The sequence below is a fragment of the Macrotis lagotis genome, chromosome 4, assembly GCF_037893015.1.
Source record: "Macrotis lagotis isolate mMagLag1 chromosome 4, bilby.v1.9.chrom.fasta, whole genome shotgun sequence".
Classification (NCBI taxonomy): Eukaryota; Metazoa; Chordata; class Mammalia; order Peramelemorphia; family Peramelidae; genus Macrotis; species Macrotis lagotis.
In genome coordinates this window covers 159,944,843-160,016,931 of record NC_133661.1, presented here as the reverse complement: position 1 = coordinate 160,016,931, position 72,089 = coordinate 159,944,843, and the positions used below count along the sequence as shown (strand labels likewise).

Here is a 72,089-nt window from a genome sequence, read left to right as displayed (position 1 = left end):
CTTCTTGGCTCCTGAAGGAAGACTTAGAGTAATAGGTGGAAGCTATAAAGAAGTAGATTTCAATTCATTGTAAGGGAAAACTTCCTATCAGAGCAATCTCAGGGATGCTCTGGGAAGCAATAGGTTCCTACTCACTAGCAGACTTTAAGTTAGATCTAAATGACCATTTGTCAGGCATCCTGTGGTAGAGTTCCTTGTGCAGGTAGGATTGGATTTGTTGGCCCTTGAGGTCTCTTCCAGCTCAGAGATTTTGTTATTCCACCTTAAGCTTGGAATTCTCTTTATACATAGCAGAAATTCTGTCTTTCTAAAGCACATTATAGAGGGAAAAATATGTATCATTAGAAAAGGTAGAAATATTGATGTCTAGAAACCAATTTTAACCCAAATGTTTGACTTGAAACAGGATAAAAATCTAGGGTCTCAGGCAAAAACACAAAATACTAAACAGGCTCCCTGCTGTGAGGTAGATCATAGCAGATGTCAAAGATAAATGTTTGAAACCCAAAGTAAAGGGAAACAAGGAAATGAATGATCTTGGTAGTGGAAACTGAAATCAAGGCAATGGTAATTATCGTTGTAATTGATATGTCTCTAGGATGGCTTATCTGAATGTAGCTGCTGCTGGGGTCTTTTCCTCTAATACAGGTTCCTCATTTGTCAGACAATCAACAAGCATTTATTAATCACCTATATGCCAGACATTGTGCTGAAATCAGAGATGCAAAGGTGGGAAAAAGGCCCGAGAGTCTTCATAATAAAGGAAACAACATGTCATAGGCAGAGAGGAGAAACAAAACAGAAAGAAAGTGATCTCAACAGAGAAATGGAAAAGGTCTTCTGTAAAAGGTAACATTTAAAAAATATTTTATTTGTTTTACAATTATATACAATAGTTGTTACCTATCATTTTATGTAAAGTTTTGAATTTTAAAGTTTTCCCCCTACCCTCCTTCCTTTCCCCACCCCCCACAGAAGGCAGTCTGATAATCTTTACATTGTTTCCATGCTGTACATTGATCAAAATGGAATGTGTTGAGAGAGAAATCATATACTTAAGGAAAAAATAAAATATTAGAGATAGCAAAATTATGTAGTACATAAGATGTTTTTTTTTAAATGAAGGTAATAGACTTTGGTCTTTGTTTAAACTCCACAATTCTTTTTCTAGATACAGATGGTATTCTCCATCAAAGATACCCTAAAATTGTCCCTGATTATTGCATTGATCGAATGAGCAAGCCCATTAAGGTTGATCATCACCCCCCATGTTCCTGTTAATAGTGTACAATGTTCCTCTGGTTCTGCTCTTCTTGCTCAACATCAGTTCATACAAATCTTTCCAGGCTTCTCTGAAATCCCATCCTTCTTGGTTTCTAATAAAACAATAGTGTTCCATAACATACATACACCACAATTTTTGAACCAATTCTTGAAGAAAGTCAGGCAGATGTGAAAATGGAGAACAATTCAGGCATAAAAGATACTGCAGAATAGCAAGAATAAAGGGATGGGAGGACTGCAACTAGTCCTTTCCCCCAAACCCTTTAGTTTGAGTAAGATATCACTTAGTCAAAACAAATGCTTGGAGAAGGGACCTCTGCCAGAGTGGTTCTCACATTCAAGACTAAATAGTTTTGAAGGTTTATATCCATCTTTGCAATTAATGTTTACTCATTTGAGTGTGGGGGGGGTGTCTCTTTTTTCTTTCTTTAATTTTATACTGGAATATCATTAAATACCCATTTGTTAGAAGGAAGTCAGTCTTAATATACTCTGGGTAGGAATACTTTGTCTTATGTCCCTTCGTGTTTCCTAGCTAGGGTTATAACCCAAAGGTTTGGGGATAATCCCTAGTCTATAGGCACTTCTCTTCAGCATTAGCTAGGTCCCAGATGTCTATTAAGAGGAAATGAAGTCCTACAGCTAGTATTATCAATGTATTGTATAAGATGTTGGCATATTAGGGTCACAGAAATAGAGTTGGAAGGGACCTCAGATTCCAGAAATATTTTCATTTTTCAGATGAAGTAGCTATAGTACTAGAAGATTAAGTGACTTGCCCAAGGTGTCAGAGTAGTCATTATTAGTGAGGCAGGAGTCCTTTGACTCCAGAGACAATGTACTGGCTTTGCAAACTAGACCACCCAGTAGGTCAGTCAAAAAGCATTTATTAAACATCTTCCATGCATTAGATACTGTGCTGAGTATACAACAAAAGATAAGACAGGCCCTGTCCTCTTGGAGTTTGCAACTAGGAAATAATCAACAGAAGAAGGATTAGATTAAGAGGGCCTGGCAGAAATTTCTAGTAGAAGGTGGGATTTTAATTGGAATTTAAAGAAGCCTGAGAAGCCAAGTGGCAAAGATGAAAAAGAAGAGCATTCCAGGCATGGGTGACAGTCAGAGAAAATACCTGATACCAGAGATGGAGTTTCCTATTTCAGGAACAACAAAGCCAATGACACTGGATTAAAGAAGACATGTGATTTAGTCCAAATTTTCTTCCCAGTCTCCTCTTCTACCTCATATAATACCTATGGTATCTATCAAATTAGTCATGTTGTTCAGTCATGTCTGACTCCTCATGACTCAGTCGGGGTTTTCTTGGCAAAGATGCTAGAGTGGTTTGCTATTTCCTTCTCCAGCTTATTTTATGGATGGGGAAACTGAGGCAAATAAGAGTAAGTGACTTGTCCAGGGTCACACAACTAGTAAGTATCTGAAGCTGATTTTGAACTCAGGAAGATGAGTCTTCCTGAGTCCTGAGATCTGCTCTATCCACTGTACCATCATGCTGCCTTAAATGAGCCAGAGGATCATGAATTTAGATCTGGAAGAGACTTTGAGTATTAATCTAATCCTCTCATTGAACACATGAGGAAACAAAGGGTCAATGAATTTTTAACTTGTCCAAGGTCACAGAGGTCTTATGTAGCAGAGTTAGAATTTGAACTCATGTTCTTTGACTCCAAACTCATTGCTCTTTCTGAATTGATATATTAGTGGGAAGACTTGTTCAACTGATACAGTGTTCTGCATACTGAAGGTACTAAATACCCATTTGTTAGAAGAAAATTAGTCTTAATATACTATGGGTGGGAATACCATGTCTTATGTCCTTTCATATTTCCTAGGTAGGATTATAACCCAAAGGATTGGGGGTAATCCCCCAAAGTTTACAGGCACTTCCCATCATAAGAATAAAATTGCTTCTTGATTTGCACTGATTGTTAGTCTTCTTTCCTTACATGGCAATATATGTCTATTTTAACAATGACCAATTTAGGGACAGTGACTGAATTGAAAAGGGTGAAATTTCAGGTGGGTGGCTGCCTGATGGTGGGAAGGGGAAGGTCAGGATATTTCAGGATAGGAGGAACGTTCCACCAAGTCAATTCTCATGGATCTGTTTGTGGCACAATACAATTCCATTAGATTCAGTGAATATTCTTAAATACCTACTATGAACAAAATATTGTGATAGGTAATGGGGATACAGAGACAAAAATGAAAAAAGTTTTCCCTCAAGTTACTTATGTTCTACAATTATTGTTGATCATTTTTTATTAAAATAAAAGAAAGAGATTCTGTTATACTACCTTCATGGATTTCAAATTTATGGAAGCCTTTTGGCAATATAGATTAGTCTACCTTTCTATCCTAAACCTAATCAGAATAGAGGTTATATCACTTTAGGATTGTCTGCCTTCTAGTTAGGTCTTAGAAGCAGCTAGTGTATTCAAAAGTTTATAGGATTTAGGAGTCAGGAGACTTGTAATTTAACTATGACTTCACCTCTTCAGGTCTCAGTTTCTTCATCAGCAAATAAAAGAACTGGATTAGAAAATCTCTAAGATATGGGGCAGCTAGGTGGCACAGTGGATAGAGCACCAGTCCAGGAGTCAGGAGTACCTGAGTTCAAATCCAACCTCAGATACTTAATAATTACCTAGCTGTGTGGCCTTGGGCAAGCCACTTAACCCCATTTGTCTTGCAAAAACCTAAAACAAAAAAAAGAAAAGAAAATCTCGAAGATCCCTTCTACTTCTAAATGTTAAGATTCTCTTCTAATTAACATAACAGGAACATAGGCCATAGATTTAGCACCTTACAAAATATTACTGGTCAACTAGTCCTATCACTTCCTTTTATAAATGAGTATATCACTGTACAAAAATATTCACAGTAGCTCTTACTTGTGGAAAGAATTGGAAATTGAGTGAATGTCCATCAAATGGGGAATGGCTGAACAAATTGAGGTATATGTACATTATGGAATACTATTCATCTATTAGAAACCAGGAGGGATAGGAATTCAGAGATGCCTGGAAGGACTTGCATGAACTGATGCTGATTGAGATAAGCAGAACCAGAAGAACATTTGTACACCTCAATAGCAACATAGGGTTGATGATCCACCTTAATGGACTTGCTCATTTCATCAGTGTAATAATCAGAGATAATTTTGGGGTATCTGCAATGGAGAATACCATCTGTATCCAAAGAAAGAATTGTGGAATTTAAACAAAGACCAAAGATTATTAACTTCAATTAAAAAAAAGTTGTCCTGTGTACTATGCAATTTTGCTATCTTTTATATTTAATTTTTTCTCAAGGATATGATTTTTCTCTCAATACATTCAATTTTGATCAATGTGTAGTTAGGGAAACAATGTAAAGATTATCAGACTACCTTCTGGGGGGGGGGAGAGGGAAGGGAGGTTGAGGGAAAAGTTGTAAAGTTCAAAACATTACCAAAAAAACCAATAAGTAGAAACTACTATTGTATATAATTGGAAAACAAATAAAATATTTATATTTTAAAAAATAAATGAGTGTATCACCCAACATTCCACAAGACTTCTCTAGCCATTCTTTGTAGCAGGTGTAAATCTTAACCTGATATCACTGATTTTTCATTATCAACAGAAAGAGCCTGTTTCTATGAGTTAGGAGTCCTGGATTCAATTTTTGCCATTAATTTCACTGAGATTGTGGCCTCTGGAAGTTTTAATTTCTTCTTAGTGAAAAGAGAGTAAGGATCTTTGTACTTTAGAAGAATAATAAGAAGATCAGGTGATACTGAGAAATAGTACAGTTTCTGACACATTTAAAAGCACTATACTTACTCATAGGTAACATACCAACACTGTTAGCTATTTCTTTTCTTTTTTAATTGATGAACTTAATAAAGGTACATTTTAATAGATAAAACATATGATAAAAAGACAAAATATAGTAGACAAAAAAGACTGTCAAAAGAATTATGCCTGAAAAACTATGTACAATTTGATTATTTTTTAAAGTGTACATCAAATTTAAGATGGTACTAACAAAACTCCTCAACTTTTTGAGAAGGTTGTCCAAAATGATTCCTCTGCATAAGTGTCTCTAGCTTGCAAATTCTGTGGTGGCCTGGCAGACATATTTATCTGTAACTTCCTGCTTTCTCCCTTTAACATTCACCTCTCAAACCTTCTATCCTTTCCCAGTTTCCCCCCTTTTCTCAACGGTCACCAACATATTCAGGTCTCCCTCTCTCTTCTGAACAATAAGTCATGTAGGAAAGGAAAGAACCACATACCTCTATTTCTTTAGGTACCTGAAGCCTTATATTTATCAGGAAAATCTGAATATCTTTTCTGCATTGGGCCAGGAATATGTTTATTTTCCCAATTAGGCTGTAAACTGAAGTAGGGTTAATATGTTCTGATATTATCCAAAGAACCAAGTACTGGGGACAATGAAACAACTATTTTTTTGGTGTAACAATGAAAGCTCCCTGATATTTCCACCCCCTCTAACCTCAAAGCAAAACTAAACTTGAAAAAAAAGTTCATTGGCATTCTCAACCAAATTGCCCTGGTCTAGGTTGAGTTGTTCCCTTGAGTTTTTGAAGAACACAGACTCCATAGAAAGCTGAGGTCAAATTCATTAGGAATGAAATATCTCTTAATCTCCTAAGCCTTCACTTTTAATTTTTAAGAAGGAAAGAAATCTCACAAATCTCTTAATTAGGGAGTCCAATCACTCCAATAAATGATTATCCCCCACATAAATCAAAAATGGGAAAATTAGAAAATTTTCAATAAAAGTTAGCAACACAAGTCTTCTGAAACTTTCAGCTTCCTTTAATAGTCAGATTTCCTATTCCCCGCCCCCCCACCATGAAAAATGAACAAACATTCAAGAAACCTTTCTTCCAACTTTTATATACTACCTCCTCTCTGGTTGAAACCTTTAGGGATCATCAAGGTGTTAGCAGAAGTCATGGCATTGGGAAAAGTCAAGTAAGGATGTTCCTTAGGATTTTGGAGAAATACTTTAGCAAGTTTCTCCTTATCTCCCACTACATCTGCAAGTAAACCTTTGACTTTAAACAAATCAATTGTTTCTTCTTTAACTTTGTTACCTCTCTATGGGGCAGCTAGGTGGCACAGTGAATAGAGCACCGGCCTGGGAGTTAGGAGTACCTGGGTTCACATCTGGCCTTGGGCAAGCCACTTAACCCCATTGCCTTGAAAAATCTAAAAACAAAATTAAAAAAAAAAAAACTTTGTTACCTCTCCATCCTTTCCTTCACTTTAAATGTCTTCCTTTCCGGTCTCTATCCTATCCAAATCCTCCCACATCTTCCAGGGTTTCATCTCTTCCTGTACTTTGTCTGATCTCCCATATTCTCAAATTCTCATTGATCTCTGTCTCTGTCTTTTGGTGTGTGAATGTCTATCTCTGTCTCAGTCCTATGAACAATGATGGTACCTATTATCTGACTTCTCATTTGCACTTATATGAGGTGGTAGATTTAGAGCAAGATATCTTGGAGATCATTTGGTCCAGGAATTCCTAACCCAAGTACACAAACTTGTTTTTTTATTTATATTTGAGCACATATGATTCCAATATGTTTCACTTCAAAATCCTTTTAAAAAAAAATGTATGCATTTAAAAAATCACTGTTAGGAAGTCTATTGACTTCACCAGACCACCAAAGGGGTTTATTTCACACACACACACACACACACACACACACACACAGATCTTAGAAATCAATTATCTAAGCCAACTGACTTTTATACATGGGAAATCCTACAAAATAGTGTCAGAGTCAAACTTTTTGACACATTTAAAAACACTATACTTACTCATAGGTAACATACCAACACCGTTAGTGTATTTCTTTCCTTTTTTTAATTGATGAACTTAATAAATGTACATTTTAATAGATAAAACATATGATAAAAAGACAAAATATAGTAGGAAATTCCAGAGTCTTTGCTCAATTCTACTATACCATGCTATCTCAATATCCTTTCCTCTATTGTTATCTTTTAAAAATAAATTAAATTTCTTTGTTACATTTTTAAGTTCTGAACTATCTCCTTCTCTCCCCATCCAATACTAGAGAAGGCCACAGTTTAACACAGATTTATAAATACATGTAAAATCAAACTATGGATATTTCTAATTATCAGTTCCGTCTCTGGAGGTAGATAGTATCTTTCTTCATAGTTCCTTTATAATTGATTTACAGGTTTACAATTCTCAGAGTAACCTAGTTGCTTACAATTATTCTTCAAACAACACTGTCCTACTGGGTACAATGTTCTTTTGGTTCTGCTCACTTCACTTTTCATTATTTCATGCAAGTCTTTTCATGTTTTTCCAGAATCAACCAGTTCGTTATTTCTTACAGCTTAGTAGTATTCCATCACAATCATATGCCAGGACTTATTTAGCCATCCCCCAATCAACAGTTATCCCTTCAATTTCCATAGTTATTTAAGTATGCATTGCTTACTGACCTAGACTGCAAAGGCCTTCAAAGGCAAGAACAAGTCTTTATTTCTTTGTATCCCTTGAAGCACCTAGAATTTGGTAGGTACCTAACAAATATCTGTTACATTATTAAATTGCTATTTCCATATATATTCTTCTCTTATATAAATAGTAGTTATCAGGATATTCAGCTTTCTCCTATGGATTAAAAAAAGACTTCTGATATATTAATTTTTAAATTTTATGTTTCATCAGTTTTACAATACAAAATGAAACACACATCGAAACACTGCAGTTTCTTGATAACAAACATGATTCTAGAATGATTTTTTTCATGACTGCTTTTGATTTATAGAGAGGGCTTCTAGTTCTACTTTCCTCACTTTATATTATTTTTGTATAGTTTTTTTTACATTTCCTCACATTTATGTTTAAGTCATTCTTGATAGTAAGTACTTTTCCATAGCATTGACATGCCTTTGCTTGGTTTAGAAAGTCCCCTACAATCTGATATTGACCTACTTTTCAAACCATGTCAAGTCACTTTCCTTCATAGACTAGTCAAACTAGACCACTCAATTTTTATCCCTTTCCCATCACCTGCTGTATTACCCATCCTTTAAAAATCAAATTAAAGGCCATTTCTTCCAGAATTCTATGGGATCTTCCTTCTGGGATCTCATGGGTTACTTTTGTTTTTACATTTCTGATTCATGCATAATACAATATTGTACATTATAGTTATCTCTTTTATTGTTTTATTACCTTAATAGATTGTAAACTCAATGAGAGCATAGATCAGTTTACCTCAACTCTTTAAACACATAATAATTTTTCTGTTGAATAAAATGGATGAGTGAGTGAATGATTCTCCCAACATTCTCCCAACCTTTGGTCATTCTGGTCCTACTATTTATCATTTTCTAAACCTTGGGTAAATCACTGTCCCTTCCTTGGCCTGGGTTTCCTTTATCTGTCAAATGAAAGTGTTGGATTAAATTAAGGTCTTAATTTGGATCCTTGAACTTGTTTTAAAAGGATTTTTTTAATAACTACATTTCAGTATAATTGATTTCCTTTGTAATCTCAGATATTAAATTTTCTGTATTTAAAAACTTTCTGAGAAGGCTTATTAGATTTTTTTTATAGTTGTTTCTGTAAATCCTATAGTGTTTTTAGATCCTCTCTAGTTTACTGATATCACAAAAAGTAAAGTTATAGATCTCCATATAGTTTTTCAAGAAAAGAGATAAATAAGGCAAATTATTTTAGAAAGCAAAAATAGTGAGGAGGGGATAAAGAGCCTCTGGAGCATCTTAGAAAGAAGCTTAGACTCTCCTTTGCTGCCCAAAAAAGATAAAAGATACTCAATTCTAGGTCATAGGCAGTAAGGTCCTTCAAATTCACTAAAATTTAAGGTTGGGATAGGGTCGTGGGTGGGGTGGAATCCGGATGCTTGGCTGTTCTGCATTATTCCCAGGTTAAATTACTCCTTCCTCTGAATCTATTTTTGGGGTGTTAGTGTGCAGTAAGAGGTTGATGGTGGTGGTGAAGATGATGATAACAGTAATAACAAGGGAAACCCTTTATTATTAATAACAATAATGAGACAATGACCAAGTTTTCAACCGAGGGAGAGATTTCCTGGAATTTTTTTTTTTTAAAAAAGGAGATAATCTCTCTTCCTTGGGCCATCTGAGCATTGCTCTTTGAAAAATCAAAGTAACCAAGCAGTCTACAACCCCTGAACCTGCCAAACCAGACAGCTCTATTTCGGGAAGGGATAGGAAGGAGAGGTTTAAAAAAAAAAGAAAAGAAAAGAAAGAAAAGCAAACTCAAAATAAAAATGGATGCTGTGATCAGTCCTGAAAATAAAAGTCTAGAGACTTACAGATCTGCTGACGCCAGTCACAAAAATCAGTAGCAGTAATAGTTCAAGTCTGGGGCAAACCCCCACCCACCCCCATAGAAAAAAAAGACAATTTTTGCTTCTCCTTTAATCCAGGCCTGGATTTCCTTCTTGCCCTGGTGACTCCCGTGTGAGCCAGGAATTCCTCTCCCACGTGGGGTGGACTCCAAGGTACTCAATTAGGCAGCCAATGAAAAGTCAGTTCTCCAGTAGCAAATGACCCTGACACTTCTTGTAACATAAACAGTTGAAACGTTTCCAATTAGAACTGGAGACAGAGACGTTTGAACTTTTTTTTTTTAAATAATTGTCAAGCGCCTTGGATTGTGTGTGTGTTTTCTTTTTCCTTTCTCAAACACCAAGGTTAAAAATGTATTTTTTTTTTGCTCAACTTGCCTTGTGGCATAGGGTAGAGGTAGGTTGGTGAAGTTTAAAAAGAGATCCTGACCTCTTCTCTCTTATATCCCTAGATTTTCCTCAATCTCTTTTCTGCATAGAACATGGCTTGTCTCCAAAGACAGGAATCCCAGGACTGCAGGGGTTGTTCAGAGCGACCGATTGAGGTAGTAATCTGAGGTGGGAGTTTGGAAACCTCCGTATCTAACATTTTTGACCCTTCTCAGGTGGTTTTTACCTAACAGCAACAAGATGAAGCTGGTTTCAGAAAAACAAGGGCTAGCCCTGTATGGGCCACATCAAGAACCAGAGACTAGAGCGCCAAGCCGGTTTTCCTTTAGGCTAGAATTCTCCACCTACCTGGGCAGCCCAGACCAGTCCCAGCACTGCTTGGTGGTATTCTTTATCTACAGTCTTTCTTCCCACGCCCATCCAAAAGCCAAACGGGGACACTGCATTTAGAAGGAATTATATTTAATAGATAAATAATACATTATATTTAATACAGTAATAATAAAATATTACTTCTTTCCCCCTCCCTTCCCCTTCTTTTCGTCCCAAATAGAGATCTAGTGTAGAATCCCTTCACCCCCTTTTAAACCAGTTCTTCCCTTTGATAACCATCTTCAAAGAGCACCTTTTCATTTAGCCCCTCCCCCATCACCATCTTTCTCGCCCTATCTTTACCAATTCATCTTACCCAAACCAACCCCTCCTTTCCAGACTCAACGACAACAACAACAAAAAAGAGTCAGGCTTCTTTTTTCATGGGTTGAATGAAGAAACTACCTGCTTCATGCGTGTTGAGATGAGGACGGCTGAGTTTGGGTTTTTTTTTGTATGTGTGTATTTTTTTTTACCTTTTATTATTTAAATTGATACGTTTCATTACTAGGGAGAAAAATAAAATATTCCTTTGATACACAAAATCAAATTGATATTTAGCCTCTGCTTACTTTTTTATGCATGGCTCCTTTATACCACATGGTAGTGACAGATTGTTTGAGCTGGAAGGAAAAGCCATTCAAAGCTAATTAAGCAGCCATTCCAAGCACTATTTGCAAGCGGGAGGCTCAGAAGCCCAGGCATTTGTCAGCGCTCCCCGCCCCGCGTGGTTTTGACTGACAAGCCCTGCTGGAGAAAGACAGTCCCCACCGACTGCACCAATTGGCGACTGGCAGCTACCTCTGTAACCTGTGATTGGTTATGGGGACCTCGACCGGGGGCGGAGTCGGTGGATCCCACGTGGGGCACCTGGCGAGGGAAGGGAGGGGTGAAAAGGGGAGGGTGAGCCCACCCGTGACGTAAGGGGGAGGGAAGAAAAGGGGGGAGGAGGAGAAGATAGAGAGAGGAGCCATTTTGTGTCTAATAGATGCTGTAGCCAGATGTTTGCATCTGCCGAACCGGGTTCTCCCCTTCTCTTTCAGCTCCGTACACTATTTTTGAATTTATGTAAATAAATAAATATATTTTAAGATGTGGCGTTGGCAGGGCTTGTAGTAGAGAGACAAGTGTTAACTCTTTAAGAAACTGAGGCACTCACGTGTAACCCTCCCGGGTTGGAAAAGAGATCGCATCCTACTCATTAAGATGCAAGCACCAATCTCCGCTCTTAATGAGAGGAAAATATAGATCCAGGCCGAGGAAACAAGCTCGCGACTGCGCTCGCGCGCGTCCTCTCCGGTTCTTCTTTCTCTCCAATTGTACTAGCTCGCCAACATGTTGGGGAAGATCCTTTTTGCTAGCTTCCCCGCCTGTCCGCCTGCCCGCCAGCCCTTTCCTCCTCTAGCCCGGAGCTGACATGGTTTATTGATGATTTACAGAAATGATAAAAGAAGCGGTGGTGGGGGTGGGGAGGAGAGGATTGGGGGAAAAGATTGAGAGAATAGTTATTGGCTTTCACCTGGCCACAATTGGTTGCTCAACCCTGATGGTTCTATGTTTGAGAATCCAGGTTTTTGTTCCTTTGTACAAGGAGGAAGAAGAAGGGTTTGTGTGTGGGAAGGGAAGAGAGTAGGGGGGAGGGTGTGAAACAGTGTGTCTTTTCTTTTTAATTACACACACACACACACACACACACACACACACACACACACACACACACCCCGTACACGGCCTTCTCTTTCTCCTCTCCAGATCCGGCCTGGAGTAACCCCCGAGATATAGTGATAAAGGACTATCGGTGATGGGTTTAGGGTTTCTCGTTCCACCTTCCCCCCCCTTCCCCCGCCCCCACTAATGGCAGCCACAAACTAGCCCGAGAGATGGTTGGTCTTCCCACTTAGAGCCCTTCTACTGTCCGGGTACACCCAGAAAATGCTCTAGGTTAGTTGAGCTCGAGCCTGCTCTGGGAGGTGCATTGTCAGACCCTCAGACTGGTATTTACCTAGAGCCTTCTAATCCTACGGCAGAGGAGTAAATTTAGTCCCCTCTCTAATAGGCTTAATAAAACGCTGCGAAAAGTGGATGGCTCCTCTGACTGGGTGGGTGGGGGAACCCTGTGCTATCCCACAGAGGCTACTGTAAGCACTACTTTGTAATGAGAATCCAGGGATATTCAAATGATGTTTGGTGAGTGTGTAAGTGCCTGGACTGCTCGGACTGGAAAGGAGATCAGAGTTCAGGGATATGTGAGTGAAACAGGTAGTCCGGGTGGAACCGGGTTGTTTCCATTTTTTGTTAACAGCCAACCAAAGTTCTTCAGACCTTCTCGCCATCCATCTCACATCAAAGCGGGTGTTTATTTTGCTTAGCGAAAAGACTGGAGCATAAAAGAGAAAATGGGGCAGGGGTGGGGGGGGTGGGGGTGATAGGTTGAGGAAAAGAATGGGCCGCTCCGCTATTTGGAACACATCTTTAAATGGGGGGGGGGGGAAGAGAAGCAACTTTGGGAACAACCATTTTATCCGCACTAAATCTTGTGAACTGAAAACATAAAAGTGACAAAGCGATTCTGTTTGTTTTATAGTATCTAATTGGACTGCTTTGCAGACCTAATGAGATTAGAGGGAGGAATCGTTCGCCGCCGCTGCAGAATAAACTGATACATTATTACAAGCCACAGGTTTTTTTAGAATTGTGGAGAGGATGTCTTTTTTCTTTTGTTATTTTTCTTCCTTCTCCCTCCCGCCAAATAATTATTTGCTAGTGGATCGTGGGAAAAAAAAGGGGAGGGGAGGGGGAAAACACCCCAGCAGCCCAGGACCATAATATATATCTATTTATTGTATGTCTTTCGGTTAATTCTTGATCTGAGGAGCGCTGTTTTTCACTCCCATGCGAAAGTCACCAGCGGGTAGGGGCTGATTGCTACTTTTCATGCATAGTTTTAGACACAAGAGGGCATTGTGACGTCTCCCCTGCAAACACCCATTCGCAGGCCGAGTTGGGCTGCCCCACGTGGGGGTTCCGCGCTCCCATTGGCCGAGGCCGGGCAAAGCTGCCACATTATTTTGTTACTTTTCAGTCCCTATTTGGAACTGCTCTCGCGGCAGTTCAGACCTCGTGCTTGTCCCCCTAGCCTCTGTCTGTGTGTGGTATCCGCAAGGTCCGGGGCACTTTTTTTTTTTTTGGTTCGAGTGTATGTACGTGTGTGTGTGTGTGTGTGTGTGTGTGTGAGTGTGTTTTGGGGGTGAGTGGAGGAAAGAGGAAAGGAGAGGGGCCGAGTGGAAAGCCACAGAGCTCTCTTGTCTTGCTGGGTCTTTCCTCTTGAGCGTCTCCCTTCTGCCCGTCCTCCGAGGCAGCAGCCAGAGGGCTTTCTGGTCTTCAGGATTTGCCTTTCTCCGGCTTGGAGGAGAGCGAATTTCTCCCCGGAGCGGACCCCGGCTTAGTTCCCCCCTGCGCCCGGTGGAGTTGGGATGCCAAGCAGTTGAATCGGATCTACTCAGAAGCGGCTCTTCTCCAGCCTCGGGAAGCGGACTGAAGCCCCAGCCACCGCGGAGGAGCAGCTGGGTTCTCCGAGGGGGGTGAGAGGGGGTGGTCAGAGGGCCCGGACTCGGCTCCCCCCCCCCCCCACCGCACTCTCACCGCCTCGGCGGGCCGCCCTGGTCCTGCCTGATCCATCCTCTCTGTTTCCTTCGGAGCCGGCCCGGAGCCCGGCTGCGGCTACGTTGGGGATCTCGGGAGCGCTCCGGTCGGTGGAGCTGTCTGGTCGGGGCTCCCTCCCAGCCCGGCGGCGGGGATCGGCGGAGGGGGCAGAGGAGGTCAGGAGCAGCAGCATCCACGGGTCTTGGGACCCCCGCGCCGGACACAGGACCCTCCCCCGGTGAATCCGCGGGGAGGACAAGGATGTCTACGGACCCCCCGAGTCTGATTCCCTCTTCGCACTCGAGGGAAACCGGCCGGCTGCTGGCGGCGGAGCCCTAGCCAGACAAAGACAAGGAAGACCCCCCGTTCCCACCCTCGGCAGGATCGGCCCCAGCGTCCCCGTTCGCTTTCTGGAAGGACTTTTTTTTTTCTTAATTTCTCCTTGGCTCTTTGTTTCTACTTCTGTCTGGTTCCTGAGCCTGAGATATTGTTCCGAGAGTGGGGTGGGGGGGCGCGGGGGAAACCTCTCCATTTCCCTGCCGCCCCCTGGTCCGGCTCTCCTCGCCCCCCCTCCCCCTCACCTCCCCGGGTTCAGGTCTCCGTGCTTCCACCTACTCTCGCAGAATCACGACCCCTCCCTGCGATGTATCCGCAAGGCAGACATCCGGTGAGTAATTGTAACTCGATTTATTTAATCATCTATCATTGGAGGGTAAATGGAGCTGTTTATCTTGCACCTCCATTTTGCTTGTTACCTTTATGGTTCGTCTGCGTGCGTTTGTGTGTGTGTATGTGTGTGTGTGTGAGTGTCTGTGTGTCTGTGTGCGCGCTCCAACACAAAGAGGAGGAAGGGGGGGCGGGGGAGGGAGGGCTGGCGGACGGGCGGACCGAGATGGTTAAAGCCTTCTAGTGCGCTCTGGAGCGCCTGGTGTAGAAAGATGAAGTGCTTCCACACATACACGCCTTTTGCCCCCCACCTCTGCGTCCAAACAAAACAGTGCTTTCTCCTTCCCCTTCCTTCCCGGGGCTGCTGCCGGGTGGAAGCCCCCTAAGGGAGGGGAGTGCTTGGGCTACCTCTTCTCCCGGCAGCTCAGAAACTTGCAGCCGAGGGGAGGATCTGGGCTGCAGGCTTGTGTAGACTGGAGCCGCCGCGCGGGTGGTGGGAGCTCCCAGGCCGAGTGATCGCGGGAGGCAGGGCTGGGGGGGCAGATGGGGGCGGTTTTGCCTGTGAGAATCCCCTCGCTGATGGCTGTTTCCCCCTGACTCTAGGCTCCCCATCAACCCGGGCAGCCGGGATTTAAATTTACAGTGGCCGAGTCCTGTGATCGAATTAAAGACGAATTCCAGTTCTTACAAGCTCAGTATCACAGGTAAGGTCCGAATTGGAGACTGGGAGCTAGGCAGGGTCCCTCAGCATACTCTTCCCCACTTATCTAGGGGTTCAGAAATCCCTTTGGAGGAGAGGAGACTTGGGGTTCAATCCTTCATTTCCCCTTTCTGAGAAGCCCCAGTTTAAACATTTGTCACAGGGGTCCCACACTCTACCCTCAACCCCATCCCCTCGTTCCCAGAAGAGTTTGGGTTAATTTTTAAAAGGGTTTCAAGGGTGAAGATTGCTCCTTCTCAGGTTTTGATTTTAGGATCCTAGAGCACCACTGACCTCCCCCACCCAAGTCTCAGAAAAAGTTGACCCTTCCGGGAATGTTTCAGTTTCTTTGGCAGGGAGGGTTGAGTGGAGGGGCAGGTTTCTCTCTGCCTTCTCCTTGTCCCCCCTGCCTAGGGGTGGGGAGGGAGGGCAAATGTCGTTGAGTTGCCAGCTGGTAATCTGATGGACAGTGCCCTGGGCAGGTAGAAAAGTGACTTCCATTTTGCACATTTACCGGGATCTTTCTACTCCTCATCCCCCACCCCTTAAAAGACTCTGGTTATGAGTAGGTTCTGAAAATTATCTGGTTTTGGTCTTTATAGTCTCAAAGTGGAGTACGACAAGCTGGCTAACGAGAAGACCGAAATGCAGCGCCATTATGTTATGGTAAGAGCTGCTTTACAGAATGACCTAGGAGCTGGGAATTAAGGAGTAGGGGGAGGGGGCAAGGGTGGAGAGTGGACAACGGAGATGAGATCGGACTGGAACCTGAACTTGGGGCCTAGGTAGGAACAGGGCCAAGGAAAACTTGATGTGCGTGAAGGGGGGGGTAGGCTTTTGAGTAAGACTTGACTCTTTGCCCCTCTTAGCCCTGTCACCCCAGGGTTCCTGGATTCAATCTAGGATGTTCTATATTAAAGAAGGATGCTGCTTTAATAAAGGAGATACTTTAGTTCCTTGTAGTTTGGGCTGAAATCAAAAGGAGAACTTGTCCCACACCCTGACCTCTCTCCATTGTTTATTACTTGTTTTTGTTTTTACTTTGACACTTCCCAGATGTTCTCCAGGGTTTGGTTGACCCAATCCTGTATTATATCCAGGGTCAGTCTGCCTTTGTGTTGGGTAAACTCCTAACTTTGGAATCTCTTCAGTAACTTTACTGCTGCTTAGCCTTTTGGTAAAACTAGGGGTCTGGCCTTCAGCTCTGGCCTGGTCTTAAAAGCCCTTATAAACTTTAGGCCTTTTCTGACCTTCTTCCCTCAGCCCCTTTTAAAGAGGAATGAGCAGCTTTTGTAAGAGCAATTCCCTCCCTTTCCCCCAGTCACAATAAAACTTGAAAAATCTTTTTTCACCAAATCTTCATTGGGGGCAGTGGGGGGGGGGTGCTCTTCTTTCTGTATCCCTGAGATTATCAGGGCAAATCTAGTCTGCAGTTTGTAAGTGAGCATACATAGAAGGCACTTAAAACTCTTCTCCCCCACACTGCTTTTCACATAAGAGGCCTTTGACACTGTGCTAAATAAATAATTCTTAGAGGAAAAGAAGTAGCTGTGTCCCAGTGTACATAGTATTCTCTGTTGAACTCAAACCTTGTATCAACAGGATATGTGGCACATGTACTGCTAGAAGGGAGGTTGATTGCTATTCTCAATAGATACACACACACACACACACATATATATGTATATGTATATGTATATGCACATATACATATATATATACATATATATATATATATATGTATATATATATGTTCCATTCCATTTGGTGGTAGTGGAAACACTTGTTCATTGTTGGCTTCTGGGGGCCCTGTAGGCTGGGCTATTAGTTTTGATTTAAAACTTCCTTGGCAAACCTATCATAAGAACAGTTTGGTCAGAAACCTTCCTCATCACAAGCAGCATTTGAAGAATGAATAGATTTCTCTGTGGTTTGTTCATCATTAATGGGAACACTTTTTGCCTTTTTTTTAAACAGTACTATGAAATGTCCTATGGTCTGAACATTGAAATGCACAAACAGGTAAGTAATTGTTCCCAATCTTTGAAAAGAATACGTTAAAAGAATTGCAGTGTCTGTGGAATTTCCTGAGTTAATCTCCAGTTTGGGTAGTGAGGTTAGCTATCTCCCCTGAACACCCTTACCCCCTTGTTGTCTAAGTGGACGTGAAACTCAAACTATTTCTTAAGTTGGTTACTTACTGTTGGGCACCCAGTTTTACTAAGCTGCTTAGTTGGATTTCTCTAATTTATTATTGAGAATACTTACCTAATTGTCAGAGGCATCTGATTTAACATTTAGGCCATACCTCACTGAGATATTGTATACCTGATGGAGGCATCCCTTAGATCTATCTACTTTACATCTTAAAAGTGAAGGGGTGGCTTGCAACTTTTTATCTGCTTTTATGTAAAAATTTTCTAAAGGAAGTGCTGGAGGGTTTGCTGTGGGGGGGGGTGATGTTCTACCTTGATAAGATAATGGAAGGGGGCCTAAAGGCCAGAGGCACAGGAGTGTAAAATTTACAGGTATGAAGCAAGTGAGATTAAGCCTAGTTATTTACCCTAACTACTTACTACTTCTAAAAACACTCCTCATTAAGAATTAAAGGAGAGACCCAATTGGAGTTAAGTTCCACTTTGGAATTCTAAAGTTAAACCAGTTTCCCTAGTTAGGGGTATGGTTTTAATGGATATGTAAACCATCCTATATTGTCACTGTTCTAACTACAATAGGCCTCAAACTGAACAAATACTAATATCCTTTATCTCACTGCATATCTGTAATCTGGCACTATCCCTGGGAGGGGTAAAGGGTGAGGCCCTTGGTATATTTATATTTGTAGGAGAGAGGCTGACTGTAATTTGGCCTCTGAAATGATTTGCATTGACTGAGCCCATACTGATAATGAAGGTTGGTTGTTCTCTTTCACAATTGGTGTTCCAAAGCTGTTGGCTAATACTGACTTTTGGCATCTCTGCTCAAGTGGACTTTCTACAAGAAATTTAACTTGGCTTAAAGGTTTAGTTTTTTTTCTGGTTATAGAGTGTCCCAGGTAAAAGGATTACAGGGAGTTTTAGAATGTCAGGTCTGGGAAAGGGACCTTAGAAATCTCTGGTCCTATCCCTTGTATTTGAGAAGACACTGAAAGTTCCTGAAATTCTAAATGTGGCACTGCTCTTTCAACCACATCTGAATAATAACTCCTTAATGATCTCCAAGTAGATGGCCTGGTAGTTTGTTGTTACTGCTGTTCCAGTGATATCCAACTCTTTGTGACCCCATTTGGGGTTTCTTAACGAAGATATTGGAAAGGTTTGTCCATTCCCTTCTCCAGCAGATGAGGAAAAGTAAGACAAACAGGGCTAAGAGACTTGCCCAGGGTCATACAGCTAGTAAGTGTATAAAGTCAGATTTGAACTCAGGAAGTCAGGAAGATGGATCTTCCTGACACCAGGTCCTTATACTCTCTCCACTGCGCCACCTAGTTGTCCATTTCCCCTGGTGTAGGTGCCTATAAAATCCTAAAAGGTTTCTCAGTTGAGCAGTTTGGAAGACACTCCTTTGGTGATCTTAACCAGAAAGTTGAATCAGTAAAGTTAAAGACTATAGCATTACATCTTAATGAACCCTTTTAGGCTGCTTCCACTAGATGGGAAGGTTAAAACCAACTATACGGCTTTGTAATAGGATTATTTGAAAAAATTTAACATTTGTGGGAATAATGTGGGAAACATTTGTGGGAGTGTGGTATAATGAAGAGGGCTGAACTTGATTTAGTTCCAGCTCTGCTATTTCTTATGTGACTGGGCAGATTCACCTCTCTAGACTTTATGTGCAATAAAAATTCCTGAGTGTTTTGAGTGGAAGTGGGCGGTGGTAGTGAGGGTTCAGGCCTAAGGAAACTAAAGTCCTGTCATCCTGACTCCTAGTCTCCCTTCACACCCTTTTTCCCCAAGAACTGAGTTTCTTGGGTGTGTTTAAAGAGGGTAATTGCACCCAAGTTTAAAATTTATAGCAGCAGTTATCCTGTGAGCCTTATAATTAAGGCATTATATGTTGTTGCATGTTGAGTTCTGCTTGGTGTTGGGATCTCATGACCCCAGTAAGCATGGATAAGATAGCCTTTGGCCTAAGGAATCCTTCTGTGCTTGATGTGATTATAAATTGTGATGATTTTTGTAACAGTCCCAGTTTTCTTAAATCTCGGGCCTTGGCACTCTAAATGCTACTTCAAAAATCTTAACACACTTGGCATATGATGGTTTGAGAAATGAGTCTTTTGCTTAAAAGAGCTGTCTTCAGATTCTTCTGGGTGGTTTGGGAATTAATCTATTGTACCTGTGAGTCATTGACCCAGTGATGTTCTCTCTTCCCCCACTGGAATCTGGCTCCGAGGTTTGCGGAATCTGGGATGAATGTTTTCTGTTTCTTAGCTTTCTTGTAGCTTTAACTTGCAAATCTCTTAGCTGGGTGAAATAGCCCTGTGGCAATGCAGGAACAAAGGCATAAGGAGGTGAGGAAACACTGTGATGATAAATGCAACCATAAGCTAATAGGGCTTGTCACTCCCCTGGCTTGTGAGAGCTCTGCAAAATAAATCCTGCCACTAATTGTAGTGTGGGTACTGGGTGCATTCAGTGGATGGTGGTTAGGCCTGAGCAAACAAGTTTATCAGCTGACCTGTTTAGCGGTTGACTGGTGTTTTATCTGCACACACAATCAAGTGACTGGAGTGCTTGAATTATTCATGCAGTGTCCTGCCCTCTAGACTTGACTGTTCGTGTGATTACATCTGCCTGGAACAAACTGGATGGGTACTCCTTTAGGCAGAGGGGTGGGGGGGGGATTGTCTTGTACATTTATATACCACATTATCTATGAAGCACCTTCTGGAAATGTGAAGGTCTTCAGCCTACAGAGCAAATGTCAGCCCTCGACACTAAAACAGCATTTTCTTTTTTACATAGAGGCTATAAAAATGGATTCTTGTTCATGATTCTATGGGAAATGCCAATTAGGTAGGGACCACAGATTGTTCCCTAAAGAATTGACAAGGCAGCTAATGATGGACAAACTTGAGTGTGGATTTGGTTGTCTCTTCAACATTTTCCTCGTAGCCTTCAGATCACTGAGAGGCTAATAAATGGTTTCCTACTCCTGTGCCTCCCTCCCTAATTATGTCAAAGTGTAAATTACAAAATCTCTAGGGTTGGGTTGGGCTGGTCCTGCCACTCTTGCCAGAATTTCAAGAGGTCATCTGGTACAACCCCCAGCCTTCAGGCACAATGGCAAGGATGATTCAGGAGAACCGAGAGCTTACCAGTTCCCATCTTTCTTGTTTCCTATTATTTTCTAGTAGCATCCAGAAATAACAAAATTAATTGTGTGGGACAAATCCCAGAAATCTACTGAACTTTGTTCCTTAAATGAACAATGGTGGTGATGGTAATATTTGAAGTCACTGATATTTTGGAGCATCAGATTTGGTCTATTGTAAAGCATCCTTTATTTAGTTTTGTATGGGGGGTCATATGTTCCATGGGACAACCTAGAGTCCAATCTCGTGCTCCATTGATAATCTTATGTTAGGAAAATTCGAGGACTCCTTTAATTAAGCATTTGGATGGATATCCCTCTTCCCAACCCCTTGATAAAATTTGCTGCAAGATGTAGATAAGAATCTCTTGCTGGATGGGTAGGCATGGAAAGATTGTGATCTGCTTTGATTGGAGGATATGCTGTCATTGAGGACATCACAAATTCACTTCATTATTTGAGTCAGTTTTAAAGAGTGAGATTTAAGGCATTTTGGCTAAGAGGGAAATGTTCTTGTTCCATAAACCACCAGACTTCAGTAAAAGGGCATTTGTAGTGAGACAGAAGAAAATTATTGAAGACTCACTCCTTGACTTGTTAGGAAGCCAAGTATTTAGACTGCCACAGGCTTTCATATTAATATCTAAAGGAGCCAAGGCCATAAACTTAATATACAGAAGTGCTCAGTACCTAATTTAAAGTTTCAAAACTCTCAGGTTGCCCTCTTTGCACTCAAAATATTTTGAGTTACTAGTTAGGCTCAAAATATTTGTACAACTAATGTTTAAAAGTGCATAGTGATCCCCATGTGTCTAACTAGTTATCCTAGGTAGGAGATTTCCTGCAGAAAGTGAAGACAGCTTGTAAACTTCCCCTGGGGTGGGGATGAAGTGTTAACTTCAGGTGGGGTGGGGTGGGGGGAGTCAGGATACTTGGGCTTTAGTCCTTCACCATTGACAATATCAGTGTGAGAAGTCACTTTACTGGTTCTGAGTCTCATTTTTTTATTCTTTTCAAGTGGAATGTGCTTACACTTGATTGAGGCCTCTTCTACCTCCAAAATTCTTTATCAATATTTGTCAGTCAGGTGGTGCAAGAAGAGCCATAGGGATTCCCTGGTAGATTTTCTACAAGAACATTTTGCCCTGATCATAGGGGTGTGTATGTGTGTGTGTGTGTGTGTGTGTGTGTGTGTGTGTGTGTGTGTGTATGTGTGTGTGTGTGTGTGTCTGTGTGTATGGGGGGCCAGCTAGGTAGAGAAGTGGATAGAGTGCCAGGACTGAAGTCAGGAAGACTCATCTTCCTGAGTTCAAATTTGACCTCAGACACTTCCTGGGCAAGGGAGATCAGATCAATAAATAGTTGAAATGTGTAGTGAGTTAGTTAATACTGGTTTTCAAATTTTAAGAAGACTTTGTTGGTTGGTTTTGAGGGGGATGAGAAGGGCTATCCAGGGTAAGATGATACGAGCACATGATAGTTTGAAAATATATACTTAATGTCTGCAAAGAATAGTGCAAGTATTTGAGTAATTCAGATCAAACTCTGAAATCTTTACCTTCCTTAGTAATAGGGTTTTATTTATTTGGTATTATTAATTCACATTTGAAATTCAGATATATTCTTTCATAATCCTTGTGATTTATATATTATATAGACCAGTCTTCTCAACTTGATTATAAACTTTAGAGCCAGGGCCGTTTCTGGATCCATCATGGTGTATAGTTTAAGGTTAAGCATATAGTAGGTAATTTGATAATTGTACAATTGTTTATGGTCCAGTGACATAGCTAGAGGGACTAGGTTCTAGCTCTGATCTGAGCTGGTTATGCCAATGAGAGAATTAGGCCCAGGCACTCCCACCTCTCAGATTCTTTCCAGCCCTAAGATTCTGAGGCTCTGGCTTTACCTTAGGGCCATCTCAGTCTGGCCCTGCTCCCATCTGCTGAAGCCTTATTGGGGCTGAAGTTCTTTTCTTTCCCTGTCATCTGAGTTGGCAGCAGACTGGAAGTCCCAGCTCCCCAGGACTTAATGTACTTACTAGTCTGGACTTTATTCCCCAAAGTGGTATTGTGTCTCCTTTCTGCTATTGGTAATTCTGTAATGACTGGTTGTGACCCACCCCCCTCCCTCATATTTAATTCTCATCAGTATAGCTCTCCACTTTGCTATTAATGATAGCAGCCAGCAGAATAGCTTTCAACATGCCATTGACAGTCTGGTTTAAGAGAGCACTTGAAAGAGTGCTAGGCAGCTGAAAGTACCCATAATTGTGTACCGCAGTGAGAACTGCCAGCTCAAGGGCCTTGTTTTCATATGCTTAAAGGGACAATATCTTGTTTTCAACAAATGTTTCCAGTGACTTAACATCCAAAATTATTTCTTCTCTGGTGCCCTCCCCCTTTCCTCTTTCTCTTCCAATTTCATTTTTTTGGTCTTTTTTTTTTTTTGAGTAGATATATTCAGTGCATTTAGGTTTTTTAGAGTAGAGATGCTTAAGCATAGATAGGTGTAGTACGTTATAGTTAAAATATAATACACATATGTGTCTATGAGGGGGAAGCATGCATTTGCATGGATAGCACCTAACAATAAATTAAGAATGTCTTAGATCTGGAATGCTATCTAGACTAAGTGCTTGAGGAAATTAAACTGAGGGACAAATTCTGACTAGGCAGAATGATCCATGCCTTGGGGTTGTTGAATAGAAGTGGGGCCTGAAAGGCTTTATAATACTAATTCTCTTGGGAATTCCCATACTGAATTTTCAGATTTGGCTTGCTTATCCTTGCTAACTAAACAGGCTTTAGGCTTGGACAGCAAATCCCCCCAAGTCATTGAGCATGTCTATCTGCAGAGCTTAGTTAAGGTGAAATTGCATGATGAAAATGTATTAAGTGCTTTTGGAAGATGATGAATAATTTAGAATTGGTGAGTTTTGAGGTCCCTTCCAACTTTTAATTCTAAAACCCTCTCTGTTTTGAACAGTAATGACAAGAATCCAGGAACTTTCAGAAGCAGGATTAGAACACTTCCTAGCTCTGAAGCCAGGGGCAAACTTCTGAGTCTGTTCCCTTGTCTGTAAAATGGGGCTAAATGATGCTTGCAACCTCACAGGATTATGGAGGAAGCATTAACTAAACTTTAAAGCATCATATAATTATGAGTTATTGTTGTTGTAACAAATTTAGTTCCATTCCTTTTCCTAAATAATTTCCTTTGGAGCGGACCCTTTTATATGATTCTCTCCCTGAAATTTAATTCATATTGATTGAACATGGCGCAGTTCTAGGTGTTCTATGGCATCTTAAGAGATCCTAAAATTTTTTGAACAAGAAGGAATCTTAGGAATCTAGTTTATTGCCCTCCTTCCTCCCTTTCTACAGATGAAGAAAATGAAATTCAGAGAGGTAAAATGCTTTGCACACTGCAGAGCCGGTTTTTCTAACTTGAGTCTATACTTATTATTCTTAATTCTCACCAAAACATAACCCAGACCTAATTTCTAGCTTTTAAAATCTTACTCTTCTGAGGTAACCTTGACCCTAAAGCTTTTCAGTTCTGTTGTTCTCCCCCTGTGAGTAACAGCTTTTGAAGGGTTTGTTGGACACTCAGTTTAATTCCAATCGAAAATTGGGTTTCTTAATCTTGCTAATTCCAGTTTTAGATTTTCTCTCCTCATAAGAACAGACCAGATTCTCTCAATTCCATTTTGTGCAATGAACCCAAAGAGAAGATGATATTGTTATAAATTGATGGGAATTGGTTGTGGGGCAGAGGTTTTGGGAAAGGGAGTTCTTTAGTCTTTGTTTAAAGTATTTTTTCTACCTTTTATCTGCCCAGTTATATGCAATACTACTGTGTGGGATACAAGAGAATCAATGATCCTCTTGAGCTCTTTATTGCAGTGGAAACAAAACTTAAATACATCAAATAAAGGGAATTTTGTAATTGGGGGGAATGGGTGAGAGTGAGTTCTCCAGATTTTGGGAAATGTTATATTGGGCTCCTGTTCGGTTCAGTTAAAGATTAATTACATACTATGTTAGTCATGTGATTATCTTCCTGATTTTTGTCAAAATACAAAAAAAACCCCAAGAAAAACTGTTGCAGCATTAAGTACATTCCCTTAGTGATCATATATAGATAAGGCATATCTCTCCTCCCCTAATCCCCCCAAAATGACATTTTAAAAGTTCTTAGAAAAAATGAGTAAAACAGTGTTTGGGGAGAAAAAAGATCTGACTTTTGGGTTGGTTTGAAAGAGAAGACATGTATTTAAGATTCTCATGCAGTCTTGCTATTCTTTCTACAACTCTTGGCTTTGAACTCTGTCAGTGCTTCGTGATACTTGGTACTTGTGTATAGTGCTTTGTCATATGTGTATGTTCTCCAGGAGCTGTGATACAGCAAGGAATCTGTCCAGATAATCTTGCTCAGTGTTTTATAAACCTTTTCAGGTTTGGAGTTTCTTTTTTTTTTTTTTTTTTTGGCAAGGCAATGGGGGTTAAGTGGCTTGCCCAAGGCCACACAGCTAGGTACTTATTAAGTGTCTGAGGCTGGATTTGAACTCAGGTACTCCTGATCTCAGGGCTGGTCCTTTATCCACTGGGCCACCTAGTAGCCCCAGGTTTGGAGTTTCTTTAGGGAGAATTGTGCCCACCTCTCCCTTCCTAGCTTTTTCCAGTAGGCTAACCCCCTTCAAATGGAAGAAAACAAGGGTCTCTCCTAGGCCTCTCAAACAGGTCTTAAGAAGACAGAGGAAGAAAAATGGTCCCAGTTTTATTACAATAAAGTCATATCAGGAAAAAGTGATAGCTTTTCCAAGAGTGACTGGGAAATGTTTTCAAAGTGTATTGAGCACTGACCTTGAAATCAGGAAAGAAGGGAGGTTGAATCCAGCCTCTGACACTTACTAGCTTGTCAACTTGGGCAAGTTACTTAACCCTGATTGTCCTGCATCCAGGGCCATCTCCAGTCATTCTGATTCATAGCTAGATGACTCCAGAGGAGAAGGTGAGGCTGGTGACTTAGTGTGCAACACCCCCCCACATTTATGTTCAATTCAGATGCTTATCATGGCATCACCTCCCTGATGTCGTGGTCTTCTTGGAAAGTGAAGGACAAAACATTATTATTGTGGGTATGGTAAGAGGAATCCACTAGATGGGTAGCCTCTTTGGATTTGAGAAACTGAGGTACAAAGGCTGGAAAGGGGAAGAGATGATATTTTCCTGGAATTTCCTCTGGACCAGGATTAAAATAAACTAGGACAAAGGTTTAAAACTGGGACCCAGATGTGAATCAATGGCAATAACTTAATTTAGATAGTGCTTTATAATAAATAGTGCTGTAGTGGTTTGCAAAGTGTTTTTAATACATTGTTTCAATTGCTCTTCAAAATGATCCTATGAGAGTAGAAGCTATTATTATTATTATTATTATTCCCCTTTTACAGATGAGGTAACTGAAACTAGATATATGACTTGCCCAAGATTACCCAGCTAGGGCAGAGTCAGGATTTGAACATAGGAAGTTCAGTCTTCTTGATTCCAAGAGCATCCCTCTCTTCATTGTGCCACTTAATTGCTTGGTTGACTTCTAAAGGTCTCTTTTAACTATGATTTTGGGGGTTCTCATTCATATAGATAACTGATTCTTGAGGATGGGCATGGGATAAGCCTTCAAGGGGAAAAAAAAGACATTTTTTATAAGTGAATATAAAGAGCTAAACAGAAGCACATGACTGGGGAGAGTTGGGGGAGTCTTTTGCCCTTTTCATTTCACAATGATAATAGTTAATAATAGCTCACACTTATATAGCACTTGACAGGTTCCAAAACCCTTTGCTCATAATATCCCTGTGAGGTAGGTTGTAATTTAAAAAAAATATATGAAGGGCAGCTGGCCAAAGGGGATGCCAAATAAGGGTGGTTTGGTTTGCTTCTCATTTTCCTGTGCTAATATACTTGCTTCTCTCTTTTCCCCCTGTTTTTCCCAGCACAATTGGGACCCCCTCCCACAAATTCCTTCTCCCAGGGGACCTACTATAATTAAGAAAAAAAATCACATTGGTTCTGATGATAGAGACCCCAAAATTCAATTTAATGACCTACCTCTGTGTAGTTTACTTTAAAAAAAAAGCAGCCTGTTGCTGGGAGAAGGAGATTTGCATAATGTTCTAAGGGGATTAGGTGGCTGGGGGTTGCCATGGCAACCCCATAGTGATGAATTGAGGGTTTTTTTGGTGGCAGGAGTTGGCTGATGGCTCTAAGCTAAGAAGAGGGTTGAAGGGGGGGAATGTTGAAGGGGTGGGTAGCAGCAGGAATCTCTATCAGAGAGGGCCCTATTGGTTTTTAGGATTCAGTATGAATGGGGGTGTGTGTGTGTGTGTGTGTGTGTGTGTGTGTGTGTGTGTGTGTATGTGTGTGGGGGGGTAGTATATCCTCTGAAAGCTTCCCCTGTTTCTGGTTATACAAGTGATCTCTTTGAGAACTTGATAGACCTCAAGCTGGAGTGGGGGTGTGGGAGGGGAAGATCCTAGGGGGTGAGAGGCAAGCAGATTTAAAAGTGTTTGGGAACTGAGAAATTAAAGTGAACAAATATTTAAAGCTTACTGCATCTTATTAACAGGAAGCCTGATGCCTGTAAACTTTGGAGAAATAGAATCAAAGAATCTTAGAGCCAGAAGGGACAATTTATTTAATGCCTATTAGGTAAAAAGCACTGTGCCTAGGAACTTGTCCCCCCCCCCCCCCCATCCGGGAGTTAAAAAGGATAGAGGATATAGTAAGCACAATTAATTACAATAAAAATTGTTCTTGCTGAATGGTTAAGACAGAACAAAGTGCTAGGTTTTTGGAGGAGGGAAAGTTTATTTCCAGCTAAGGACATCAGGAAAAATTTCATAGAAAAGAGATAATATTTAAGGTAGGGATTGGAAGGATGGATAGAATTTCAAGGAGTAATGTAGAATTTTCAAGGAGTAAAGCAGGGTATTCTAGGAAAAGAGGTCACCAGTGTACAGAGCAGTGACTAGAATCCATCTTGACTAGACTTTATACAGACTACCTGGAACAACCCTCTCTGTTAGTCAAGGGTAATATTAATTGAAGCTCTGTTAGGGAATATAACTTGCCCAAGATCCTAATGAATAAACCGAGATTAATTTCTCTCTCTTTTTTTTGATTCAATCTAAATGTAATACTGGTGTAAGATATAGGAAAAAAAAATAAATGTTAGACTGGCATCAGCCTTCCCTCACTAACCATAACCCTAAACTGGGATGAATTTGCAAGAAGCCAAATTTTGAATTCTGCCTTAAGGGCATAATTGTTGGAGTTTCTTCTGTCACCAATTAGTAGACTGCCTCTAGGGCTGGTTAAAGGTTGAGGGTTAGGTTGCTTAGGTGAGGTGGGTATAGATGTTGGTCACCCCAATCCCCAGTAAATTGTAACCTGGGAAGGCTGTAGGCCTAATACATTTAGTCCTACTTGCATAAAGAATTCAATAGGTTCCCTTGGAAGACATAAATATTTAATGGAGTTGTAGTTATATATAATTTGATCAATATGTCAATGCTAAAAGGGGTTTTAAGGAGGATCACCTATCATTTAGCAATCTGTGAAGGAAGCCTTCACCAGCCCCATGAGTAGCAGGGGTCATTATCTCCTGCTGCTGCTAAGTGGATCATTTATTTACCTTGAGTCTTCAACTTTCTGTGCTATTTTTTTTCTAGCAGAGCTCAGACCCACAGCCTAAGTGACATGCATTCTTGGAAGGCTGAACCAAAACCCAACACCTCAGTGCGACTCCTGAGGTTTAAGTCCTCTTGGCTTTGCCTCTACTCTGAGTCCAGATCCTGCCAAAGCAGGAGGACAAGTTTTATTTCAAATTCTTCCCCTGCCCCAATGTTGGGTTGAGGAGCAATTAACTAGAAAGGAAGGTTGTTCAATTTTGTTTTAGTTGTGTCCAACTCTTTTGTGACCCCATTTGGAAATTTCTTGGCAAAGATACTAGAATGGTTTGCCATTTCCTTTTCCAGCTCATTTTACAGATGAGGAATTGAGGCAAACAAGGTTAAGTGACTTGCCCAGAGTCACATAGCTAATAAGTGTCTGAGGTCAGATAATACTGAAAGCATTCTATCCACTAGGCTACCTAGTTCTTGGGAGTGAAAGGAAGAAATATTATCATAGACTTAAATAATCAATCTCTATAAAAGGCCTATCATTTTGTAAATACATAACCTATTGTAATCGAATACTTTAGGGTAAAGCTTTCCAGGACATGCAGTTCCAAAATGTTCAAATATTTGACTGCTGCTGGCTAATCTCTGACACCTGGCTGTTGGTAGCATATGGACTGTAAGCTCTGAAGGCCATGATTCTTTTTGACCATGTTTTCCATTCAAGATGAAGACAGTTCACCTAGAATCAAAAGGAAACTGGTTACTAATCTTGTAAAGGGAAAATTGTTTTTTACAAACATCTAGGATTCTATTCAAGGTAAAAAGAGCAGCTAATCTATTTAAAGCCCTTTTAAGTTTACAAGGGGTAGTACAGACATTATCTCATTTAAGAAGAGTAGCAAAAGGAGCTCCGAATCTGTGTGTGTGTGTATGTATGTGTGTGTGTGTATGTACACATGTATATGGCTCACTCTACACTCCCAAGTTCATCACCTTTTTATATGGTGGCTTTTTATATGGTGGCGGGTGGTAAGTTCATCCTGAGCCCTCTAGAATTGTGTTTGCTCATTATGTTAATCAGCATTCATAAATCTTTCAAAGCTTGTTTCTCTAATATTGCTAACATTGTATAAATTGTTCTCTTGGTTTTTCTTTTCTGTTCACTCAGCATTGGTTCATATAAGTCTTCTCATGTTTCTCTAAACCACCTACTTCATCATATCTCATAGTATAATGACATTCCATCACACACACACACACACACACACACACACACACACACACACACACACATAGAGTTTCTAGTTCTTTGCCACCACAAAAAAGATCTATTGTAAATATAGATCCTTTACTTTTTCCTTTGATCTTTTTGAAGTATTGTCCTAATAGTGACATCAGATCTAGGTCAAAATCTGCACACAGTATGCATGTAGAGTTGATTAGCTATTTGGACCTAATAGTTTATATTCTAATGGAGAAGAAAAATCATCTCCTATAGAGAACTTGAAGGAAGGGGCTGAAGGGCAGAGAAAACCTCTTAAGACTTCATGCCTATGTAACTACTATGATTTACTTAAGTTGTCTGACCCTGAGAAGTCTAACTTCCTGTTCCACAGTTTTCCTCATTTGTAAATTAGAATAATGATATTTGCATTACTGACTTCCCAGTGCTCCTGTGAAAAAAGTACTTTGTAATTGTTGAAACAATATAAGTGCTGGTTGTCATCATTATTAAGTGACTTACATTCCTATATAATAGAGATAACTTTGATAATTATATTCTCATAAAAAAAGTTTTAAAATTTTTGCATAGTTAAGTGAAAATAGAACAACAAATTTTACTTCTTTTTGTGGCAGTTAGAGAAGGAAGGTTTCTAAATACAATCAACTCTTGAATATTCAGGCTATCACAAAAGATCTGGAATATAGATGATTCCAAGAAGTCTAAATCCAAATATTGCTGTGTAACTTTGGGTGCAGTAAATTTTTTTCTTCATAATTTGTTTTCTTTGAGGTTCTTTTAAATGTTTGCTTTACAAAGATGAGACTCCTGAGCATTTATTAAACAAAAAGGAGAATGGGAACAGGGAGCAGTATATACATACATACATACATACATACATACATATATATATATATATATATATATGTATATATCAGAAAACTAATTGAGTAAAGAAGGGACAATATTTTAGAGTATTGTACTCTCAAGTTGTCGAAACTTTCCCCCTTCTTGTTTATGTTGTTCATTTGCTTTGCAAATTCTACATCTTGAAAAATACAAGGAGTCACTTATAGGACAGACTCCAGATTAGGATGGTGAAGTGGAAAGTGACTTGGATTTCAGTCAAGAAACCTGAGTTAAAGTTCAGTCCTCACTGCTTGTTAGTTGTTGAATCTTGGGCAAATCTCCTGTCTGGGTAGACAAAAGTTATTTCCTCTGTAAAATGGGAGAACTGGGCTATATGACCTCCAAAAGTCTGTTCCAGATGTCTGGGTGGCATTATACAAATTAAAATTTACCTCCTCTGGCTGAGGAGGAATCTCATTCCTAAGGGAGGCACTGTGCTTTGTCAGGAAAACTGGGTGCTTAAAAGTTATTAGAAGGGGAAGGCGGGTTGTAGAATTTCAAACTATTCTCTTCAAAAATTTCCTCAGATGAATTTCTGAGTGACCAAAGCTTATAAGCAAAGATGGTGGAGAGGATGTAGATTGACTTAATGAAGCCTGTGTACTCTATTGATAACAGATTGCTCAGAATTACCAAAAGGAATTTTTAAACTGTTTGATCTCCTTCCAGTTTGTGTTTTTGACCAAGTCTCCATTGTCAAAGTAGCAGTTCTTAATTTTTCCCCCAGCTGATGTTCAGAGCTTGTTAGAGTTGGATCAAGAGCTATTTTAACAGCTGTTTCAGTCTGAGAGGCCACAGTTATTAACCCTTATGGTAAATTCTCTTTCAAAAGTTACTCTTCCAAGGAATTTCAAGTCATTAAAAGTTCTATTATAAATTGAACCTTAATAACATAGAAATCGGGCAGCTAAATGGCACTGTGGATAGAGTGCCAGGCATCTTCCTGAGTTCAAATCTGGTCACAAACACTTGCTAGCTATGTGATCCTGGGCAAGTTGATTCATTCAGTTTCCTCATCTGGAGAAGGAAATGGCAAACAACTTCAGTGTCTTTGCCAAGAAATCCCCCAAAATGGGTCATAGAGTCAAACACAATTGAACAACAACATCGTGTAAATTAGGAAGATTTTTTTTACACAATCAAATAATACTATCAAACTCTAGAGAAGTTAACTCTTCTCTAATTCCTCAATCCCTCATTCTCCCCCCCCCCAAAAAAAACCCCAAAGAAACAAAAATCCCTTAGAGATGAACTTGTTACAGTGGGAAAGCCTATGGAGTCTGACTAATTGCACCAATAATCATGGGATAGTAGCTTAATGACAAGATTGTTATGAGTCTCAGAAGTGAACAACAGATAGAATTTTAGTGACCTATCTTGGCAGCAGAGAAGAGAGGAGAAAAAGGTTCCTTTTACTGGATTCTTTGGGGTCTACTGCTATGGACTGTTAAGACAATGTGAAGACCAGGACACTGGATGTGCTCATTTTAGTTAGGTATATCAGGAAATGAGTTAAAGTTTTTTTAAAAAATCACTCAAACATTGTTTTAAATATCTTCCTCAAAAAAAGCCAAGGTTATAAACTCTAGTGCTACAAGGAACTTTACGTATTGACTAGTTCAACCTTTTCATTTTACAAATGATGAAGTTAAGGTTCCTCAAGTTGAATAACATAGTTGGTAAATAGCAGAATCTAGGCCCACACCAGATTTTCTGATTCAAGTTCTGTGTTAAAAATAGAGGCTTTGGTTAGACACACTTTGACTTCATTATTCATCAGAGAGGAAACCTATAATGTATACAGGAAAGCTGACTATTCTTGTTTCAGGAATAATTCCACTGGGAAGTCCTTTTTTTTTTTCTTTTGGTTGAAACCAAAATCTAATGTCAGCCAAAGGGTTGTTTCTAAAGGTGTTGTCCCTAATAAAGGTAGTTCTCCCCTTTGAAGGTTATGAACTTCAAGCCTTGAAGTATCTTGATAGTTAGGACACAAGTATACAAATTATGCTAAATATACCAGCTTTCTTTTCTTGGAACAGTTGTTTTGGGATGTTTGGGATATAGGGGAAGATGGTGGAAGGAAGGAAGAAAAGAGGGCCAGGAACTGCTTTCTTAATGGGTAAGAAACAGAGAACTCAATTGGTACCATTTACGAAGGGCTCCCAAACAGCCCCAACTCTGGAGAACAGAATTCAGCTGGGTAATATATCATAAAGTCTTTCTAAAGTCACTTTTTCCCTTTGGGTAATCAGATGATGTTGGACATCACACCAGGCACTGCAGGAGTTGAGGCATAGAATTATAAAGAGAAGATTGGATTCCTGCCTTCAGGGAGTCTGCAACCTTAAATCCTGTGTCCTTCCTTTGTTCTTTCTCTGAAGAATGTGAGGAAGGGGAATACATTTCATTTTTTATTAAACCATTAAGGCCCTGACACTGACCAGTTGTGTTCAAAGTCTACTTTGGCTTGCCAAAGGAAGTTGGCAGTGGGAAGGACCTTTCATCCACAAGTGAGTGCTTTAATTGCAGACTAGGTCATGGCCAGCTGGAAAACTTTGAAACATTCTTTCATGTCTTCCCAAAGAGAAGGTGGTATAGCAGCAGCAGCAGCAGCTGCCAGAGACCCCATTGAGGTTGGTCAGGTATGGCTGGACCATTTCTCTGTTTAATGAAGGGCTTACTTAGCCTTATGTTGGTATGTCAACACTTAGTACCTCCTGTTTCTACTATCACCCCTTCTCACCCCAAGTTTACCCACAAATAGACATTTCTCCTCAAACCACTGGCCACTGGCATGTGTTGTTGGCAGGAGCTTTAGAGTTTGGATGGCTGCACCTGCAATTCTTAGTAAGATCTGTACCTTTTCCCCTTCACCTACCAAAGGATGAAGATTTAAATTGAATATAAATTAGGTGAATTCTTTGCTAAGAAGTTTTCTAGTTGTCTGCACAGGGATATCAGATCAAATCTTAAAAAGAAAACTGTTCAAAATAGTACTTGGAGGGGCAGCTAGGTGGTGTAGTGGATAAAGCACCCGCCCTGGAGTCAGGAGTACCTGGATTCAAATCCAGTCTCAGACACTTAATAATTACCTAGCTGTGTGGCCTTGGGCAAACCACTTAACCCCATTTGCCTTGCAAAAAAAAAAAAAAAAAAGAATGTGATCCACCTCAGAAACAAAATAGTACTTGGAGAGGGTCTTCTTTTCTTTTTTCCTTCCTTTTCTTCCTCCCTCTCTCCCTTCAAGATCTTTTTCATGCAGGGATTGATTCGTAAAAGAGATGTCAACTCTAAATGAGGTTCTAGGACTATTGTATTTTTTTGTTTTCCCCTTGGATGTGAGAAAAACAATTTCCTACCGAAAGGAATCAGGAAAGGTCCCTAACTGGCTAAGAATGAACCAAAGGTTGTAGAATAGGCCAGTCAGCTTGATCCAGAGTGCCTCTATGGTCAAATTTTAAATCATCTGGGACTATTCCAGTGGTAAAGATACCATTCTTTCTAGTGTTATTTCTAGTGTTATTACCAGGGAACTAGCCAGGCAAAAATGATAAAAGGGGAGGTAGGTGGTACAGCAAGTAGATAGATGTCAGGCCAGGAGCCATGAAGACCTGAATTCAAATTTGGACTCAACTTAATAGCTGTGTTACTCTGGGTTCATCCTCTTTGCTTCAGTTTCCTCATTTGTAAAATGAGCTGGAGAAGGAAATGGCAAACCACTCCAGAATTTTTGCCAAGTAAACCCCAAATGAGATCACAAGGAGTCAGAGACAACTTGAAGCAACTAAACAAGAGCATGGATAAAATATTTATTTAAAAGAAAACCATGCTGATTGAACTGTATTAAATACTTAAATTTGGCCTCCTCAGTAGCTAAAATCCCTCTAGATTTAATTACTCTTCATTCTACCTAGAACTGGAGGGTCTGTTTCTTTTATGATTCAAAAACAATAACTATCAGGGAATAGAAGAAGGCCAGAAGCAGCATCTGGTTAAGAGCAGAATAGGGAAGAACCCATCTCAAAGGCAGGTGCCTATGTAGGACTGAAACACTTGTAAGTTATACTCATTTAGTTTTATCCTGTAATTAGGTCTTGACAAGAAATAGAGATGGTCAGATTTAAAAGGGTCAGGATCCAAGGAGGAAGCTGTTTATTGAATTGTATCTGTTTTGTGGAATTTCCTCTGATAAATACTTTCTTAGTTAATTATTGGTCCAGGTCCCTGAAAAAGGCACCAAATCAGGCCTAGTTGTTGGCCATCAATAGAAGCCAAAACTTTCCCACTAGCTTGATTAAATAATCACAATGGATTAAAGAAGGCCCTGTGGAGATAGCTTGAAGGACACGAAGCCAGAGCAACTAGAGTTCAAATCTGGTTTTGGACACTTATCAGCTATGTGACCTGGGCAAGTTATTTAACCAAACCGCCGCAAGTTTCCTAGCATTTCAGGGTTATTAAGGATGATTTTTAAAATTTAAAGTAGTTAGAATCTAAAGGAAAAAATCTTTTCTTTTTTTTTGAAATAAAACAAAAATTTATTAAAGGAAGTTACAACACATAGGAAGGGATAGGTAGAGAGAGAGAGAGGGAGAGAGTAAGAGATAAAAGAACAGCCAAACAGCATTGGCTGGGCCAACAGGTCAGAGAAGACTGCAGCGAAAAAAATCTTTTCTAGTAGAATTGAAGGTTAGATTTTTTGAGATTATGTAAGTGTGTGTGTGTGTGTGTGTGTGTGTGTACGTGTGTGCTAGGGAGGTGCCTTCATATCACACCATATTAATGGTTATGTGTTGTGCCTATATAGAAAGGTCACCCCTGGCAGTGCTCATAATTGCCAGGCTCCTTGGCAACAGTACCAAGAAATTTCACTGTATTGTCTTCCAGTTTATTTGAGACCATGAGTAGATCTGCCTAAGAACAACCACTGTGTGTTCTTGTTCAACAATAGAATGTCTTTGATAAGAAATCAGAGCCTCTAAAGATATGTAGGTTGGGGAATCCTGGTGATTGGACTCAGCCTCCCTGGACTCCCTGGTCTTCTGAATACAAGTGCAAGGGGTGAAACAAATCATTTCTCAAGTCCCTTTCAGCCTGAACCTCTATTATAAATCCCCTCCCTCTGACCAACTTTGGGTGAGCTTTGGGTGAGCTATTGCTTGTTACGAGAAAGCAGTTTTATATTGTGGATTAGAGTCTGGAATTATTCTCAACTGTGACATTTTGGTGACTTTGATTTATACTCCCAAGTTGATGTGTGAAACTTAATGTGATCTCCTTTTCTTTTTAGACAGAGATTGCTAAGAGACTGAACACAATTTTAGCTCAGATCATGCCTTTTCTGTCACAAGAGGTAAGATATGTTTTCTTCCCTTTTCTCTCCTGCCTTTAAAAACATCTAATGAATTTTCAAATCACTGTTCTTGAATGGCAGCAGAACCCCACTGTCTTTTGTTTGATAATGTTGATCTGAAGAGACTTGAGCAGTTTTAAGGGACAGACAAATCCCAAAGGGCTAATTTTTTATATCATTGGGTCAAGTGGGCCCCTTCCTGCCATCCCACAGAGGCAGTTCTGTTGTCTGTGCTCTGCCTGATTAATCGACTATAGGTGATAAACAATAATCTGGGACATTTGACTGCCTTAGTTTACACCCTGCCAGTTCAGGGCAATCCTGCCCACAGTTACGAAGATGCATATAAATGTAGGACTCAGTTTTCTTATCTATAAAAATGAGGGAGTTGGATTAGATGATCTTTATAGTCTCTCCCAGTTGTAAATCCATGTCAACTCTGTGAGAAACAAATTATATTGAACAAAAGCCCTCAATAAATGCTTAGCCTAGAGCAAGATGAGCATGTTGGTCTTTCTTGTCCAGACACTAGCTTAAAAAGCCTTCTACTTGAATGTCTTCTACAACCTGAATTTTTGGTGGGATGGGATCTTAAAGGTCATCTCTTCTAATCCAGCCATTTTACAAATGAGGAAATCAAGGTACAGGGAGGTCAGGTAATTTGCTAAATGTTATGTAGGTGGTAAGTGGAAGACATGAGGCTCTCACCCAAGTCTTCACTTCAGACTATTACACAGCCCCTCAATTTGGAGTCACTAATATGTTTTTGGGGGAAAGAGGATGTATTCCTCATAGTTTGGTTCTCATTCCATTCTGGGACTTCTGGGGTCTTAATATACTGTTAGGCATATTTCTGTGTGATTGATGCTTCAAACTTCAGTTCCTTTTTTAATCTCAAGCTTCCTTCTGTGGTGCTGTACTTTGGGGGAGACTCTTCCTTAACCATTCCATACTACACAGGCAAGCACCCTTTCTCTCCCTTCCAAATCATTTTTTCTCTGGTCTCAAATGTTAGCATACTTGAAAGGATAGTTACTAACCTTTCTAGTCAAGCACCTCCCAGGGCCCCAGGTGACTGATCACTCAATCCCAACCCTAGCTTGGCACAGTAGATAAAGCACCAGAGTTAGTCAAGAATTTAAATCCTATTTTAGATGACCCAGGGCAAATCATCTTAATTCTCCCTCAGTCTCAGCTTCTTCACTTATAGAATTAACCCCATAATAGTAGATTAGAGTTGATAGTGGTATCAGGCTCAGATAGAAATATATCCCTGTAGGCCACTTAGAAAGCCACAAATTAACATTATCTGTGTTGCATTGTATTTTTATTTATTTTGTTAAACATTTCCCAATTGTGGGTGTAGCCAAGAATCTGATACTTGAGGTCTTGAGGCTCTGATAGATAACATACTTAAAATACTTTGCAAACTTTAAAGTACTGCTTATTGTGGTAGTTGTTTATCTGTAAAACAAAGAAGTGGGAGAAGTAACTATCTAGTCCTCTTCTACATGTTGGTTTTATTAGTCTGTCTCATGATCCAATCACAGGTGGATTTTTTTCTTGTCTTATCAGTGAATAATATACCATTTTATATAGTGAACTGCTTTTTACTTCCATACATATGAGTGGTAGATAGAGAAGAAGAGAGTGTTTGGGATGAGGGCTTGGGAGATGAGTAAATTCTGTGTTGTTCTACATCAGGGGTCCTCTGCATTTAAAAAAAAATTTGGGGGGGTAATTTCAATATTGTATTCCTTTGTAATTTTGCAATAAAAAAAATTATTTAAAGCAATGGGGTTGAGTGACTTGCTCAAGGTCACACAGCTAGGTAATCATTAAATGTCTGAGGTCAGATTTGAACTCAAGTCTTCCTGACTCCAGGGATAGCACTCTATCCACTGTGCCACCTAGCTGCCCCTGTAATCTTGCATTTTTAATTTATGCACTTAAAAACATTATCATGAGATCTGTTAGATGGATAAAACACTGTCCCTGAAGTCAGGAGGACCTGAGTTCAGATGTGATCTCAGAAACTTGATACTTATTCTGTGACCCTGAGCAAGACACTTAATTCAATTGCTTCATAAAAAAAAACAACAAACAAAAAACAAAATTATGAAAAGTCCATAGGTTTCACCAGATTAAGGAGTCTGTGTCACATATAAGGAAAATTACAAATGCTGGTTCTAATAGATAGGTTTGAAAAAAGATAAATATATGAGTAGATAGAATAAGAATATTTTAGCAATGTTTCTAAGGTTTTTTCCCCTCCTCTTTTTTTAAAGTTAGAGGAGATATTGGGGGGACATGGTGGTCCTTATAACTTTGGTGTCCAAATATTAATTTCAGAATCCTTCCTGTCACTTTTAGGGACCATCTAGTATTCTAAGGCTTGTCTTAATGGATATGTATACATTTCCTTTAGCACCAACAGCAAGTTGCACAGGCTGTGGAACGAGCCAAGCAGGTGACCATGACAGAGTTGAATGCCATCATCGGGGTACGTGGACTCCCCAATCTGCCTCTCACCGTGTGTATATCCCTTTTATTCCTCTCATTTACCATAACCAGAGATCAACCCTGAACTCAGCTGGTCTCAAAGAATGGTGGCTTTCACTCTCTTTCAAATTGATTTTCCAAAATGTTTCCCAGCTCCTAGTCTGAAAAGTAGCTAAAAACAGCTGGATTCTCATTTTTATCTTTAAATTTTTCATTTGGTGCAGTTGTTAGCTTGCAAAGGGGAGCCAATTGATTCCTCAGGTTCCCCCTTCCTTTGCCTCAAAGTGGCTATGACCCAGGTTGGAAGGGATCCTTTGGTCATCTTTTTGACCAGTTAAGACAAACACATGGCAGAAGCTCATGTATTGTGGGGTTTAAAGGAGCAGTCCTCAAAGCTATTTGCTGGCTGCAAAACAGTGCATCCTCCTGCCTTTGGGGGATGGACAGCATTCCATGCTACTCTAGGCAAGGTTCACCCTTCTTTTGACCACCTGGGATCAGAACTGTCTCTGTTGTACTGTTAATGTGAACTGTGCTGTGAAACATTGGTTTATGCTTCAGTATCCCATGCATTGAATGACCTATGTCAATGTTAATTATGTGCAGCCATGACCTGGGTTTCTTGGCCTAGAGGCAGCTGACTCAGTTGGCACAGAAGGACCTTTAGGTATTAAAATGGGAATCTAGGCTAAATATATGTATATATCTATATCTATCTACTCTATATCTATAGATTGGGGTATATAGGACAATTTCTTTTGTATAGGAGCTGCCCTTTATGGGTATGGGATGAATTGCCAGTCTTCACCAATTGGATTGATCAGATTTCTGAGTTGTCTTTTCTACTTTCTATTTAAGTACCAAGGTTTGGTGTAAGCCTAAAAATATTTAGGCTGCTCCAAAAAGAAGTTCCCCTCCTTGCAGGTTTTTTTGTTTTGTTTTGTTTTTAAATTTTTCAAGGCAATGGGGTTAAGTGGCTTGCCCAAGGCCACACAGCTAATTATTAAGTGTCTGAGACCGGATTTGAACCCAGGTACTCCTGACTCCAAGGCCGGTGCTCTATTCACTGCGCCACCTAGCCGCCCCTTTGCAGGTTTTTAGTAATAGGGAATGGTTGTTTTTGGTATAGCTCCTGGATCAAGGAGCTTCTACCAAGAAGAGGTTGGCACCTTTTCTGCTAATTAGTCTGATTAGAAATTAAGTGATTGCCCCAGTGTCCAACAGCTAAGATATTTTAGTGGTGGGAGGGGAAAAAAGATTGAAGATTTTCCCTTGTTTAACAAAACCTCTTTAGGACTCTTGGGTTTTTAGTATGGCATAGAAAGCATCATACTTGTTGTAGGACACTTGAGTCTGCATTCTGGCTTTTCCAGATCTTTGAACAAGTTTATTGACTGACTTCACTAGACCTCATTGTCCTGATCTATATAAAATTAGAAGTTTGAACTTCACTGGGCCTCATTGTCCTGATTTATATAAAATACAAATTTTGGACTAAGTGGCCTCCTAAGGCTCTTTCTAGTGTAGAGACCACATTTCAATTATAACACACTATGGTAATAATGTACTAAGTATTTTGGAAGTTTGCAAAATGCATGTGAAACCTCCCCATGAGAGAAGTGGTTTTGATATTATAACTCCAATCAGATGAATGTCCTTGATTATAGAACTAGCAAATATCTGAGGCAGATTTCAAACTCAGGTCTCTCAAATGTAATATTCTTCCTAGTATATCACACTGCCTTTTACTAACTTTTTAAATGTTGTATTTATTGCTGACTATCTGCTTAGAACAGGGAAGCTTAGTCACCACTCATACTAGAAGTATTGTCTGCATGACCAACCTAACAAGTTTGTTCTTATGGGTCTATTCACTAAAAGGAAGTTTCTAAATGGCATCAATGAGTGGTGGTTAGATTAGCCTGGAGTCTTATAATTCTGTGACTAGGGTAAATATTCACACTATTAATTATCCTGGAGAACCTGAAGAGGAGGATGGACAAATGTTTGGGCCAACAAACAGAAAGCCTAAGAACCCAGGAAACCCAAGTATATATGAATATTTTCTCAAGACTTTCTGGGCTTTACATCGGGATTGGCAAATGGGATGGCAAAGTAAAGAAGCATAGACTGTTAAACCCAGAAAGGGGTCTAGGAAATCACCTGGTCACCACCCCTATTTTACAGATGAGAATGCTGGACCCTAGAGAAGGAAAATGATTTGCCTAGTTCCACCCTATGTGTTAATGGCAGGTCTTGAATTTAGAACAGGAGTCTTGGGATAACCCCAGAATGATGTGTTTACATAATATACTCTCTTTGAAGCACTGAAATGTTTGGGGATGTAAAGGGAAGTTATTTTGGGAAGTGATTGGATGGGGTTCTGGGGTGGTGAGTTTCTGCTCTAAGAGCTCCTAAACACTCATCCTGATTCTTGCTTCATGTTTCTCCCCTCGTTTTCTCAGAGTAGTCAGTCATACCTTCTAATGTGAAAGATATTTCCCTCCCTCCCTCCCTCTGCCCATTCATTCCTTCCTTCCTAGAACTGCCTTCACTTTTGACCCTTCTTTCCTTCCCTCTTCCCTCATTGGAACAAGGACAGTCTGATGAATATTACTCTTTTAGAAAAAAAAACAGTAAAATTGAGGAAGACTGTATGCTTTGATTAGCTGAGCTTCCTTTAAGTAGTATTTAGGAAGCTACAAGTTAGGTCAAGGCAGCTAGAAGCAGATATTGGAATTCAATTAAGCCAACGAGTGGGGCCTGTGACCCCCATTTTCAAGGTAATTGCTTCTCCGGCTCTGTCTGAATGCAGCCATAGTCCTGTCATTAAGCAGGCAGCCATTTAATCGCTCCTTCTGACAGAGTCTCACAAGGCAGGAATTACGGGCAGAGGAGGCATGCCTCAGCTGAGGAGGCTCTGCTTGACTGCACTCCAGCAAAGGAGAGCTAATCCGGTCAAGCCGTTCTTTATCTCCTCCAGAAGAAGAAGCCTGAGACCCAGCAGCTACTACAGTGAAGATATTGGAAGCTCATCAGCCACTGGGGAGTGAAATGGAGGGGAGGGATTAGGGGAGGTGGATAGGAAAGGTCTTGGCCTTAATAATGGAAGGCAAAACTCTCCCTAGGCAGAACATTGGCAACCTGGTAGCACCCATGAGGGCTGGTCAGTCTGGAGGTCTGAGTTCCTTTTTATTGTTGCTGGAACTTTCAAAGGAGGGGCCTCTATTGGGAAGTAGGAGTGGGATGGAGGGCAAAGGGCTGTCAGCCTCACCCACTTTGCCCAGTTCACATGTGACTCAAGTGTCCCAAGAACAAATCTGGAGCCAGGAGATTGCATCTGTTCTAGTTAACTGCATGGGGGGGGGGGGGGGGAGAGAAGTAGTCTGGTGGCTGTAAACAGTAGCTCCACCCTTCTTGAGCCCTAGCTCCTAGCCCTTTCTTAGAGGAGGTCTGAAAGTGGGGGTGGGGCAAATTTGAGGAGACAATCCATCCTTGGTTAGTGACTTAAAGGCCATGCTTGTCTTTCCAGAAGTGGGTTAGAGACCCTGCCAATTTATTTGTAATCCAGTCCGAGTTTACTTTTAACTTGCTGGTCACAATTCCTGGGACACTCAAAACTGAAACTTCTTTTTTTTCCTTCTTGATTTCTAGCCTCAGAGGCTCTCTTGGATGATGACTCTTAGTAGTATATTTACTATAGATCAGAAGGTAGTTCTTAATTTGGCGTCTGTGAACTTTTCCATTTTTAATAGTTTGGCTGCTGTTTCTGTATAACTGACTTACTTTGTTGCCTTACATTTTTTATTTTATGTATTTAAAATTATTCTTAGAAAGGTTCATAGACCTCACTAGCCTGTGAAAGGGGTCAACTATGCAAAATAGATAAAGAATTCCCACTATAGAGCATCAGGGAGTTTTTAAAGGGGGGGAGAATAGACTTTCCCCCCCATTCAGCTTATTGACCCTCATTGTTGAATTGGGGGGGTAGGATGGAAGGATGATACTGATCATTATTATTAAAGATCACAGTGAGGTGGATCCAATTGATTAAGCTTTCTTTAAAAGCACAAACAAGTTGGAAGGGAGAGTGTTTGCTCAAAAATGTTGGATAGGAAAGAAAGGCCCCTGTCACCCATACTGGGAGGCAGTAATCTTTCTTCCTTTCCTTTGAGGTCAAGAACTGTTAATTTTATGCATCTAGGACATTGTCTTTGGCTCTCCTGTGAAATGGAGCCCTTGATTTGGTCAGAGCTCTGGAAATGATTAGACTACTTTACTAAATTTAACCCAAGTGGTGAACTTAAAGTGGTGAAGCATTAAATCTGTTAACAAAGGCATGAAGCATGATGTACATAATCCTATTAAATACTCTGCATTCGAGATCTTCCAACCAGACCATTCTTATCAATTGCAGTGTCTTCTTCTCTTGAACCATATTTCTTTGGCATCTTCACTGAAGATCTCAGAGGGAAAATGGGTCTGCTTTGTGAAGGGAGTGCTTCCTGAGATCTCTTTTGTTTGGAGTGAAACAAGGAAGGGGGGTGAGGGGGACCTGACTGCTTAGACCAGCAGTGCCTGATCTCTAACCCACATTTCCCCTCATTTGGCCAAAATGCCTGGGTGGTTTCAATTTTCTTCTGCAGTATCTTTATTGTCTTGTAGGAAAATCCTGGTGTTCTAAGGATTAAGGGAAACTGGAGCCTGAAAGCTGCAAAATAGCTAAGGGCAGAACCTTCTACAGTTATTGAAGTGATTTATACTAGCATGCTTCAGTTTTTCCAGCTCTTGAAAACATGACCACATCAGACTTCCCCTTTTAATCAGCTCTGCAACATTGAGTTTTGGCTTGTCTACCAAGTCATGGACACCTTTCAGACATGGTTAAAGTTTATGAGAGACCTGACCTCACTTGAAATGAAAAATGGACATCGACTATTTTGGAAGCAAATTTCTTTTCAGCCCTTGTTATGTAGCATGTAAGATGGTCCAGTTTACCATTTGGTCTAGAGCTATTTGAAATTTTGGGGTGACCAGTAGTAGAAGATTATATCTAAGTAATGTAAATTCTTGAGAGAGAAGAGTTCTTCTCACATACCAGAGCCAGGAGAGGACTTTGATTCAATTTAGGGGAAAGGATGTGTCTGTGTGTGTTGGTGTATATGTGTGTGTGTGTGTGTGTGTGTGTGTGTGTGTGTGTGTAGGGGGGATGGGGAGAGAAATAGATCTGAATGGGCATATAAGGGGCATAGTAGATAGAATACTGGGCCTGGAATCAGGAGTATCTGAGTTAAAATCCAGCCTCAGATACTTAGTAGCTTTGTGACCCTAGATTAGCCCCGTTTGTCTCAGTTACCTCAACTGTGGAATGAACTTGAGATGGAAATGGCAAATTACTCCAGTATCTTTGTCAAGAAGGCTCCAAATGGGGTCAGGAAGAGTCAGATGTGACTGAAAAGCACAACGGCAAGAAGTTCTGAACCCAGAGAGTCAACAACAAGGCCTTTTCCATCCATTGAATGACAAGGCAGAATTGCCTGTCCCTACCTTATATGTGGTCCTGCTTCAATGAGTAGTTCCATTTTTGAATTTTTGTATGCTTTGACTGAATTCTTTGCCTAACCCTGCCAACTTTTAGGCATATTTGAATTCTGCTTAGCCAAATTATGATTTAGCTGTCTGGACACTTGCAGGATGAATATAACATCTAAGATCTCTTCCATCACTAAATCTATATGTGAGTCTCTGCTATAACATGGATAATTGAAAACAGTCCACTTTGTGTCTCATACCTCTAATTACATGTAGGCCCTCCTTATTTAAATGAAGAGGATACAGACATTAAATTATTTTTACAAATTAAAGGAATCACATGACCACTGTTTCTTAAATGAGCTGTTCTTATAAACTTCCTTCTCCCAAAACAGCTAGTACTCCTTTGAAAGAGTATGCCTTTGTTTCTGATCTTCCCTGATGGAAGAATCATAGCTGCAGTTAGAGATGAGGAAAGTGTCCTGTAAATTCAAAAACTACAGTATTCATCCTTAGTCATTCCTTAGATGTGCTGCTAATTCCACCTTATATGGCAAAATGACCTAGAATTCAAATTCCCAGTCCTGTCTTCCTGTGAGAGAGAGAGTAGAAGAGTGGATGGTCAGGGGTACAAAGGAGAGATGGGAAGATTGAAGGTGCAATTCAACAAAGCATCTGGTTCACATTAGAGGGAGTTGAATTCCTGACTTGAAGGATGGTGGGAGGGGAGGGGTTTGGAGGGGGGTGTTGGGTGAAAGGATTAACAGAGTGCTTTGGTATGATATGGGGAAGATCACACAGTTTAGAACAACTGTCCTGTTATTGTTATTATTTGTAATGGATCCACATTTTCAACTAACTTAAGCTTCTAATGCTTTTCCTAAATTGAAACCAGGCCAAAAACAAAGGAAAAACTGCTGACCTTTACCTTCTCCCCTTCTTGAATAAATGAAGTTTGATTAACTTTTTGTAGGTAGAAGAGTATGTTTATTAGGCTTAGAGTTGAAAGCAAAGGGTTCATATCTTAACCTCCAGGATTTAATAGTTGTGGGATATCACCTTAGTCATACCATTGAAACTTCTTTGAGTTTGTTTGAAAGACCTGTAAGAATTACTTTGTAAGATTGTTGTGAAGAAAATCAAATAAGATGATGTTTAAATGTGAGATGGTATCCTGATGGGCCACTGATATGCTGCCCCATAAGATTGTTGTGAAGAAAATCAAATAAGATGATGTTTAAATGTGAGATGGTATCCTGATGGGCCACTGATATGCTGTCCCCTCCCCCCAACTCAGTAAAAAATTTTCCATAGAACAGACAAGAAATGATAAGGGTTTAAGATTCCCGTGGTCCAGATATCTGGCAGGGGTACAAAGGAGAGAAGCAGTTATTGCATTGGATCAAGGAAAGAATTACGCATATATAAAATATGGCATCATTCTATTCTACCCTCATCTTCATTAAAAGCTTCCCACATGAAGAGTGAATTAAAAAGCCATGGTCCTTGCTAACAATCTTCTAATTAGTCAAGGAAAGCTTCCTGAAAGAGGTAGGTTTGCATACTAATGGTCTTCCATTACTCTGCTTTAGAGTGCTTCATTTCATTCCCTCAGAATATCTGTGAGTTGGCACAAGGTTTCTCCAGTGAAGCCAGAAAGAAGAACTTGTATTTAAATAGACTAAGCAGGTTCCTCACAATAACCTTATGATGTAGTTATTATCCACCCCTATTTTAACAGATGAAGACATGGAGGTTCAAAGTCAGGGGTTTATAGTCAAGTGACCAAACTGAAGTTTGAACAGAGGTTTTGTCGCCCTCAAATCTGATGCTACTACAAACCATCATCTACTTTGCTACCTTGATGATGGTAGCAGCCCTGCCATCTGATGGCTCTAGATGGCCTTTCCATCGTCATTCTAGGTGTCATTCCACATGGTTTGTGAATGTTTTTTCCATTGGCATGTGGAAGCTATTTATAATTAGGGATTACTTCTTTCATTGTATTTGTATCTGCAACACTTAGCAGCATCCTGGCCCATGGTGTGGAATTAATAAAGACTTATTGATTAAATGATAATTAATGTCCTGGAGGAAGATCTGACTTCAAATCTGGCCTCAGATACTTATTAACTATGTGACCCCGGACAAATCACTTGACCCTGTTTGCCTCATTTCCTCATCTATAAAATGAGCTAAGGAAATGGCAAACCACCACAATGTCTTTGCCAAAAATATGGTGAGTTGGATGTAACTGAAACAATTTCAAGAACAACAAAAAAAGAGATATAAGGGAATATGTAGGGAGCATGTTGTATGTAGATATGTCCAACTATTAATTTTTTAAAGGTCTACTTTGAATAAAGTCCTATATTTAGGCACAGAGGACAGACCAAAAACCAGAGGTCATGATTTTTAGCAGAGTTTACAATTTAAGGAGAGAGTAGAATATATACCTACACAATTAAAAAGGAAATTTTTATTAACATCTGGAAATACTAAGAAAGGCTTGTTGCAGAAGGGAGCCCCTGAGCTGTGCTTTGAGAGCTAAAGATTCTAAAAGATGGAGGAGAGGAGGGAGTCATTCAAGGGGGCAAGGCTTTCTTAATGGCATAAATTTGGGAGTCAGAATATAGAGTTAAGGAACTAGCTAATAGACTAGTTCTGTCAGAATGTATGAAGGGGAGTGATAAAAAATAAGTCTGGAAAGAGGGGTTGGAGTCAGTTGGTAGAAGGCATTAATTATTAACTGTCAGGTTTGGTGTTTGTAATTCTAGTGGCAATGGGGAGCTACTGAGGTTTTTGAATGAGGAAAGTGATATGATCAGACCTACACCCAAGGAAATTAGCATAGAGGCTTGAGGCCTATGATAAGTTGGAATAGAAGCAGCAACCTGGAATCATTGGGGAGGAAATGAAAATCTCTGGTTCTTGACTCTAGAAAGCATCATTGCCAGATATCTGGACCACTGGAGTCTTAAGCCCTTATCATTTCTTGCCAGCATTATGGAAAATTTTTTATTGAGTTTGGGGGGGGAGCAGCATATCAGTGGCCCATCAGGATACCATCTCATATTTAAAAATGAATCCCAGTCCAGCAAGAATTCAATGCTATTGATTGCATGACCACCTGAACTCTATATTCTCTTCCTCCTCTCTCATCCTTCCTTTCCCACTGACATTAAAAATCGCTTGAAAGCGAAGAGCTCTGGGCAGATCATCAATAATACCATCTTTCCCCAGGCCCGGACTGATTTGTTGGTCCTTATTCAAAAAGAAACGCTACACTGTCTGGTCCACAAAGTTGATTGGATTGTGGTGTGGTTTTGATGAATAACGAAATGTGTTGTGATGTCTTAGACTAGAGCCTTAGTTGTAACGGTAGCTGTCCAAGCAGTTTATTCACCATGGGCATGTAATTGGGAGACTTGCATTTCCAAGGGATATCTTTCCTAGAAGTTTTGGGTGGGGAGCAAATGGGGAGAGAGAATGGTAGAATGTAGAATGGTACCCCAAATTGGGATGGGATAGGATGGTTCTTTTGGGATGTTAGGTAGCCAACATGAACCTAGGTTTCCTCACCCACCTCCTTACAGCCTAACAACCTCACCTTAGTCTCCTAATAACTGTAAGTTCTCATTCTAGCCCTGCAGACAGCCTTTCCAGGCCACCAAAACTCCAGGATCACAGGGCCAGGGATTTTCCTAAGGATGTTTCCCCAAGAATTCGGTTATTGGCATCATTTTTTTAAGGCCTGAAATCTGGGATACACTGAAGAGTTAAAATTGAATTCCCTTGAAGTCAGAGGGAGTCCTTGATGAACTCGGGTTGTTCTTTTATAAAGCATGCATTATTTATTGCTGTCTTGGAAACAAGCATTGAAAATACTGTCCTGAATCTATGTGGTGGAGTGTTTGTAGAAATCTCTTATCTAAATTGAAGTCCATTAATTCAGGCTGTTCTTTCAGAGGGAAGAATATGTTGTCTCAGCCTTGGTCAAAGGTTTTGGGTTCTACCCTTAACCCCTCCCCCCCCACTCCCAGTTCCCATTATAAGTGCATGAAACAGGATTTGCCCCTTCTCCACTCACTTGTATTATCATGTCATTCTGATATTTTCCTGGTGCATTACTTCCTCCTCAGTTTACTTATCCAAGCTGGCTTTATTGCAGCAGCAGCAGCTCCAGGCCCAGCACCTCTCCCACGCCACTCATGGCCCCCCTGTCCAGTTGCCGCCTCACCCTTCAGGCCTCCAGCCACCAGGCATCCCTCCAGTCACAGGAAGCAGCTCAGGGCTGCTAGCACTTGGAGCTCTTGGCAGCCAGGCCCACTTGACGGTGAAAGATGAGAAAAACCATCACGAGTTGGATCATAGAGGTAAGACCATGGAAGGGAAGTGGGGAGGAAGAGGAAGAAGGGGGCTTCCATTAGGAGCTGAATCCTGTCAGAGGGACGGGAAGAGACACAGGAGCCAGAGTTTTGACTATTTAGCTGTGAAAAATTGTGTATTTGACCTCTATTCCTTTTAAGTCTAGCAGAACAGCAATTAGAATCATGTGTGAGCTTGACTTTTCTTATTCCAAGAAAACATGCCTTCTGCATGCAAAGCAGGTCCTCAGCATATAGTGAACAATCCATGTTCATTTCCATATACCTTGATGTTCTGTACTGGTATATTCTCCTTATCTTTGCCTCTCTAAAATTTAGCTATTCATTAACTTCTGGTGAATGAGCCTTAGTTAGCATAAAGGCTTGTTCTTTGGGAGGATGGGGGATGTCACAGTGATTTGGGTTCAAATTCTGAATCAGACACCTACTAGCTGGGCAAAGTTGTTCCTCTCTCAATGCCTCAGTTTGCTCATCTATAAAATGAGATGGTTGAGACTTAACCACCTGAGGTCCTTTTTAGCTCTAAATATATAAATCTATGATTCTATTAAACCATTCTTTTCTGGGAACTTTACCATCAATCACTTTTAGCCCTTAAACCATGACTATACTTTGTCACAAAACACAATATCATAGTTGAAAAAGAAACCTTAGTTTACCTGATCAAATCCTATATCACTGTTTTTGATATCTTTGTCTTGTCTTCCCAAATAGATGACTGTTTCTTCAAAGGTCAAAGATCTGTTATTTTTAAATTCTTCAGAGAATCTAGTATGATGCTGAGAATGCAGAGTAGGTGCTTAATAGATCCTTCAATGGATGATTGATTGATTAATTAATTAACTTTAAAGTGGGGAGAGTAAAGTAGATGCAATATGAAGTGAGATGAGAGGCATTATTCTTCCAGGAGAGTGGATCTCCCAGTCTCTCTCTTTGGAGATTTGGAGTTCTGATTGATCTGGGTCTATTCATTGCTGGGCTCTCTGCCCAGCCATCCCTATTTGCTTCCTTCAGCTATTCCCATAACCACATCCTCTATTCTCTTCCTCTGTACCTCTTACCCCAAAGATGCACACACCCATCCCCTTCAGCTTACACTGAAGTGTTCTTCTTTACATTCTGGCTGAGTCCCAGTTGAGTCTTTTTTTTTTCCCTTCCCCCTTTTTCCCCTCCTGGGATTTGGAATCATGTGGATTAGAGAGTTAGCACTGGAACCACAGGGTTTCACAATCCTTTGTGGAGTGAAGACCAAGCCCTTGGCTTCTCAGTGAACCAGTCAGGCTCATAGAGTTCAATTAGAAGCTTGTCTCTCACTCTTTAAGGCAGATTGAAGAGGAAGAAATTTTTTAACTTCCATTCTTCCCAACCCTACCACCAATAAAGTACAGATAGATGACTATTACGATGACTAGTGACTGGTTTTCATTCTTCCCTTCCCTTTCCCATCATGGTCTCTACTTTTAACTTTTTGCTTGAAAAGAACCAATTGATGCAATTGATATAAAATAGTTAATTTATATAAAAGCTATTATTATGTTATTTCCAAAGGATATAGTGAGCTAAACCTAATACCCCATCAAATCTTCCCTTTGCTCTCACCTTTACTGGACAGGAAATCTTGACACTGTTAGAGGTGGCCCTGAAATATTCTTTTGTTTTGACTTTGTTTAAATGATATTTTAAGTAGTTCTATTATCTTTTAATCCACAATTAAATGACAATGATTCTTGGTTTCTGGTTTGTTTTGAATGTACTTGGTCCTAGGTTAAACAACACCTGCCCTATCTACTCTTCCTCTCTTTAATGGATCGGTCATTTATATATGGATTGATTCATGCTTCCTGGAGTATTTTCTTGTTTTTTTCCTAGTGTCCCTTTCTCTATTAGAATCATTTATCCTTCAAGGCCTGGATGAAATGCCATCTTCTATGAAGCTTTTCTCTATTCTAGTAAGATGTGCTCGTTTTGACCTCTCAGTCCCTATGGTATTTTATTTGCACACTTCCATCCTTGAACTTACCATATCTCCTTATACCATAATTCTTTTTGTGTGTGTGTTTTCTGTGCTTCCTAGTTGGTTATAAATTCCTCCAGGGCAAGAGGGACTGTATCTTAATTCATCTTTCCATATCCAATGGTTTCTTCCAAATAGAGGCTTACACATTGTAGGTGTTCAATAAATATTTGAGTTAATACATTGAAGCTGCTACCCTTGGTAACGGACACTCATATCAACCTTGTTGAGTAGGTAAACTTTTATGCTTTCTCTTTAGAAACTAAGCTTGTAGACAGCACTATCCTTCTTCTCATTCCCCATTCATTGGTATCAGGAAATGTCTATAATCAGTGCCCTCCCTCAATTACCCTCCTCCTCCAAAACCCCAAACACTAAGATGGTCTCTTTTGAAAAGACTGTTGATAGAGGCAGCTAGGTGGCTCAGTGGGTAAAGCACTGGCCCTGGAGTCAGGAGTACCTGGATTCAAATCCGGTCTCAGACACTTAATAATTACCTAGCTGTGTGGCCTTGGGCAAGCCACTTAACCCCCATTTGCCTTGCAAAAACCTAAAAAAAACAAAAACCTGTTGATTCCTGTTCTATATCATCTAGGGACTATGATGAAGGGAATGCAAATACTGTCCCAGAATTTGCTTTGAAAATGGGAGTCTCTGTTTCAGCTCTCACTTTAACCCTTTGCCCACTGGCTCAGTCTTAGCTCTGGCTGCAAGTTTTCCTACTTTTTGATGTTTTTCCCAGCTTTTCTCTGACCAGGTAGAAGCATGTGAAAAACCCTTTTTCCATTCCAACAACCCCTTCTGTCTACTTAGACTTTTGTTAGCCCGTTACCCTTAAAGCTTTTACAGGTAGGTGTCTTGTGAGTAATTTGGCCATTTAGAGCTAGAGGGGACCCTAGAAGTCATCTAGTATGAAAACCCCTTTCCTTCCCCCTCCCCCTGCATTTTCTAAATGAGGAAAGTGAGGCTAAAGGGAGGCCAAGCAATGCCCAAGTTTAAAACTTAATTTTTTAAGAGTATAAAACAATCTCTTTGTTTTCTCTCTTCTTGATGTGTCTGAAAGTCAGGAGTTGCTCATAGCCAGTGAAAGCACTAGAGTCCAGAAAGATTAATTTTTAAACAGACAATTAGAAAGGCTATTGCTTTGTCACCCCCCCCCCCCCCCCCCCAAGGAACTCAGTGAACTGGGACTGCCACCTGTTAACAAAACAGACAAAAACAGACAAAACATAGCAAAGTAAAAGGCCAAATCACATTATGCTAGGCTCAGTCTGAACTTGACTTTTTTTTTGTTTGTTTTCCATCTTCCTTTTATCTTGGATGGACAATCCTCCCTCTGATTTGGACTTTGCTTTGGAAAGAGAGAGAATCCAGTGCGGTAAGTGACTTGCATTTGACTGTTACAGGGTTTGGTTGGGGATGGACTGGTGGGGGTACATAATGTGTGTGTGTATGTGTGTTTTCCTGCTGTTATCTTGCTTAGGAAACTTCAAAGGCTATCTTCTCGATTTTCATCCCTTTATTTCTTGAAGGGAGAAAAGCAGCCCATGATAGTCAAGAAAGGGTATCCATCAATCCCCCCCTTCCATCCTTGCTTCAGTTTGGTTGAAGGGAACCTTAGCAAACTCTCATTGTCCTTTCAGGATGCCTTTTAGTGAGTGCCAACCCTACTAGCTCTAAGGTTCCCTTTAAATCTTTTTGATTACTCTGAGGCCCTGAGATTCCATTTCAAGTGAATAAGCCTCCAGAGTGAGTGCACTAGAGTCTGGATAAGGAAAAAATCCTCCAGTGATTAGCAAAGCTATTTAATTTCTGATCACTGTTCTTTTATCTTGGGCCATCTAATCTGTTGGGATGGCTTTGGTTATTACTTTGTGTTAAGTAGGACTTGGAAGGTCAAGCAGTTAACTAACCATCTAAATAGCATTGGTTGCTGGCAATCATTGCCTCAGGCAGGTTCCCCCAGTCTTTAAAAAAAGAAAAAAAGAAAAAGCCTTTATCTCTTTATTAGCCATTCTGTGTTCTTGTTGTCTTTTCATTTAGTTACATTTTAAAGAATTTATTTTAGTAACTTGGCTAGAAAACATTGTTTGGATTTATCAACTTTATAAATGGTACCCACCTTCCCCTCCCCAACACCCCCCCCCCCAGCCCCCATTCCACCTCCCTAAGGAGAAAGCAGTATGATACATTGGAAAGTCACTGGTGGCCAGGAAATCAGTTGTCCTATCTTTTTCACTATTTTGTATGACATTGAAGGGAGTCATTTTGCCTCTCTGGGCCTCCAATTTTTTCTATAAAAGGAATTTTATAATACATGGCCCTGCTTGCTGCTTCCCAGAGTATTCCTGAGGAGCATAGGATCATAGATTGAAACCTAGGAGGGACATTCAAGGCTCTTCTTTTTACAGATTAGGAAGCTGAGGCCTAGAGGAGAGAGATGTGAGTGAGACATGCAGTCACATAGGCAGAGGTTCACAAACCCCAAGTCCATCACCCTTTTTTTTTTTTGCACCAGTGCTGCCTCTCAAATGAAGTGTTATATGTGATAGTGCTGTGCAAGCATCAGAAACTCCTGAAATCAACTTCATGACTTTCCCCAAACCTGCTCTCCCACACCCCTCCTTTTTCTTTTTTTGTTTATATTACTGTTATTATTTTTATTTTACTTATTTATTTTTGCTTTGGGCCTCATGCCCAGTTAGATGAAAGCTTTCTGTTAAAAAGAAATCCCCAAGGGCACCAAGAAACATTCCCTAGCCCACTAAAAATCTTCCCTTTGCATGGATCTCATGTCATCCATGTATTTCAGGCTTTCAGAGCAGAGAGGCCACAAATGAGCCTTCAGAGGAACAGATGAAGATGAATCAAAATGCCATCTGAGCTTGGGGGAGAAGGGGAGGGGAGGGAGAGGGAAGAGAGGGGTTGGGGAGGGCATTAATCTGTCCCTTGGCAGCCGGGTCATCCAGGGAGGAGGGGGAATGAGGGGCAGGCTAGTGGTGGTGAAAGAGGGTGTGCAGAAGGGTTGGCCCCTGGAAGTTTTCCCGATGGGGGTTAATATAGAGTAGAATCACAGATAGATTCATTCATATTTCCTTGCCTAGCCTAAGCAGTAAAAAATACTTAGTTTTTTGGCTGCCTGCCGACAAAAGGCGGACTGGATCGATGCCTCTAAATGTCTGACATGACTCTCTGGTAGTTGCAAGGGTTTTCAGCCTGACTGCATGAGAAGAAAGGACTCCGTGTTATCCAAAGCTACTTATTGGGTACTGAGGAGAAACATGAGCTGCTTTGGTTCTCCCTTTCTTCCCCATCTGAAAAGGGAAGCAGAAGAGCTTAAAAACATTTCTACTTAGCATGGGGTGGCAGCCACTGTTAGAAGAGCTGAAATGATGGTAATTTCTGCCGGCGCTTGTAGGAACTAATTGAATTGCATCTGTGTTAGAGCATTGCCCGTTTGCACTGCTGTAGTTAAGGTTGAGTTGCACTTTCTATTATAACCTCCACTCTCTGTTCAAGGCTTTATAACTCTGCCATTTTAATTTGCTCCAGGCAGAAACTTGGCAGGGATGGGCTTTGCACAGAAACGGGTTTAGGAAATGAATTTGTTGTGCTGCTTCTGTTACCACAGAATCATTTGTGCTACTCTACACACACACACACACACACACACACACACACACACACACACACACACAAACACACACACCCCACAATTGACAGCCCTTTCTTTGACAATTAGGGTGTGGGTCCTTAGTGGAAAGGAAAGTCAAGGGAGGCCTTGGTGAAGTCCAGCTTCTGACATATACTTGCTTTGTGATTGTGGACAAAGTCTCTTAAACTCTTAGTATCCCCTAGACAACTTTACAATTATAAATTATATAGATGAGTTGCTAATCTATCTATGTGCAGAGAGTTTTCCCAAAACACAGGTCTGGGAAACTGCCACAAAATTTTAGGTTTGAATGGGCAGTTCCTCTCAAGTGACCATTTCTGTCCATTCTCTTTCATTTATTTTTAAACACTATAGAAATATGATCTGCTATTCGTACTTCTTCCTACTCAGTCTAATGCAAGGTTTGGCCTATCTTTAGGATCACAAGAAATGTAATAGGTATAGGGTTCAGATCTAGGAAGAGTATGAAATCTAAGCACCAAAATTACCCCCAGAATGGTATTGGGTGTAATGTTATTGTACAGGCAAAAAATCCATTTGCGAATGTCACCTCTCATTGATTTCCCCTGGTTCAGCTCCCAGAGTTCTTCTGATCACCATGGAGAGGTCTTCCGGTCTATTGTTGATATACTGCTTTAGTGAGATCTTCCCTGAAAATATGTGCCCATGTATTTTCTTTTAAAGAATTTCCCACACTGCACTTCTTTGTTTTGTAGCAGAAGAATAGATTTTTCAGGAGCAGTGCATTCATTTTTAGCTATTACATCTTCTAGCCCTGTTTGTTCTCTGTCTTCCAACCCATGTTTGCAAGTGCTGGTCTTGAAAGCCTGAATTCCTTCAATGACGAGTGTATGAGGTGTTTTGGGGTCTAGTGCTCTGTTTCCTGTCTCTTTCTATTGCTCTGTGGCTTTGGACAGATCACTTGACCTTTTTGGGCCCTAGTTTTCAATCTTTAAAACATGAATGATTGTCTGCCAACTTGAATTTCTTGAGAGAGAGAGAGAGAGAGAGAGAGAGAGAGAGAGAGAGAGTGTGTGTGTGTGTGTGTGTGTGTGTTTTCTCACTAGTATAGCTGTATGGATAGTTGACCAAATTAGCAGGATTCCCACCAGTTATTTAGACAGAATTGCTAGCAAACTGGTCTGGGGAGACTATTTGTAAGCTGAGCCTTCTTGTTCTGACTTTTCTACAGGAATATTTGGCCAGACAAAAGTGTGTGTGTGTGTGTGTGTGTGTGTGTGTGTGTGTGTGTGTGTTTGTTTATAAATTTGTGGGCATATGCATCCAGTGCATTGTAAAAATGGACTTATATACTCAATGCCATAACAGACTTATTAACATGCCTCATAGGCACAAAAATGTTTCTAATGGCTAGACCAATCTCTTTGTTTCAGAATAATTCTGTGTCTCCTTCTGAAAGCTTGAGGGCTAGCGAGAAGCATCGAAGTTCCACTGACTATGGCATCGACTCCAAGAAAAGGAAAGCAGAAGAAAAAGACAGCATGAGTCGATATGTAGGTCTGATTGATGGGAGGGCTAATAACAGGAAAGGCTAGGGCCCCCTCCCATGGGCAGACCCTTTAGAGATCAGACAAGTAGCTAGGAACTATAGGAACTACTGGAAAAGATCAAGCAGGAGATATAACTGACTCTTCTCCACTAATGATAAAATGCTCATATTCTACATACACCCTCCCTCTTCTACTACTGCCCATCAATCAGATGAGACTCCAGCTGGAAGTGGGGTGGGGTAAAGAAGGGGTGATAGCAGTGATTGTAACATTTTTTTAAAAATCAGTTCACAGAAGAGAAATAAGAAAGTTCAGAAAGCAGTCTAGATCAGGAGGGCAATTTTTAAAAGTAATGTGTAGAATTTATTGTTTAAAAACACAAAACAATTAGAATGAAATGAACTTTATGGCTTCATGTAGAATTCTCTTTGTGTTCTTGTATGGATGTTCCTTCTCTTTTTATGGGTTTTTAAGAATTTTTTAAAAAATCTCCCCACCAGAGATTAACCCTGATATCCAAAGTATTAGGGACCACTCACACAATCCAAGATCAGTACCCATAGGCTTCATTTATAATACTTCACTGACCCTCAAGATAGTAGAGCAAATTATGGGTCTGATTTGGGGTTGTTCTATCTCAAAAGTTATCCTCTGGAGTTCTTCTAAATTTATGTTTGTGATCTTGAACTCTATTAAGAGAGAACAAACTATCCTTTAAATACTAAAAGAATAGGCTCCTTTTCCATCCTTGAAAGAGATTAATTCTAAGATCTATCAGGCCCTCACTTTCAACATTGCTCATTTACTCAGGTGTTCTGTCCCCATGCTTTTGGAACCAAGTGCCACCCTAGTCTGTGGAGTCTTCTTTCATCACCCAGCTCACAGACTATTCTCTTTTATCTCTTACCTTCTTGAGCTCCAGTACACTGAGTATCTGGCCTTCTTACTATGGATGTAGCACTTGGTGCCTTATATTTTGGTTTATCTTTTATAGTATGTCTGTCTAATGCTTTGCGACCCACCCCAAGTCCCTTATTGTAGGAGATGAGTAAAAGTGTCATAGATCAGTAACATTTTTCAGTGGTTACTATACACGCCCTGTGTGGGCGTGGTCTGGGATAGGAGAGACTGCAGGATTTGTGTATTGTTACTAAGGCAGGTATAAATCATTGTGCAGCAAACTGAATTTAAAAAGAAGACAGCAGAATAAGAGTGATCAGATTGATGGATGGTTAATCAGGAAAGATGTCCTCTGGAAGTGAGCTATATTTTGAAGGAAAGGAGTGATGTATAGACTATCAGAGGTAAGCATGGAGGGTATTCCCATTTCTTACCTGGTCTCCTCTTACTTTGCAGGATAGTGATGGTGACAAGAGTGATGACCTTGTGGTAGATGTGTCCAATGAGGTGAGTGAGGGACTGTATTGTAAATGGAACATTTAAAAAAAAGATGGAAGTTTGTTTTTTTTTTACAAAGGTCTAAGATCAGAAATCCATTCTGAGAGTCCTTAGTTGATGCAAGATCAGAATAGAGATGAGTGATCACATGTAAATAGTTGAAAGGGGCCTTAAATCCCTTGAGAGGGATATATTAGTATCCCCTATTAAATCTCGGGCTCAATAGTTATACCCATCAAGATTGTTCTTGCTTGTTTTCTCAGGAAGAATGTGATTCTTATTAAAAATGGGAGTTTTTGAGGGTTCTGGGATAGAGAGCTTTGCCTTCTCTTTGGAAATAGATCACCAAAATACACTAAAATATATATTCTAAAGGAAAAAAAATCCTTGACCAATTTCTTGATCCATTAAACCAGGCCCCTACCCTTAATTACAGGAGGATGTAGTCATTCTTCCATAAAAATTAATTTCAGCAGGTTAGAGATAGCATATCTTGGCAAGAACATTGATCATTGGAGTTAGAAGACCTGAATTTTAATCCCAAATCTACACTAGTTATTTCTATGACTCTGGACAAATTATTTCACTTCTCCACTTCTCTCACCTATAAACTGATGGGTTTGTACTCTTAGCTTCCTTTCAGCTCTAATTAGTATTCTAATATCTCTCAATTATCCCTCCAAAATGTCTTAGAAATGCAGAGATCCCTGAACCTGGTCTGTTTTTAGGGTCTGGACTTCACAAATCCAAATCAATTACTTACCCTTTATTCCATCCAGCAACTATAAATTTGCCTTTTCTTTTTATTTATTTATTTTGAATTTTATGATTTTTTTTCCCCTAATCTCGCTTCCCTCCCCCCACAGAAGGCAGTCTGTTAGTCTTTACATTATTTCCATGGTATACATTGATCTAAATTGAATGTGATGAAAGAGAAATCATATCCTTAAAGGAAGAAAGATAAAGTATAAAACATAGCAAAATTACATAGTAAGATAACAGGTTTTTTTTTAAGTTAAAGGTAATAGTCTCTTTCTCTGGATACAGATGGTATTCTCCATCACAGATACTCCAAAGTTGTGCCTGATTGTTGCACTGATGGAGTGAGCAAATCCATTAAGGTTAATCATCACCCCCATGTTGTTGTTAGGGTGTACAGTGTTCTTCTGGTTCTGTTCATCTCACTCAGCATCAGTTCAAAGCAATTACAAATTTGAACCTGACCTTAGCAGTTGCTGTACATGCATTTCTTGTGTTTTTAGGATCCAGCCACACCCCGGGTCAGTCCAGCCCACTCCCCGCCTGAAAATGGGATAGATAAAACCCGAGGACTGAAAAAGGATGCTCCTAATAGCCCTGCCTCAGTCGCCTCTTCCAGTAGCACTCCTTCTTCTAAGACAAAAGACCTTGGTCATGTAGGTGGTGTTTGCTGCTTCTTATGTGTTGATGATTGGCAGCGGGAGGTGGGGTGTAGTTGCAAATTTCTTAAGTAACCCAGAAAGAACTTCAGTGACTCTTGGGTTTATTCTTGTTTGGATGGAAAGAAAAGGTGAACATAATGCACTACCTAGCTGGCTCTTGTAGACTGTTGTCAAAGGAGGAGGGCCTTTAATGTTGTTCTTTTTCTTTCCCCTTTGATTCCAGAATGATAAATCCTCTACCCCTGGTCTTAAGTCAAATACACCCACTCCAAGAAATGATGCCCCCACTCCTGGAACAAGTACGACTCCGGGACTCCGATCAATGCCAGGCAAACCATCTGGAATGGATCCCCTAGGTAGAGAAATGGGCCTTGGGGTTTGGAGAGAGAGAGAGAGAGAGAGAGAGAGAGAGAGAGAGAGAGAGAGAGAGAGAGTGTGTGTGTGTGTGTGTGTGTGTGTGTGTGTGTGTGTGTGTGTGTGTGTGTGAAGAATACTTTTTCTTGGGTATTCTCCCTTGGGTATATCTCCCAGAGAGACATAGGTTACGATTTTTCAAGGCATGGGTCAGCCAACATCTGATTTGGTTTACAGTGACTCATATGTAAAGTACTTCTGGAACAAATCCAAAGAAGGTAGTCATAACTTCTGTTCCTGGGGCAGCCAGAGCCCTAGTTGAAGTTCCAGGATGGACACATTGAAATAATTCAGAATGCTTAATTTAGGAATATGCCAACAAGTGCAAAAGAATGTAATTCAATGGATCGTGGGTTGAAAAAACACAAGACTAAGAATTGAAAAAGTTAGATTCTGGCTCCTTAAAGCATTAACTAATCTTCTCTGGTTGTAGGTCTCACTTTTTTTTTTGCCTTAATTTCCTTATCTATAAAATGAATAATAGAGACCTATTAAGGTCTCTCACTATTTGAAGTTAAGTGGATTCTGCCAGAGAAAATTTCTAAGAGACCTGACTTTCAAAGGGAGATTATAGGTTCATAAAGTCAAAGAGACCTCAGAGGCCATAAGGAATTGGACCTGTGACTTCATTTGTTTATACAACTCCTAAGTGAGGAAACCATCAATACAGGCCCAGCATCTTTTCTGCAGCTGGATTCTAATCCCAACTCAGCCATTTTTTAATGGCTATCACTGAACAAATAATTTAACTTCTCTGGGCCTCGGCTTCCTCATCTGAGAAGATTGGACTCTAAAGTTCCTTTCAGCCCTGTATAGTATTCTAGGATCTCACATTTAGAACTTCCAAAGTATATATATGGCATTTTGCCTAGAGCTAATAATGTGTTGCTTAGTGACATTCCCCCAAGTTATGCCATATTGGAGGAAGTCAGAGGATGGGGAAGGTTTCTGAGATCTGGGTTTTCCAAAAGCTTTGCTACTCACATCCTTGTTTCATGGTCGTGTAATGTGTATGTCTTAGAGGATGAAATTGAATCCAAATGTTCCTTCCTTGAAGGTTCTTTATCTAGCCACACTACTGCACAGGAGAAAAGATTACCTAAATAGTTAGAAGAAGGTGGAATAAAGGATTTCTTGGAACTGTTATCCTCTAATTCATACTTTGCTGTTTCCATTTAGCACCCACTCTCCGGACTCCCATCTCTATTGGCTCCTATGCAACTCCTTTTGCTATGATGGGCCATCATGAGATGAATGGCTCGCTCACCAGTCCAGGGGCCTATGCAAGCTTACACAACATCCCGCCTCAAATGAGTGCTGCGGCCGCTGCTGCAGCTGCCTATGGTCGATCACCAATGGTGAGCTTTGGAGCTGTACGTAGAACTTTTGGCTCCTTTTAATGGGAATGGGGTGTTGTTGGGCTAACATTGATTCTGGTAGTACACCACTCAACCCTGGGCTAGTCTGTTTGGTGTTTAGGGTTTAGAATTGTAGGGAGTATATCTGTGTGGAGAACTTATGCAACATAGTAGAGAGATAAAGTTACCTTTTTAGATTCCCTCCAGTTCCAAGTCTTATATGACTAAATAAGTAAATTGGTAACCCTAGGCTATAGAAGAGTTACTTTCTTAAGGGAAAAGGAAAATTAAGACATTGGGAGTATTGATCATAATAGACTATGCCTTATAATGATAATCTCCAACCCTTAAAAAAAGACTTGATTTTGGGCTAGGATGTATGAGATGATGCTACCTTGAACAAGTCACAGCCTTTCAATTTCTTATCTGTAAATTGTGCATAGCAGTATCATAAGATTATTGAAATGCATTAATGAATTTGAAATCACTCTGTAAGCTGTAAATATAATATAACTATAACCATCACCTATAATTATCATATTAATGTTTTTTACCATTCAACAAATGGATTTTGGAGTTGGGGCTTAACATCTCTCATTTAATAGGAGTTAGTCATCACGTTTTTATTAAGTATTGTGTTTCTAGCCCTTATGCTAGTGAAACAAGGAATTCTTACCTCTGTGTGGGTGACCAGACATGATATTCACATGAAAAACAACTGGAGAATTATAATAATAGTAATAAGTATTAGAGTATGTATTGGGACTGTAAGAATTGTAGTATTTCCATGTAGACTGTAAGGAGTAGTCAAGGCAGGTTTACTGCAAGAGTCAGACCTTAGCAGATCCTTGAGGGATGGGTTAGATATGAGTAGGTAGTAGAGAAGAACACACTTGGACTCCTAGAAAGTAGGGATTATTTCTTTATTTCCTAGGAAAAGACTAGGCATGTAGTAGGTGTCTAATAAATGCTTATAGATTGAATGAAAGGAAGGGAAATTTCTGTAGTGAACAGAGACTCTTATCTCCCTATTGTATTTTATGTGGAGTGAACATGCAACTCAGCGATGTTCACCAGGCTATAACATGTTGAAAGAAGAGTATATGAAGGAAGGATAAAAGGAGATGGAGAGGGTTTTGTGAACTTGGTTTTCCAGTAGCTCATCTGTTAACATCCCTTGTACCTGGTACCATTTTTCCTTCCTTGGTGTTTTTTAGTTCGGTTAGAAAGGCAAGTTGGTATTAACTAGAAAAGTCTTGGGTTGTAATCTTAGTTTAATCGCTAATTTCCTATATGACTTTGGGCAAGACACCAACTTTGTGAGTCTCAGTTCCTCATTGACAAAACAGAGACATTAATAGCTGTTCCATCCAGCCCCAGGGGGTTGAGGCTCATCAGGTATCAAATGTGAAAAGAATTCTGCAATGTTTAAATGTTTAAATTTAAATTTAAATGTTTAAATTCTCTACAAATGTGAGGTATTGTAATTTTCTCTGAAAGCTAATAAAACCTTATGTTGGTTTCACAGGTTGGTTTTGACCCCCATCCCCCAATGAGGGCCACTGGACTACCCTCAAGCCTTGCTTCCATTCCTGGAGGAAAACCGTAAGCTTCTGCATCTTATAAAATCCCTTTGGGAATAGAGTGGGATTCAAACACTGATTAGGTCATCATGAATTAGTGTTAGGAAAAACTAGACCACCCATTACAAATACAAAATTTTTTCATACATATGTTTACCCGTTCACACAAATGCAAGCGGTGTGTGTGCGTACACACACACACACACACACACACACACACACACACACACACCCATCACCTAAGACTAGAACAAGGATTCTCTCACTAGACCTTCTTGCTGTTCCTCCATGCTATCTTTCCAGTTTTAAGAGATGAGCTCCCGAACAGTGCTGCTGTCTTTTATTCCAAATCCCAGATGCAGATAGGAAAAGGAAAAGGGATAAGAATAGGTATGGCCTTTATTTTTGTTCCCAGATGGCAGAGGTAGAGTATTTAGGAGCCTATTAGCCCTGTTTCCTGAGCTTTACTTTCTCTGGACATCAAAGGACCATGGGGTTGATTTGTCTCTTTAGCTCCAGAAAAAAGTTACAGAATAAAGCCAGACTCCAAAAGTGCTGAGAGGTCAGTTTACTCCAGATGCTCAGGGGCTTGAAAACATCTGATCTATCTGCAGAGACACATCTGAACTTTACTGTTTTGTTTATAAAAGCTGCAATGGGAATAAGATAAAAACACCAATGATTATAATATTTGATATGATATGAAAAATAGACTATATAAAATCTAAAATGATAGGGGGAAGGTAATTGCCAACTCTTCTATATAAGGGGGAGAAATGAAAGCTTTTCTGGATGAATTAGCCTTTAATGAATGGGTAAGGGTGCAGTGAGGTGGTGCAGTAGATAGAGCACTTCCCCTGGAGTCAGGAGGACCTGGGTTTGGATCCAGCCTCAGACATTTAATAATTACCTAGCTGTGAGACCTTGGGCAAGTTACTCTTCACCCCATCGTCTTGAATCAAAAAAACAAAACTTAAGAAGAGTGAGAGAGGAGGGAAAAGTATACTTCAGTCTGTGTTCAGATTGCATTCTGACTCAGGGAAGAATGAGTAAACATGGGGGACTAGTGTACAGGGGAAGGTGAGGGGAAAAAATATGCAATAGATAATTCCCAAAGTGAATAAATAACTTAAACTGAACTAATTGAGTATAGAGGGTTAAAATCAACTTACTTGTTGGTTGAAAAGTTTTCAGGACCGTAGTTGAAAAAAAAATCAGTACATTGTGTTGTATGTATGTGTTTATGTATTTGAGTGCATATATAGTTATGTATAAATACCTAGAAGAGAAATATCTCCCTCCCCCTTCAAAAAAATAATCTGTTGCTTTCCATTGTTGGCTTCTAAGCTAGAGGTAGAAGAATGTCAAATTTTGGCCTTGATTTGACCCCTGTATCCTTCACACCCCCTTTTTTAGGGCTTATTCTTTCCACGTCAGTGCGGATGGCCAGATGCAGCCAGTCCCTTTTCCTCACGATGCACTGGCAGGGCCTGGGATTCCTCGGCATGCCCGGCAGATCAACACACTAAGCCATGGAGAAGTAGTCTGTGCTGTGACCATCAGCAATCCTACCCGGCATGTCTACACTGGAGGCAAAGGATGTGTGAAAATCTGGGACATCAGCCAACCAGGAAGCAAAAGCCCCATTTCTCAGCTTGACTGCTTGGTAAGGAGCTGTTTGAGTTTAATCTTAGTATGACCAGGGGGTAGTTTTCTCCCCCTCTTCTATTTGCTAGGAATGTAGAAGCTCTTTTCTGGTCATTTCATTTGCTTATCATGTTTATTCCTTTCTCTATACTTCTATTCATGGGTCTCTCTAACTAGGAAGGTACTTTTTCTATCCAAACCCTACTCATCCTTTGCAAATTTAGTGTGTCTCCTCAGTAAGCATCCTTTTTTTTTTTTTTGTTGGTAAGGCAATGGTGTTAAGTGACTTGCCCAATATTACACAGTTAAGTAAATATTAAATGTCTAAGGCCAGATTTGAACTCAGGTTCTTCTGACTTCAGGGCCAGTGCTCTATCTACTGTACCACTTAGCTGTCCCCTTAGTAAGTTTCTTGAGGTCAGAGATTATGTTCCCTTTTCTTGCTTTTATCTCTAGCATATAGGCTAACATGAAAGGAAGGAAGGAAGGAAGGAAGGAAGGGAGGAAGGGAGGAAGGAAGAAGCAAGAAGCAAGGGAGGGAAGAAAAGAAATGTTGCCTTCGGGATCTCTCAATTTGATTTTGGCAAAATGTTGCCTCTCTTTGACTTGTACAATCTGCTAAGCAGGGAGGTAGAGGAGAGGATAATATGTCTTTTATATTGTATTTATTAAATGGCAAACAATAAAGGTAGAAGATTGAGAGAGAGAGAGCCTGTAAAGCAGCATTGAATCCTTAGAGGTTATGGAAATTCTACTTAATTTTTAAATATTGTAGACTTGGAGTAGGAGAGCCCAGACTGCTAATATTCTATCCTTCTTTCTCCAGAACCGAGATAACTACATCCGTTCCTGTAAGCTCCTTCCCGATGGTCGCACGCTCATTGTGGGTGGTGAAGCCAGCACGCTGACCATCTGGGACCTGGCATCCCCAACACCTAGAATCAAAGCTGAGCTGACATCCTCTGCCCCAGCCTGCTATGCCTTGGCCATCAGCCCTGATGCCAAAGTTTGTTTTTCCTGTTGCAGTGATGGAAATATTGCTGTTTGGGACCTTCACAACCAAACCTTGGTCAGGTAAGGATAGGAACTGGATTGTGTCAGCACAGAGAGATGGACTCTACCACCTCTATCATTAGCCTCATTTTAAAAATGTTAATAACCACATAGTATTTGGTTTTAGGCACCATATTTGGTGATTTGTATAATGTCTAATTCTTTTTTTTTTTTGGTGGGAGGAAGTAGTAGTTAATTTATAAGGAATTATGTTAGGGACTCAAAAATATGAAGACATGAGTGATCAGGAAAAATTTCACTGTAGGAGGTAAGATCCTTTTAAGCCAGGTCTTGAGGGAATCCTAGTTCAGCAAGATAGGGGCAGGTGGGGGATGGGGAAAAGGAACAGTATGTGACATCACCTAAGTATGCAAGGTACAGAGGCCAAAATGCAAATGGTTTGTTCTGGGTGCATGGACCTGCTGAAGGAGGGAGTTCTTTTTTTTTTCTTTTTTTTTTTTTTTTTAGCAAGGCAGATGGGGTTAAGTGGCTTGTCCAAGGCCACACAGCTAGGTAATTATTAAGTGTCTGAGGCCGGATTTGAACCCAGGTACTCCTGACTCCAAGGCCGGTGCTTTATCCACTACGCCACCTAGCCGCCCCAGGAGGGAGTTCTTAATGCTTTTCTTTGTGTCCTGGACACCTCTGGCAGTCTGGTGATGCCTATGGACCCATTCTCAAACTGCATAAAATAAAATGTATAGGATAATAAAGGAAACCAATTATATAGGAATACAATTATTAATTTAAAAACAGTTCAGAGGTCCCAAAATTAAGAATTTCTGGAATAGGGGAATAGTAGGCAATAAGTTTGGAATGAAAGACTGTATCCATGCCAAATCACAGAGTCTTGAATACTGTACTGAGAAGTTGTCTTGGAGCCAGCTTTCCATCTTGTGTAGTCTTCAGGTCCTCCTATTTCTTCTCTTTTTCAAGTGTTTACTCTGTATGAAGCCTTGAACCAAATGGCATTCCATGGAATCCATGTGTTTTTTTGGCTTGTTTGTTTTCTGAGGTTACTTAGATTTTATGATGAGAGATTTTTCTTGAAGAAAAATATGCTTACTTACCACCCATGAACTCACTTAAACTTTCTTTGGGCTTCCCATTTCCTCTTCTGTAAAATGAGGGGATTTCTACTCTCTGCCCTCTCAGATCCTTTATATTCTAAATCTATGCTCCTAGTCTGCAGATGTTATTCAGATGTTAAAAAAAAAAGCATTCTCAAAATTAGAGCTGTTCAGAAGTGAAATGGATAATCTTTATGGTTGGCCTTCTGTGTATGATTGATAGCCTGTAGGTAAACTGCCTTGGGTGCGTATCATGTCCTAGAGACTCAAAAGCTAAGTTGGTCAGGTAGTAAAGGAGAAGGAAGTAGTAGATTCAGGAGTCAGGAAACCCAAGTTTAGTGAGTTCCTGCTCTCTTATCTGGACTAAGTTGTCTGGACTTAGTCTTGGGCCTGGCCCTTCTTTAGATTTAGATTATTTATCTATGAAATGAACTCCATGATCATCCCTAAACTTCCTTGTTAGGTCTAAACCCCAAGGTTGGACCCAAGGTTGATTTCTTTCCTCTTCCTCACTTCTCTCCCTTTTTTTCTTTATGAACTTCAGGCAATTTCAGGGTCACACAGATGGCGCCAGCTGTATAGATATTTCCCATGATGGCACCAAGTTATGGACAGGTGGTTTAGATAACACAGTTCGATCCTGGGACCTGAGGGAAGGCAGGCAGCTACAGCAACATGATTTCACTTCCCAGGTGAGTGTCCAAATCCCTCAGGCAGCTCACAAAGTTCTCACCTTGTATGGACTTCTATCTTTAGGGCCTTCCTTCTTCCTAAATCAGTCTCTTATATATGTTCTTATGTGTTTATATTATATAAATATAAATATATATATATTATATATATATATATTATGTCCATATTTCTCAAACTGATGTTGTTACGTGTAGAACAAATCCAATACTGATGACAAGTTTAATAGATTCTAATCTCAGAAGAAGTAGATATGTTAGAAAAAGTGATTGACTGGCTGTTTGGTGCAAATGATAGTTAACAGGTAGACAAGTCTTTTGGTCTACTGCTGCCAGGGAAAGGTATATAGAACCTGGTGATCTCAAATTTATTCACACACACATTAAATTTCATGCTTTTTAAATTACTAGGAAATTATGAATGTATTAGAAAACTTGCAAATATATGTATTTCAAATTATTAAGTACCATTGGAACACTTGACCTTGACCTATCTTTGTGTTAATATTTTCCTCTCACCATATGATCTTTCCACCTCCTGATCACACATTTCCTTAATGTTAGTTTTCCCTTTGATCATTTCTTGAATATAGGTCACCACTGGAAGTATACCCTGTCTACTTGTGTCCAATATTCATCTCATCTTTGCTGTTTGATATATTTGAAATTCAGCTCAAATTTCCCCTGTGAAAAATATTTGGCAAGTGGTGACTTTGGGGATGGAGAGGAGAGAGGAGTAACAGGAATTTCAAATATAAGGTGGTGTTTGAAACTAAGATTAGAGATGTTTGTAGGACCAGTGGTGAAAGAGAACTCTTTTTGACCTAGTGGGGGCTGACAAACTCACTAATATTCAATATTGAGACTTTTTAATTTTATTTTTCTTTTGAAGATCTTCTCCTTAGGCTACTGCCCCACTGGGGAGTGGCTGGCTGTGGGCATGGAGAGCAGCAATGTGGAAGTGTTGCATCACACCAAACCAGATAAATACCAGCTGCACCTGCATGAGAGCTGTGTGCTCTCTTTGAAATTTGCCTACTGTGGTAAGAAACAGGGGGAGGGGTGCCACTTAGTCATTCCTATTCCACTCCTCATGCTCTTGAGGTTCTTTGACTGCAGTTCTTACTAATAACCCAGACCTCTTTGCAGGGAAAAGACTTTGCTTTGCCTAGATTTGGCTCTTTGACTTGGCTATAAGACTTTGAAGTAAGGGAGATCATTAACCAAACCACTGACTTGAATTTGACCTGTGTAACTAAATCATCTTGGTTTAATTGAGAGAGCAAAACTATTTAGAGGGAGAAGACCTGAATTCAAATCTCAGTTCTGAGACAATCTTTGTGACTTTGGGCACCTCACTTTCTATAGCTGGGAAATTAAAAGTTTGGACGCTGACCTCTGAAGTTCCTTTTTGCCCTAATACTCTCTAAAAGTCAAGTGCAGGAAGACCTAGGCTACTTCCTATTTTTAAAGTGTGTAAGCGTACACTTGGAAGCTCAGGGAAATGTAAACTTAAAAAGGAAAAGGAACAGATAAAAACATCAAGAAGAAAAGGAAACAAAAAGTCAGGAGACACAAATGGGTAATTTGTTAATATCTTGTATTTAACTCATACTTCACAAATTATTCAAAAGAATTCAGAATTTCTTGAATAATCATTTTTTGTTCTTTATCTATTAGAATGTTTCTGTTTACAAGTTCATAGTAAAAAAATTAGAAAAAAAAAACTTTGGTAACCCAGAGGGTGGTTGTTCATCATTCTCAAAGAGTACTAATGATATCACAAGGGTGATGACAATAATAAATAAAATCCTAGCATTTTCCAGTCAGAAAGGCTCTTAAAGATTCAGTCATTTAGCAGATAAGTTAAGGCATAGAAAAGGGGTGTCCCTTGGAGTAGGGGATCACAGATTGTTGAGCAGCAGAGCTATCTAAGACTAGAATCAGCAGGCACCAATTCTCATACTCAAGGTCAGTGATCTTTAAGATGCTACATTTTCCCTTCTAGGAAGTAAGTTGTTTGGATATTGTTTGCCAGGATAATAAGGAAAATTCTTAGCTTGCAACAATTCCAGCTGTAACTTGGTCCAGTTGATAATTAAAAACAAAAAACAAATCATGAATATATTTGCTAAAATTAATTCCAGGTCTCCATACTCTTTTTATTTCCCCAGCCAACTTTTCTTTTATTGAAGAGTATACCTTTGTATCTCATTTTCTCATTTACATACCTTTGTTGAGATATTTGGATGGAAGCATTAGAGAGGATCAAGGTGTCTGGGTTCACCTCTAAGGATAATAGACCATTAACTGACTCTTCTTTCTTACTTTTTTTATCATTTAGGCAAATGGTTCGTGAGCACTGGGAAAGACAATCTTCTCAATGCCTGGAGAACGCCATATGGTGCTAGCATATTCCAGGTATGGGGCCCTTCCTTCTTCCTCATCCTACCTGGTGGCCAGTTGACGATTTTGTTTGTCCTTTCTCAAAGAATACTGACATCCAAGAGGTGATATCTAACATGCACACGAATTGGATTTGAGTGAGAGGGTGCTATGTAAAGGCAATCAGGGTTAAGTGACTTGCCCAAGGTCACACAGCTAGTAAGTATTTGAGGTTATATTTGAACTCTTGTCCTTTTGACCCCAGGACTAGTGCTCTATCCACAGTTGCCACCTAGTTGCCCCTTTCAGCAGGATGACATTGGAAACAAAAAAGGGATCCAGGCTCAAAAAACATAATGGATTGTGCTTAACTCATGCATGTAGATTCTTAGGAAGAGGAGAGCCTTGAATATAATTTCCCCTCTTCCCTTCTCCTTCAGCTTTCTACCCCAGGCATAGCTAAAGCATAGGTTTATATTGACTTAGGAGAACTTAGATTGGACTTCCCTTTAAATAACCAAAACACTTGCTCTTGACCAAAGGCCACTGCAAGATTTTGAAAGCAGCCTATTGTATAATTCTGCTTCATTTATCTGTACCTGTCTCTGAAATTTTCTTTGATGGAGGTTCTTAAATTTTGATATGTCTTAGACATCTTTTGATCTGTGGACCCTTTTTTAAAATATATTTTAAAAATACTCATAATTGAAGGAAAAAATTAATTTCAGTTGGAGGTGTGTGTGTGTGTGTGTGTGTGTGTAATGTATATACACACATTACACACTAAGAAAAGTTCTAAGTAGTTAATCATCTATCATCGGCATGTAAAATATAATTTGAGACACTGAATAGTGGCAGCTGGTGAGCAATGGATAGAGCCACCAGCCTTAGTCAGGAGGACCTGAGTTCAAATCCAGCCTCAGACACATGGCATTTGCTAGCTATTTGACCCTGGGCAAGTCATTTTACCTCAATTGCCTTATGTTCTCCCCTACCCCCACCAAAAAAGATACTGGATATGATTTGACCCCTTCAAAATCAAAGCAGAATTGCTTTAGACAAGTTGGTTAAGATGAAGGCAGTCTTTTTACATCTAAAAAAAATATTTGTTTTATAAAACCCAGGAAATGTCTCTCTGTTTTTCAGTTTTAAAGATCATATTGTTCCTGATTGATGAGCTAAAACATTTCTTTGTGAAAGGACCATAGAAAGGTGTATTTGTGGGAGGCATTAACTGAACCTGGCTCTTCAGAGCATTTTGTCTATTCCTGGGTAGATTTTTAAAAAATTTACTGATAGCACTGAGTTTCCTCCAAACAGTAGAGATTAGAACTCCAGAGAGACTTTTATCTTAATTCCTATAGCATCAAAACTAATCAACTAAGAATAAACTGTGATGTTGTGATTTCCTCCCCTTCCCCCTGAACTTCTTCCTTCCTTATTCTTTATTTCCTCCTTGCTAATCCTTGTTCTTCTTCTCTTCCAGTCTAAAGAATCCTCATCTGTTTTGAGTTGTGACATTTCAGCGGATGACAAATACATTGTAACAGGCTCCGGTGACAAGAAGGCCACAGTTTATGAGGTCATCTACTAAACAAGGATTCTAACAGGGCTGTCAAACTCTGGGAAAAACAGACCCCAGCTCTGACAATACAATGGGCAAGGACCCACTGAAGGATGTCGGGAGAATGAAGCGTGGGCAGTCATGCATTCAGAGCCTTTTTTTCTGGCAAGCCGTGAGGAGATGTGCCACGTCACGGTCTGAGACTAACATGCATGGATTGATACGTTTCAGCAACTTGGATAGATTCCCCCTCCCCCCCCCAAAAAAACCCTGGCAGATGATGATGCAAATGGATTTATTTGGATGTTTTCAGCTCTCACACCCAAGGAAACCCTCACAAATCATGCCTTCTTTCATTTTTCTTTTTATTCAGTTCTCATTTGTCTACGCTTCAGTGGCACTGTAGTGGATGACCTTTTTTTTTTTTTGAGGGGATGCTTTCCTCTCACTCCCCAATTGTGCAGTGCACAAGACTTGTGAAAAATGTAAATAATGGACAAATAAATAAGACTGGACAGAGGGAAAAGGAAGAGGCTCCTTCCTACCGGGTACACTAGCTGTGTATTTTGTCTGCTGTAATTGTAATCCACTGATGGTGGTGGCTTTTTTTTTTTTAAAGAAGTTCCTATCGGGGAGGGAGGAGGGGGAGGGCTTGTGGGAGCAAGGGGTGGGGGTGGGGAAACTGGACCAGGCAGGGAGGGGAAAAAAAAAAGCCTTTTTTTGGACCCACAGCTGGTAACCAGATTGAACAAAAGGCATCCACTGGTCAGCTTTGTTCCTCCTGTTGTACATGTGAATTGTTCAGTGTGTGAGTCAAATGTTTGAACACTGTATGGGCTGACAGGATGTGGGTCAAGATGCCAGCTACCAATAGAGCATCAGCAGAAACAATCCGATTTTCTATGGATCTGTTCTTTTTTTTTCTTTCTTTTTGGATGTTTTGGAAATACTAGAAAGTCCCAGCAAATTCCTGCTCCAGTCCCTTTTAATCTTTGGACACAGCCTATAAAAGGAGTAATCTCAAAGGAAGCATAGCAAACTCAGCTCAGGGAGCTACCAGAGAAAATAGCAACTAATATGTGTTTTTTCTTTTAATTTTTTTTTTTTGTATTTGAATAAAAATCAAGAATTAGAATGGATGGTCTTTTTAATGGCATCTTCTTACACTCTCCCATCCACTGTTCCTTCTTCCACTTCTCAAAAGGGGATGGGGATTTATGGCCTCTGAGGGTACATACAGAAGGGTTACTTTTCCCTTTGGTCAAAATAAGCTCCTAGTCACTTTTGTTCCTGGCTCCAACAGATTGAAATAAGAAACAGCCAGACTTGGGCCTGCTATCACCACTTTTTGTACCAAAAGGGTGATTTTGTACCAAAAGGAGGTTTGATTAGTTTTCCTTTTCTTTTTTCTTTTTTTTTTTAAAGACGATGAAGCTAATGGCCATTGTGAGTCCTTGTGTAGAGGACAGGCTCACCCAGTGATGTAGCATATGGAAGAGAATTTTTATACTACATTTTTATGGATTATTTTTTAATTTTTGATTCAATCTGGTCAAAAGGAACTAGGGGGTGGGGAATGATGAAAACTACCTGTCTTAAAAGTTCTTTCTAGGGCAAAACTATATAATAAAAAAAGGATGAAGAGGTGGGTGTAACAGACCTTTCTCTGTTGGGGTATGGGGGAGCTGTTCTTTCTGTGCCTCTCTGTATCCCAAATGTTTAGCCATTGCCTCTCACTATGGTGTTTGCTATGAGGGAGGGAATAGGATGGAAGGGACTTGACTCTTAGAAAAAAAAAAGAAAAATGAGAAGCAATTGTAATGAGCTGTTTTTATATTTTTAAAAGTCTAATATTTAAAGGTCTGTTTGATGTGTTTTAATTGACTTCCTTGTGTGCCAGTTAGTATAAGAA

At 40.2% G+C, this 72,089-nt stretch overlaps 1 protein-coding gene across 7 annotated transcripts; it reads left to right on the top strand.

Annotated features, from left to right (window-relative positions):
• Positions 1 to 13,546: 13,546 nt before the first annotated feature.
• Positions 13,547 to 70,790, top strand: TLE3 (TLE family member 3, transcriptional corepressor). 7 transcript variants are annotated; one of them, XM_074234521.1, is made up of 20 exons: positions 13,547 to 14,780; positions 15,383 to 15,483; positions 16,082 to 16,145; positions 17,457 to 17,501; positions 35,910 to 35,972; positions 38,401 to 38,475; positions 48,181 to 48,382; positions 51,770 to 51,786; positions 55,479 to 55,598; positions 56,952 to 57,002; positions 58,256 to 58,408; positions 58,638 to 58,770; positions 60,008 to 60,186; positions 61,715 to 61,791; positions 63,186 to 63,435; positions 64,243 to 64,490; positions 66,084 to 66,231; positions 67,121 to 67,271; positions 68,573 to 68,649; positions 70,100 to 70,790. In XM_074234521.1, exons 1-20 carry the CDS (start codon positions 14,757 to 14,759, stop codon positions 70,205 to 70,207), a joined length of 2,286 nt encoding a protein of 761 aa, XP_074090622.1. In that variant the 5' UTR covers positions 13,547 to 14,756; the 3' UTR covers positions 70,208 to 70,790. The 7 variants fall into 7 exon arrangements, with proteins under 7 accessions (XP_074090622.1, XP_074090620.1, XP_074090621.1 ...); XM_074234519.1 differs by having other exon boundaries at positions 60,008 to 60,201; XM_074234520.1 differs by having other exon boundaries at positions 48,178 to 48,382.
• Positions 70,791 to 72,089: the final 1,299 nt, after the last annotated feature.

What these genes read in the sequence shown, in the direction of transcription:
- TLE3 (XM_074234515.1), top strand. Translation starts at nt 14,757, where the DNA reads ATGTATCCGCAAGGCAGACATCCG. An exon ending in TCCCCAATCTGCCTCTCACC is followed by an intron (nt 38,506 to 48,177) that starts GTGTGTATATCC and finishes GCTTTATTGCAG; the next exon opens with CAGCAGCAGCTCCAGGCCCA. An exon ending in AAGACAGCATGAGTCGATAT is followed by an intron (nt 55,599 to 56,951) that starts GTAGGTCTGATT and finishes CTTACTTTGCAG; the next exon opens with GATAGTGATGGTGACAAGAG.